Raw genomic sequence first — 71,106 nt, 5'->3', positions numbered from 1 at the left:
TCTTAACTAAGGTTTAATTTTTTTATCAGTATTATGAGAAAATTCTCCTCCTAAAATATACAACTCTCTAAGTATCATCATCCTAATATCACAGACATATCTTTCAAAACTTAATACAGGGAGAAATTTAGTGAATAAATATGCAAGATTTTCACATGATTTAGTATGTATTACCTTTATTTTATTCATTCATTCATTCTATGCAATTCATGAGTATAAAAGAACTTGGAGTTGATATGTTTCGTTAAGTTGCTTTTTACATATCCCAATTGCACTTATGTAACACAAGCAATATTATCTTCATAGATAATGGTGGAGGTGTTAGTAGTTTAAACCACGTGACGGTTGTTTATGATTGATCACTTTTCTAAGCCATGTGCATTCCCGTGTGGCTTTATATAAATATATTATTTTTGAGTGGTTCGTCGAAGTATATATAAGATTTTGCTTTGACAATTTCCAGAATATTGCAATTCTATCACATAGGAAAACATAGCCGGTATGTGATTTAAAACCCAAGCGACGGCGGTGGGTGGCCTGGCGGCTCGGGTGGCGGCACGCGGCGATGGTGCTTCGAGTGGTGTAGAGGCGTGATGCCATCGGGCGCACGACGAGTGACGTGTACCGACGGGTGGCGGCTGCCTATTGGCACGACGGTCGCTGAGCCAACGGTCGATGCGGCGGCCATCGGCCAGTGGGGCGTTACGACGCACTAACCAGCTGACACTTCGGCCATCTATGGCACAGGACAATCACATGGCCGGCAACAGAGGCACATACGAGGATGTAACGGCGTGATTGACGGTGGTGTCACTTTGGGTGGCGCAGAGGTGGTAGCGTTGCTTCGAGCAGCACAGAGGAGGTTGCCTCCGGTGTCCCTGTGACACGACGAAGCGAGAGTGCGGCCGGCTTCCATGCCGACGATGTGCCATGTCTTTTTTTTTTCTCAATCTGTGGCAGTGGCCTTCAAGCCGCCGCGTTCTTGTGCAGAGGGTCAGCCGCCAGATTCCGGTCGACGGTGTGATGGCGGCTACAGGCCCCACCGGTTCTACGTCGTGTACAGATCCGACGATGCTATGCTGATGCTATTCATGTACTGTTCATTGCTATGATGTACAGATCTGAAGCAAAAACAGTAGATGCAAGAATACGTACCGATCCAATATCGTACATTTCAATTCTTGCGAACAGATTCGTGCCGCGTAGGGCATATAGGCTAGACCATGACCTGCCCGCTTGATGACGATGTCTATGCAATGCATATTGGTTGCAGGCAGATTCTTTTCGCTAGCTTCGTCTCTGACAGAGCTTCGTGCTGATAATGTGTTTGAGGAACCACTGCTACCGGTATAGTCTAGAGGTCTCTCAAGAAAATAATTACACAAAGGAGACACAATGTAATAGAAAAGCTTTCTCTTCTTTATTTATCTGTGTTTACCATGAAGGGTTTTACCATGTATATATAGTGCTAAAAATCCTTAAAAGATAGAATCAAATGTTTTAAGAGATCGAGATAGACTCATATTTAGTTGTAAAACTCGCAATTTCATAATAGCAAGTTCTAGAGTGAGGAGTGCCTGAACAAGCACCAAAGAAACTCGCGGCTCCGAGCAACGTTGCCCGAGGCAGCCATCGATTTAGTTGCTTGCTTCGCATAAGCGTATAGGGCATGTTGTTTGGGTTTTTCTAAAAAGTTGTATTTTTGGCTTATCTAAAAAACTGCTTTTCGAAATAAGCTGTTGATTTCTACAATAATTTTTTGGCTTCTTAGCACATAGCTTCTGAAAAAAGTATTTCTCAATGAGCTTCTCACCTTCAATTTATTTTTCTCAGAAGCAGGCTTCTGGCTTCAGTCTAAAACCCTGTTTGTTCTGTTTTCTGGCTTCTGGTAGTAGCAGAAGCGGAACCAGAAGTAGGAAATAAATAGGGTCTAAGAACCTATTTTGTTTGGGTTTATGTTTTTGTGCTTTTCTGAAAAGCTATGATTTTGATTTATCTGAAAAGCTACTTTTAAAAATAAGTTGTTAACTTCTACAAAAAGTTTTTAGCTTCTCAGCACGTAACTTCTTAGAAAATCGTCTCAGCGAGCTTCTCAGCTTTAGTTCATTTTACTCAGAATTAGACATCTGGTTTCTCTAAAAATCACTTCTCCAGAACCCTATTTATTTCGGCTTTTAGTTTCTGACAGCAGCAAAAATAGAATTACTTCTGACATAAGGCATAAGTTTCAAAGCTATGTCATCAGGCACAGGGAAAAGACTACTTCTGACATAACAAAAAGGCACCAATTTGTCCAACTTGTCAAAGCCTCGAGGGTAGGGTTAAAAAAAAGTAGCAAAAGTCAAGACAACGAGGTCTCTCCAATTGGAGGTGCATGGCAGTTGCCTAGTATAGTTGTCGTCTCTTTCTTTTTGTCTGCCTGCATTTTTCAAAGCATTCTGTAAATAACAACACTAGTCCAGCCTGAGAGCTAAATGATATGCTATTAGCGAGCTCACATCTGTTTCCATGGTCTCGGCATGTTTACGCTCACGTTTAACATAATGAAATGCCATAAACCAAACTACCCAAGTGTGAAAGCATCAGCTCCTAAGAAGCGCACCAGCTCAAGTTGTTTTTATATGCATGTCCTTTGGTCTTTAGACCACACAACATAACATATAGTATGTGATATGCCATGACAAAAATGCACCATTGACTCGGAGCCAGGGATCCAAAAAAAAGATGACAAGTCGGCCGGGCCATGTAACACAATGTAAAATCGTCTGCTGACGAGCGAATGATGCTACAATGTAACACAGTACACACACAAGGGTTCGTAGCCTAGGACTAGGTACGGTCCAATAGAGCGCCTTAGCCGCTCTTCTTTCTGCGAAAAAGTTCGAGGACCGTCTGGTGCATACATGCAGAGTCCAACAAGGCTGTGAACCCATTGTTTCGCTGATCTACCCCGGTTTGGCGACGAGGAAAGCACTCTGACTCCTTGGGAAAGTTGACATGATCGGCAAGGGGCCTCAACGACCTTCCTTGAGGCGACTCTTCCTATTCCAGCAATGCACTGAACCTTCTTCGATCTTCAGTCAATCAGGCGACGGCATGGCCGCAGCCACGGAATTGTCAATCCTTGCTTTACCCTGAAACCCTTTTGATCTTTCCTTTTAAGCCAGCGGACAAAGAGCAAAGTTGACAGCCACATCTCCTGACCAGACGGACTGCGTCTCTCTCATCGGCAACCTGCAGTCACTAGCAAATGTCGCGACTCGATCGTGGCTGGCCCCTTGTTCCATTTCGTTCCATCTGATCGATCATTTCGTTCCATTTCATCTCACCTGTCCGGTTGTTTTACAGGGCCCCGTTCTGACAATCATGGAGGCCTTTTCTCGCACTGCCCTTGCTAAAGCAGACCATAGCTTTATTGTTACCATCACCTTTCTTTTCCTGGTGAATGAGTCATCTGGGCTAGGGTTGCATGAGGAACGCACGACATGACAGGCGAGGTGAGACGAACCGAAAGAGATGGAGCTCTGGAAAGCACGTACGAGCCTGTCGATCGATGGATCGTGCGAATGGCGTCGCCGGTCGTTGACACTACGTACGTCGGTTGCACTGCACGAGTAGCACAAAAGGGTCTCGAACTGTGTACGGTTGGCGAAGACGAAGATGTCGAAGGTGGAAGTTTTAGAATATGGACCTTTTTAAAAACTGAAAACATTTTTACGTGGTTGAATAGTACGATTCTGTGATAACTTTTGAAGTATAAAGTAGAAGATTGGTAGCACGCTGTTACATGGTACCGTGCTATTTAACCACGATGCCAAATGTCATTGTGCCATGCAAAAAAGTCTATTTTCAGAAATTGTTTTCATAGATACCTATTGGTAGAATAAGTTTAAAAAAAATCAAAATGTAAAATTCCACCCGTCGAAGGCCACCAGGTATTGGACTGACCTTTGCAAACTGTTGCTCCTGGCCAGAATCATGAATTTGTTCCGTGAGACGACTAGGACTAGTTCTGCAGTTCAGATTCAGGCAAGCGATCTTTTATCGTTTTATCCACTGTGGAAATGCAGGGAGCGGAGATTTGCCCAATCGGCCAATGCGTCCGTCAGCAGGTTGTCCTGTAGCTGTCCTTGCACTGCAGGATTTGGAGTATGTGCTCTGGAGACGTGACCAGATCAGATCAGATCAGATGAGCGTGTGAACAGCAAGTACGTGCTTGATTTTACAACAGAGGGAAAGAAGAATCACTGACCGAATCAGGTTGTTGAGGCCATGCCGTCCGAGTCATGCACGGTCGAGTGTTGAATAGATGCCTGAGCAGAAGCGTTGACCTTGCCCCTCCAGGGCCTATCTATGTTAGGTGAGCTCGATCTCGATGGTTAGCACATCAAAACCAGAATATGCAGAACATGGCAGCTGCAGAGAAACAGACAAACGCGAGAGAGAGAGAGAGAGAGAGAGAGAGAGAGAGAGAGAGAGAGAGAGAGAGAGAGAATTAGCTTGGCAGCAGCACAGAGCTGATCAGAGAGAGAAAGAGATCACTGCTTTACTACCACCCTAATGAATTCATTAATAGGGTTCATAGAGTAAGAACACATGCCAAAGCAGCACAGATAATTACCTAATACAGATCAATTCCAGTAAGAACCTGACGCCGACGTTGTCGAGCCTCGCATGAGACGAGCGTAGCCTCTCTTTCTTTCTCTCTCGTCAGATGCCCTAAGGCGGCTCAGGAATATTCATGGCCTGCTAGGAGACAAGCGCAAGCGGCGCGCGAGGGAGATCAGTCTGTTGAGGTTGACGCCTGACGCTTTGAGAGCGACGGCGCAGCGGACGGGATGATGATCATAGCAAGGCCACCACTTTCTGATCGTCTCTGACTCTCTGTTCAGACGTTGCAAAACAAATCTGGTTAGTTTCAGTCTCAAGTCAGAGCATAGTCCAAGCTTTAGAATTCATTCATTCACGCTCTCCTAAGTCCAAATTTTCCTTCTTTTTCAAAAATCATTTGTTGCGCATTTGATGAATGATCAAAAGGTTTTCACAGAGTTGCACTGAAATATGCATCAGATTTTGCTCGGAATACTGGAGCGAAAAGGGCCTATCTTGCTAGACACCTGAGTCCTGAGATCTGCAGTTTGCAGGTGTTCCTGTGTATTGGGTGCATACATGCGTTTTAAGAAAGTGCATGTCCTTTTCTGACAACTTCATAACATTTAAGGTGCAGCTAAGATGTTACCTTTTTTTGTTCCTTTTATCCTTTTTAGGTCGGTAGAGATAGAGACGGGAGAGAAAGAGTGCACACATTTGCTGATCTACATTTGGGGGCACCCACCACAGTATAGCTCATGCACTTGGACCCGCCGGCATGCATGTAGCTTGTAACCAAGCAGTCCAGCGACACACGTGTAGTCATTCGCATGCCCAGGCTTCTTGTGTCTCTTGCATTTGTAAGTTTTGAGGTCAGCATGAATGGTAACAGAGGAGGAAAAGCCTGAAACCTATATCTGACTGTTACAGGCTTACAGCAACATTGATCTGAGCTAACAGGTGTGCAGCTTTAACTCTGGAAAAGAGACAGTTATCTAGTTGGCAATGCAGGCCCGATAGCTAGTTCTTGTTACCATTTCTTCTAGAGGAAATTTGTGTCGGATGCATTTTGTCTCGATCTTTATGCGATGTTAATCAATCTTGGCAATTTCAGTTTTACGCAAGATGGTTAATTTATCCTGTCACATAATCATCTATAAATACTCAACGCTGATATAAGGAAGGTGCTGCAAACTATTCCTTGATCAGAAGCATACCAGACCTGCGCACCTTTTTTTTCCATCGTCCCTTTTCAGTAAAAATTGGTAAGAGTCACGGCATACTATTGAGGAATGGCACGTACAAGAATCCAAGCGGCTCAAGTTTCCCACGGAAGTTAGGCTACAGATGATACTACAAGGTTAACGAGCTGATCAATCGAATAGTTTCACTACTACTTCGACATACACACCAGTAAAATCACGGTTTCTACTAGTACGGCAAAAGGCTTATACGCACTGTACACCCTTTGTAAGGTCATCTTCAGCGACCACTCAAATTTTCATCCTAAAAATACTATTACAACATCCTCTATCACTATTACAGCATACTTTATTTTTTCATCTCCAGCAGCTACCCTATTTTCTACCTTCTACTACTCTTTTTCTCTCTCCAGTCTTGCAGGCAGGAACTATAAACAGTACTGCTACAGTATCCGGCAAAATACCGCTCCCGTCACTGTATCACCGGATGGGCAGGTGCGGAGACTGATTTTTCAGTGCTACAGTACTTTACGGGGTACTGTAGCTCTGGATAACTCATCTAGACGAATCCATTTGACTGGTTAAACATCTTATTTGGACACCAATCCGTAACGAGTCTAATAAATTTAGATAGTTGGATGGAAAAAGATAAAAAAGAGGTAGATGGATTGACCATCCATCCAGAACTGCCTGGATCGCCGCTGCCCGCCGTGCTACGACGACCATTGCCTATCGTTCCACCGGTCGCTCAGCCTGCACCTGCTGATGCTGTGTGTGGCCAAGTGAAACCGAAGGCAAGGAGCAAGGGAGAGGGAAGAAGGAAAGAATAAAAAATAAAAAGAGAAAAAAGAAGGAAGAAGAAAGGAGCAAGAAGAAAGGAAAGAGAAAGAAGATGAGGTGAATAAGAAGCGGAAAAGAGGATTTTGTGAGATTTGTGATTCTCATGTGAGAGTGGTAGTACTTTCGTCCGTGTTTAGATAAGCTTCTTTCACCGTCTTAGTAAAAGATAAGTAATATAGGGTACGATCAGTGCTATATTTTTATTCATGTAGTACATATTTTATGAATAAAATTGAGTACACACCAGCAAAAATAAAATTCATGTAGTACATATTTTATGATGATTATGGTGTTCTTATTGTGCCATAGAGATGGTTTCAAAATTACGATGTAAGTATGCATAATATGCATATTATAGGGAGATAAAGCCTGTCACCGTCATCACGATGTGACTTGACTAGTATTGGTACTTTGCAAGTATTGCCTGTGGAAGGACAAGATATCATGCCCAGATGATCCACCATCGACTGTCGCCGGTTGCTCATCATGCCACTGCCTACAATGTGGTGGTGGCTAGTGTTTTTGGCATGCCGGCGGTGTCGGTCAGGGCGGTTCTGAATGGATTAGGGGTGATGGTCTATTTGCATCTTTATTTTTTATCTAATAATCTAAATTTATTAGGTTTATTGTGATTCATCCGATGTCTAAACAGGACATTTAAATAGTAAAACGAATTCATCTTGATAATATCTATGCATCTGTGACATCTGATCATCCATCAAGCTACGGTTCTACAAAATCAAATTTCGCATTCCCACAGTCAACGTCTTATTTTATTTCATGAACACTCGGGTATTATACCCTTGCCATTTTCAATCCCCAAAAGGCCATTAGGCCACCGACGTTCAGTTGTTTAATCACCCTTGACTAAATAATCACTAGGGATCATGCCAATCAAAGATGACACTTTAGACTTAAACTTCTGTTGCTTGTGACGTGCGACGTGACGCTTCGAGGGCCAATGCATTCCACACCGATCGATCAGAGAGGCTTAGACCAAGCGCGCGTGCGTGCGTGGTGTGACTGATGAGATGGTTGTAACCATGGGCAGGGCCACTGGTGCGTGCGTCATGGACGGACTCGGCGGAGACCGGGCAAGGCCAGATCGAACCTTCCCTTCAGCGCGGTGTCAGCAGACCTCTGAGCTGCTGACCGGCCAGTAATGAATGCACTTTGACACGGACTCTGCAGAACCGGGGAGAAAAATATTAGCCGTTCATATCGTCTGGCTTTCCGAGTTCCAATGCAAAAGATAGAGGAGCGGTACTGCGGTAGTATTATAGTGGCACGAATGCACGATGATTGGTGGTGTCACTAAGAGCATCTTCGAAAGAGTAGCTCTCACACCCTTCGTACGAGCCAAACACCAAAATCAACATATTTCCAGAGTCCATCGAGCACGCCATTTCCATGGACTCGTCATCCATTCTCTCCTTCACACCAAATTTAACATGGGTCTCCCCACGTCATCTTTCAATCGCTGGTTACACCTATGTGCTCCTGTCACCATTAGACCTCCGACTTAAAAGGGGATCTCCGCCAAGCCTCCCTTCCTCCATCCCGTCCTGCTCCCCACCTCCCAGAAGTATTCCGTCGGTTTTTGTCAGTGATATGAGATCCGGGGGTCCCCGAGTTTCGAGATCAGGACAGCGCAGTGCCACGTGGAGCTCTCTATACTCCCCGAGTGCCCCAAGAAGAGCCAAGTCCAGGAGGGGGTGCTCGGGACCAAGAACAGTTGGTCCCCGAGTACCCAGAGTTTCCCGATGACCTGAGAAGAGTCAAGTCCGGGAGGTGTGCTCGGGACTAAGTTGGTCCCCGAGTACCCAGAGTTCCCCGAGGACCCGAGAAGAGCCAAGCCCGGGAGGAGGTGCTCGGGGTCAAGAAAAGTTGGTCCCTGAGTACCTAGAGTTCTCCGAGGATCTGAGAAGCTCCTTGCCGGTGGGTCCCGCAAGGGCTTCACGGTGAGGTGTCAATCGGTGGGAAGCCTGATGTTGCATTTAAGGGGGAGCGTGGCTGGTCGCATTCAACCACTCCCTCCCACGCCTGTCATACTGAGTACGTCAGTCCCTACCACCGCCTGGCAAGGAGGCGTGGGCACAATTAATGCGACGGGTCCCATCGCACGTCACCCTGCGGGGCCCATAAGGGAAGATGGCTTGAAAATATCGTCACTGGGCTCAAGGTGTATCGCCTGCCACCCTGCGGTGTCAGATCTGCTCTGACCAAACGGGAATGCGGGGATGTTTGGCGGCTGCCCGGTGGGTTCTCCCTGCACCTACTAAAGTTGGACGTAATGGGCGATGGGATAGGCCGAAGGGCGCATTTTCAACCCATGTAATATCAAACTGAAGACTCATAAATGGTTGATTTTTATTTATGGCTTATGGGAACTCGTGCCCCCGTTCCGGGCACACCGGGCCTCCCCCTGTAGGATAAAAGGGGGAGCACTTCGAAGAAAGACGGACTGATTGGAGCTCACCTTCGCACAAGTTCAGAGAGATCGGCACTTGAAGACCGGAGCTCAAGACTTGATAGATAGAGCAAAAAACCTTGTAACACAGAAATCCAGAGAAAGCCATTCCAGAGCATTAATAGCACATCATACACACAGGAGTAGGGTATTACGCTCCGTGCGGTCCGAACCTGTCTACAATCCCTTGTGCATTTACTCCTACTAGCCGACGATCATCTGTTCCGCCTAGATCTCATACATTCGCATTAAATCCACGTACGAGTTAGATCCATAATCAGCCTCCCGGCCGAATCTCAAAGGGGGTCCCTCAGGATCCCCGCTTGCGGTGTTCATCCACCGACAGTCTCCCCGCCTGCACTACGCATACTCGTTTAAAGCCATCCCTAATGTGCCAATCCTCACTAACGCCCAGATGGTATATATTGAATTGCTGTTTTTCTTTGCTTGCATTGTGGAGACTGATTGAATTCGATTGTTTTTGTGACTCCTGCACAGATTGATGACATCCCGCCGGAGCAGCACACGCTGGTGTCACCCTACAAGGGTGGAGGCGGCGTCGACGACAAGGGAAAGAGGATCCACCTTCTAAGACCCCAACTCGGGATCTCCTGTGCCTCCTGTATCAGTTCCCTGAATTGGTTGTAGTATCATAGTCACGTTTAGTACATGAATACTAAGGTTCAGAGTATAAAATATTACAAACCATATTTTATATTACAAACTTGCCCGAGCGGCCAACAAAACACAGCGAAAAACGGAAGCTCAAGTCACAATAAGCTACGGTACGAACGTGACTTCTAAGACTACTATTCATCCTCATCTTCACCTCCTGCGGAGTCAGCATCGACTTTCTCATCTGAATGAAAGCAAGGGTGAGTACGGAAGGTACTCGGCAAACCCTACAATGTGTTGATAGATGCATAAAGAGGGTAATTCAAGGTACGGCTTTACGATTTAGTTTTAAACGTAAAACAATTTATGCAGGTATCTAATTATATAATCTACGATTGACTTTAAAACAGTTTAAATAGTTCAAAACCAGGTAACAAGCTATATCTAGAGTTTTTTAATCCTAGGAGGGGCTACACCTCACTCCACAGTCTCTATCACCGCCTCTGTTGTACCTCTAGTACCACACAGCTTCTGGCGGATTGAGTTAGGAACCTCATCACACGGATATCTAGTCCACACACTCGCCCATCAAGACACACACACCCCGAGTCTAGTTAAGATGATTGCTGCTTTCGCATATCTATGACTGTGGACATGGCTATTCGAATATGTTTACACTCTGCAAAGGTTGTACACTGTATCCACGCGATATACTCAGCCTCTAACTGTTGCAAGCAGAGGAGCGAATCATACCGAGACACTCCAATCATTTTTCCTGCCGAGTTTTTCTACGAGATTTATCTCCAAGTACCAGAGACCATGTACTGAAGGTCAGCCCCCTTTTAAGCCTAGGTTGGTTCTAGCAACCTTCAAATAGAGGGACATATGGTCACTTGACTGCTCGCTGCTCTCAGCCTCCTATTATAATGCTCAACTCAGTCTGGTGAAGAAAAAGTCAAGTCGTGCCCATTCAAGACTCATGGTTGTACGGGGCGGCTAGGCCAAATAGTGCAATGACTCGGTACTTAAGCGGTCAGGCCATATATCTTCTGAAAATAAACACCACAAAGGTGACTCAAGCCCTTAGGAGCATCCTCATTCAGAGTACTACTCCACCTGCCCCGTCAAAACAGTTTTCACCCATTTTTACACATCACCCTCTACATCCCATATGACATCAAGGTTCTCACAACCATCACGAATTTCACAACCATCACTGATTCATGGAATTTGAGTTAGCATTGGTAACAATGAATCATTGTCTCTATAGAGATGTATTTTAAAAAGCGACATCTCTGAGGAGACGTATTCTATCCTAAGCATGCTAAATATCAAAGAGTCATCCGTCATTAATATAGATAACAACAGATAATCCTAGGATTATATGTGCTTTGGATGATAACATTTAAGGCATGACAAGTGTTGATAGGATTTAGCTATTATAAGCAGTTTTTAAAGAAAATGCGATACATAGCACATGTGATAATAAACTATGTTTTAGTTGATCATGTAGATTACTTGAAAACATGGGTCCAATATGATCAAAGAAATAGGACTTGTATTCTCTGACATTTTCTTCAAGATCTTGGTTGTAGTCAGGATCTTCCTCGCTCATGAAGCTTTCTGCGCAACACTCGTAGAATTCTAGCGGTTCTGCAATTGTGACTACAATCATTAATGGGATATACTAGGGAAGAATCAAATAACACCAATGGATAGCCAAGTGAGCCTTAAAGGATATCACACTATGATTCATAGATAGATCTCGAATTTAGAAGAATTTCGGTGAAAGAATCACCGAAATTAGAGCCAGAACGGAGAAGTTATGACTCCCAGAAGTTTTAATCTAAAATTAATCAAGAAAATACGAAATGACACTATTCATGAGTGGGACCCACATGAACAGTGCACAGTTGGGTCGAATTGGGCTTGGAATTAGGCTAGGTCCGGGCATAGATGGGCCGGGTCGGGCTTGGTCTGTATAGTACTAGGCTACATAGTACTGGCCCTGCTCGGGTTGGGCTGATTGGTTCGCGGGTTGTGAAGGTGGGCTAGCCCACTAGGGAGAGGGCCGACAGGCCAGTGACACGTGAGTCGAGCAGCGACCCACTTAGCAAGGCCGAGCCATGGCCTGAGGTCGGTCCATGCACGCGCGGGCGCGTGGACGCGCTAGGTGGACAAGGGGGGGACCGACGACGAGCGATTACGGCGGAGCAACACCGCAGGGCTCGCCGAAATCACCCACCCAATGTGGTTTCACGATTACGGATGGTCATCGAGCTTCTACACGTGATGGCTAGTTCGTTTAGGGGCTTATTGGCGGCAAGCCAGGGCCAGAGCGGCACCAGACGACGACCGGAGGCGGTCTACATGGCTACGCAGAAATTGGATAGCATCTCCCCTAGCCTACGTGTGATCGACCGGAGGCGGTCTACATGGCTACGCAGAAATTGGATAGCATCTCCCCTAGCCTACGTGTGATCTTCCTGCAAGAAAAAGGAGCCTAAGGCTCCCTGGACTACACGACACTATGGTCGGACCACAAGCAAAGGCACAAACGCACCGGCGGTGAGCTGTTTCATGGCGGTGGAACAAGGACACAGGTAGCACGTGGCTATGCGCTAAAAGAGAGCACTGGGACGACGATGCGCTACCTAGGAAGGGATGCTAGGGGACGGGAAAGCTCACGAGAGCAAGAACGGCGATGGGCAGGACGATAGCCGGCGATGCATCAAAGCGGTGGTGGCGGTGCTGCTCGGTCGAAGGCTCGGACGGCCTTCCATCGGGCTTCCAGTCGACGGAGAGTGACACTGGGACGACGTCGTCCTCCTGGATCTCCTTGGCAGCACGGGGGTAGCGGACCAGTGTCGGTGAGCTGTGGAGGTGAGTTATGGCAGCGGTGATGGAGAAATGGGGGGAAAGGGAAAGAGAGAGGCCGAGGTTGCTCCTTTTATAGCCCCACAACTTGACTTGAGGCGGGCCGACTCATGATGTCATGGCACCCACCTTTATTTTCACGGCATGGCTAGGCTGCGCTGGCCATGCATGCTTGTCACCGAAGTCGTGGGCGTCAAGCTCTCGGGTTGTGGGAGACAGAGAGCTGAGAAGGGGAGAAAGAGCAGGAGAGCGCGGAGGGATGGGCGAGAGAGGGCCATTTGATATCTATTAGTATGACATCTATTCTCAATATGACATCTATTTAATTTGAATTTAGATAACTAGGTTTGCTAAGAACTCTACCCCACTTAAATAGAGTTTAACCCGAGGGCATCCTAGACGACACAAGATACTTCCCACAGAGGATTGAATTAGCTTAGGAATCTTAAGGACCACTATTGGCAACTTATGAAGTGCAAGAAAATTTGAAGAAACAAATGAATGGTAAGATTCAGAATCAAATAAGACTGTTGCAAGGGTTGAGTTGATGGGGAACTCACCGAGTATGACTTTCAGAGCTTCCTGGGCCTCCTGCGCGTCAATGTGGTTCACACGGCCTCATCCATAGTTTCGTGACTGACCGACTGACTGGTTCCCTCCTCGTTCGGCTCGTGCTGCTGGGGCTCTGGGGGCTGAACGAGCAAGAGCATGTTCCTATTGGCATTGGGGCAGTCTTTCATGTAGTGGCATGGTTGATGGCAGATGCAGCATGTTTTCTGCGTAACGGCTGGCGTTAGAGTGCTACTCTGATGGGACTGCCCTGTGCTGGAATTGTGAGGAGCGAATTCTACTATGCGGGATGTGGATCCCGGAGTCTGATACTGCATAGTTTACTGCTACCGATATTGGGATCTCTGCCTATGGTTGATACTTTTCTCATAGGATCTACTGCCCTGCTGCCTCTGGTCAAAGAACTTTCTCTTCCTCTCTGTCTCCATAGGTGCACGAGCCTCCTCTAGAAGGATAGTCCTGTTCATCATAGTGTTGAAGTTAGGATAGATAACAGGTACGAGTTGGACATACAAGCTGTGTTGTAGTACTTTCTTGAACCGATCATGCTTCTTCTTGTCTGTTGACCCGTCTTCCGGGGCATAACGAGAAAGACGGATGAACTTCCGGATATACTAGTTAACTGTCATTGATCCTTACTTTAGGCTATGAAATTCATCAGCCTTCATTTCTATAGTCCCTTCCGGCACATGATACTTCTGAAACTCTCCACATAATTTCTACCAAGTGATGACATCAGCATCTACTGATGCCTTATAGTAGTTCTCCCACCATCATACTGCTGATCCAGTAAGTTGATGGGCTGCTAGATTCACCCTATCTTGACCCTCACTGTTGATGACTTTGGCTTTTTGGTGATGGCTCTAAGCCAGTCATCAACCCCTAAGGGGTCTTTGGTACTATCAAAAGTTGGAGATCTGATTCTCATGAACTCTGACATCTTGTTCTGAGGTCCTACACCATATCCTCAGTTGTTGATTCCTGCTTGTGCTATGACCTCTAGTAGACGGGTTTGGTTGGCCATCACCACCACCAGGTCATTCTTCGGTGGTGGGGGCAATGGGGTTTCTTGACTACTACAACAACTTTGCTGGACTCCCTGCTCCATTGGTTCCTGGCTGACTTGGGACTTTGCAACCCTGCCTCTGCCTCTACCTTGGCCCATAATGGCTCTCCCTCTGGGTCCTATCCCACTTCTAGTTTCAGATCCACCCTCAGGGGCTACAATGACGAGATCCCCCTAGCGTTGTTGCTGAAGGCGAGACGACTGCATGCTCTTAATTAATTTATTGCAATATCTAGTATTGGTTTTTCATATGGTAGGTTGCTTGTGTTTTTCTCTTTCTTATGAGCAACCTACATGGTTTATTAGTTGTGTGTTTTTTACATGGTACTAGTTCTATAATCGGTATCCTTTGTGTGTCATGAACTAATCTATAGGGTACCCTTTCCATTATTATCAATAACAAGTGCATATCTCTCACAAGTATTCAACACTTGTATGCATATATTTATGAGAAGTATATCCTATGGGTTGTAATTTTGAGATTAACATGTGTTATGTAATCATTAAAGATATCAATTAATATCATTATCAATTCATTTGCTCATTTAAACTATCTTCATACATAATATGGCTTAAACTTCCATCTTAACATATTGTCTAGTTGTGCATATGTCTCTCTCTTATCATATGTGTATACACATATAGTGAGAGTTTAAATCATATTATGTTAGTTTTATGAATTATGATCCATGTGCTTTCATTTTAATTGATACCATATTCTTGAAATTGTATCCCTACAAATGGCATCCCTTCAAATGGTATCATTTTATTATATCATGATTTATTAAGCTTTCTCTCATGTACTCTAACGTTCTTCCTCGAGTTTAATATGTGTTTATAGCCCTTTTTGATATTGTTGATAAAGGGGGAGAAGTTTGATGACCAAAGCAAGAGGCATGCCTAATAGAGAATAAGCAAGGAAGGAAGATGCCAAGGTTGACAAAGGGGGACTCATCTACATTTGGTATCAAGAACATGCAATAGAGAAGGTCTTGCATGGGTCAATCAAGGGAGATTATGACAATAGAGAAAGGGGGAGTTACAATAAAATGATAACTAAGTGATAAGAACATCCATCCAAGCAATGGGGTAAGGCTTTATGCTATTTACAATTGGTATTATTTGTTATTTACTATTTGCTTTGGTTGTGTTGTCATCAATCACCAACAAAAGGGAGATTGTAGGAAACATGTCCTGAGAAAGATTGTTATAATTACTTAAGGGTATGTGTGTGATTTTGGTGATTAATGATAACATAGTTAATAGGACTAACATGTTTGTTAAGTATATAATTTAGTAGGTTTCATGGATGTAATATATGAAGAAGTCATCACAACCGGAACAAAGTTTGGTTGAATTAGAGAAGTCTCATGAGATTTGTTCTCACCGGATAGTCTGGTGTACTGAAGGCTATACTCACCAGAGTATTTTTAGCAGAAGAGAAAGACCTCACTGGATAGTCTGGTGTTAGGCCTGAGTGCACACTAGAGTATTTCTATTAGTAGAGTTCAAAGAAGCTATACTCACCGGAAAGTCCAGTGATGAACCAATGAACACGCTAGAGCATTTCTGACAGAGGGTGAGGATAGTCTCACCGGATGATCCGGTGCTCAATGAAGTAGTACACACTGGAGCATTTCCAAAAAAAGGCAGTTGAAGATTAACACATCGGAAGGTCCAGTGATCGGAGATGTACTCACCGGAGTATTGCACCGGAGCATTTCCTGCAGAGAAGGATTCAAATGTCGAAGACTGAATATCAACTCACCGGATGATTTGGTGATATATGTGTGTACACCAGAGGATCACACCGGATATTTTGTGTAGAAAAGAATGAAGTGGCTCGGTTGGGTCAAGATAACTCACCGGATGTGTGTACACCGGAGGATCACACCGGATATTTTGTGTAGAAAAGAATGAAGTGGCTCAGTTGGGTCAAGATAACTCACCGGATAGTCCGATGATAGTTAGAAGGTTACACCGGATAGTCTGGTGTTCACAGAGGTTTGAGTGGGGTTCCAACAGCTAGTTTCTGAGTTTGTACTCGTCAGATGATCCGGTGTTAGTACTACTGTTGTTATCGGATCATCTGGTGTTCACAGTAAAGTTGAGCCATTGGAGCAATGACTAGTTAGCGGGATTGAGGCTATAAATACCTATCCACTCGATCATTTGAAGGTGCTAAAGTCCAAAGAAGCCCATATACACTTGAAAAAATATTCAAGCCATCCAAGTGCTTGAAGTATTCATCCAAAGTGTTACTAGGTGCTGCAACCTAGAGAGTGGATCAAAGAGTGATCTAACCGTGTATCGAGAGGTACGCTGGTGCCTTGGATTCTTTGTGACTCGCTAGTAACTTGTTGACCTTGCGACTTAGTGTGGAGTGGCAGCAAGAAGATTGTGCGGGGATGCGGAGACCCTTATCTTTGTGACTAAAGTTTCAAAGTGAAGACAGCGTACAAATGATCAAAATAGAGGTTAGTAGTGAGATCTCGCCTTGGTAGCTTGATGATTTGCCATGTTTGAGGTCTTATCTTGGTGACTTAGTGGCTCAAGAGTCATGACCGGAAGAGACTTGACGACCGGAAGCATATCCTTTGCGGAGATCCAACGTAGACTAGAGGTGGCTTGTGTACCACTGATACTACATGATAAAAATTTCCTGTGTCGAGTTTGTCTCTCTACTTTATTTACGTTTCCGCATTTACATACTTGCAATTTACTTTGCTAGTGTATGTTGCAATCCTCTTGAGCGGTAGAGTAGACACACTAGATAAACCTAGAATACATTTAGATGAAAATTAAGATAGATTTTTCTTGTGAAATTTTTGGAGCCATTAGTTTCTAAGTATCCTAATTTATCCTCTCTAGGATATCACCGTTCCTCACAATTATATAACTACAATCATACATGAAAAGTACAAAATTGATTTTGGCTATGGCTAAGTACAGCTCACTAATGCAGTATCTGATTGTTTTCTTTTTAAGTCGTCAGGTTATCCACCTAACGCTCTTTGTATGCTATTTCTCACAAATCTAAAACTTTAACAGATTTTAGAATTGTCCTGTGATGACGCCGAAAACTAGAATATGCCCAACCAGAATATGATGTCTCAGGGGACCAAGACATATCTAGTCAAGTGCAGTATTGAGTATGTGGTCTGCTGGTTATGCGGGAGATAGTGCATTGCAAGGCTGAGTGTCTGTTTTAGTATAGTCATTTAGCAGTTCTAGGGTGTATTTGACTCGCGCATGGTAGTTTATCTTCTGTGTGATTGAACTGCTGAAGTTGATACAAGTGGCTATAGGCTATAACCATAGGGACTTATTCATCTTTATTATGGGTAGTTGAGCGTTATTTAGGCCTGTTTGGTTGGAGTCCTGAACAACCTGCCTTGTAAAAAATGCTCTCTGGAAGTAGCCTGAAAAGTTGATGATTTTTGTCTGGCCAGGCAAGTGTGAAGAAAGTATGTTTGGTTGCTGCCTGGCCTGAGAATGCTAATGAGAGATAAATGCACATCTTTTTAGACCTTTATGATTATATTAACTATTATGATTTGGTTGACCATCATCAATGCCCTTTCTTATATATTTAGAAACACATATATATTTAATTAGATTATAGAAAAGAGAAATATTTTAAATAAGAAATACCCATATATATTTAATTAGATTATATAAAAGATATATATTATTTTTAAATGAAGATAAATGTTCCTAACAAGGAAGAAAAAAGAACGAAAGAAGAAATAAAGCCAAAGCTCAATTGTCAATTTGTAGTTAATATGCTCCAAGCCAAAGAAAAAACAAAGGAAAGAAAATAAAAAAGAGAAGGGAAGGGAATAATGCAAGGCAATAAAAAAGAAATGAATTGAGACAATAATGCTTGCCAAATCCAGCTCCTTGGCCCCTTAAGTAGAGTAATTAAAAAGCAAGCCCCAGGCAACGAAATCAGGCGCTCAAATTTGATGGCCTAGATGGCACCGAGCTGTCTGTGCCAGATATGTCACCGGGACCTCAACCAAACACATCTCAGACAACATCGAGGCAGTCTACCACCCACGCAAAAGCATCCCGGGTCTGAACTAAACATGTCCTTATAGATGGATGTTTACTTGTTCTCGCTGAATGTTTTAGAGATAATTGCTCAGTTATTATTTTAAAGAAATGATAATTACTATCGAGATGATGTGCGGGCTATTCTGAGTCTATACATGCGGGATAGGATGGCAAATAAGTAATTACCACTTTCTCAGAGTGAAAAAAAAACATATGCCCCGAATGTTTCAACAGACTGCTAAAATGCAGAAGTGAGCAATAGCAGCATATAGTGCTAGGGTGCCAGCAGTCAAATATATGGTTAGTTAAAAAATTACTAAAATATAAGAAGTTGAATACGGAAGGTAGAATACAGATAGTCTGGTATAGTAGGAAAAGATACGAAGAGAATCTTTTTTAATCTCTGTATAAAAATATAGATAGTATAATTTAGCTAATCTATTGGAGATACTATAAGAATGTCAGATACTGATATACTAGTATATGCTGAGATCTAGTTTATTCTTGCAATTATTATGTGTGTCGTCACGGTAGTGAGAAAATTATATCTGCTTCTTCGTGTGTTTGAAAAAAATGCAAAAATAGTCAACATATGCCCATGTATTTGCCAAAATAGATAACAGACCGGCGTATTTGCAAATCTAGCATTTGTATTCGGCAGCTCAAATACCGAAAATCCGAATTCAAAATTTCAAAAACTGAAAACATGACGGCCCCACCTTTTCGGCAACTGAGGTGCCGAATACAACATTATTCGCCATATTCAGCACCTCAGTTGTCAAAATCTTTGTGTATTAGCTGATGAATACAGTGAACAGTATTGTATTCGGCACCTCACCTGCCGAAAGCCTCCAGGCCCGCGCCGTCGCATCGCTACCGAAAGCTGGTCGTGTCATGTCACGTCACGTTGCTACCGAAAGCTGGCTCGCGCCGTCGCGTCGCTGTTTTTTTCAAGCTTTTCGTGCGCAGCGCAAAGAGTGCATCGCGTGGTGGCCATATAGGCTATAAAACGAGGAGACAAGCAGCGCAGTGCAAAGAGTGGAGAGCAGCACGCGAGGCCTAGAATCGAGAGGAACAACATCAGTGCGAAGCGAGGAGCGAGGAGAGGAGTAGCATCAGAGCAGCAAAGGAGGAGAGGAGAGGAGAAGCAACAACGTTGTGCGTGGAGAGGAGTGGAGAAGCAGCAGTACAGCGTGTGGAGAGGAGAGGAGAAGTAGCAGCGCAGCGCATAGAGAGGAGAATCAGTCCGAGGCGAGGAGGGGCAGCATCACGAGAAACAATAAGTACTTAAATTATGTTTTAATTAGTACTTGCAACAACAATAATAATTAAAGTGTTTAACTCGGTAACTACATTTGTTCAATTATTTGCTTAGTTTGATTATATGAATATGATTATTTGTTTAGGTAGTGTAATAGTAATTAGTGTGAATTTGTATAATAGTAATTAGCATGTTGTTGTGTAATAGTATTTATTTGTTTAGGTTAGTAGATTGTATAATAGTATGTAGCACGAAATTGATTTGTAAAAAAACTCGGGCACCTCAGCTCAGCTCACTCAACGCAAAGAAATCTATGAATAGGTTAATAGTGCAGTATCAATTTATAAGGAGACTGAATATTTGCTCAATGTAACTTTCATGTTAATTCATTTTAATTCAATATTGGGTATTAATTATTTTATTTTTATGCAATAATGATGATTTAATTAGCATTGTTAATTAGTACATCACATGAGAAAAATATTACATAAAATGATAAAAATACATATAAATGGAGCATTACAAAGGAATTCATTTTTTCACCATATAATATAGGGTTGAAAACATTTTAATAAATTAGTACATCACATGAGAAGAATATTAGTAAATTTTTCTACATTTTTTAGAATTTATTTGAGGCAATAAATATTCCTAGATTTTATAAAGTTGGCTTATTTGGAGAATTTTAATTAAATATTGGCTCAGGTTTTTTGATCAAACCAATTAAAATAGGTATAATTATTGGACTATTTTTTTTAAAATAAATCGTGATTTTTGAGAATTTACAATTGCTGTCACAGGCTGTATTCGGCACCTCAGGTGCTGAATACGGCTGGGTTCGTTTTTTTTAATTCTGAAATCGGATTTTTGGTATTTGAGCTGTTGAATACAGATGCTAGATTTATAAATACATCAGTCCGTTATCTATTTTGATAAATACACGGACATATAATTATCTATTTTTGCATTTTTGCCTCGTGTGTTCCAAGAGAGTAGAGAAAGGTTCGTAGTTGGTACACTATAACAAAAAGAAGCCTTGTATCGCTTTTATAAACGTCTATATATCGGTTCCTAACTATGTTTTTTAACACCATATCGAGAACGCCTCAACGTGACATAATATTTGCCACACTTCCATGGTCATTATCTAGCTAAAGATGTTCCTTACCATGATATTTAGAACATCTCAAAGTGATACGATATTAAAAACGTCTCGAAGTGAAGCATGTCTTTCTTGATGTATAGTATTGTGCACAACGGAAATTCATAATATATTCATAAGAAGTTGGATGTAAAAAACAATTTATATGAAAATATTTGTTCTCGATGAGATCTACAATTTAGGTAGAACTTTTTTATTTAAAATTATTTAGATATCTAAATAGTTGTAAAAAAGTTAAAAGAAATACAAATCTAACACTAGACGTAAAGAAGTTAAAAGGAATATAAATCTAACACCTGACGGAATTGCGTGTGACAACCTAAGTTGGTTAGTTGATCTGGTGAGAAGTCAATAGGTAGTGGGTTCGAGTCCTATGAATCACATGCGTGTTTCGCTGTATGCATCTAACATCTTGTATTTACTTAAACACGCTTAAAACTTTCATCTCTACAAAGTCCGGCGGAGATGCTCCTAACATGTTTTTTTTATAAAAACGTCTCTATTTCACTAGAGATAAAATACAACATATCTAACCTACAAATAAAGCCTATGGTTTTCCAGTAGTGGTAACAGTAAAAAAATCCATTGTACGGTGTAGAACCTTTTGACGATCGAGCGAGAATTGTGCTTGTGATTGGTGTTTAAGAGCGTGCGTGCGTGCATGGCGAGGAAGCTTCTCGGAAACCGATAGTTAGGCCTGTTTGTTTTTTATTTTTGTTCGGTTTCCGTGGCTAGAAGTGAGAATAAATAGAATTTTAGGGAAGTAGTTTTTGGAGAATGTAGAAATCTATTTTTGAGTAAAATGAATTAAAACTAAGAAACTCACTCAGAGATATTTTTATGAGAAGTTATGTTCTAAGAAGTCAACATCCTATTTTAAAAACAGCTTTTCATATAAGTTAAAAACACAGTTTTTTTTAGAAAAGATAAAATATAAAACCTAAACAAACATACGTTTAGACATGGTCGTCTGGCTAGCTAGACAGGCCATTTTTCTCCAGCAGGCTGCAGCACATCTATGTGATTTCTGAGAAGTCAAAAGCTTATTTTTGAAAAAAATAAATTAAAACTGAAAAGCTCATTGAGAGATATTTTTTAAAGCTATGTGTAAAAAGCTAAAATTTATAGTAAAAACCAATATCCTATTTTCAAAACCAGCTTTTTCAAATAACATTTAAAAAAAATCTAAAAATAGAAACCCAAACAAATCTATCCTTATACATATCCGTCTGTCTAAGCTGGACGGGCATGCACTTTTCTCATGCAGGACAAGGCTCAACATCCCTGTGATAAACAATGGGAAATGCCTAAACGTGGCTTGTTTATCTAACGCTAACCCTAATTCCATGTGCTCCAATAGGACCGATAAGACAAAGATCAAATAGTACTAAACACAAGAGGCACTATTAATCAAATGTAACGTGGTTCGGTACACAGGGAACACAATCATCTGTTCCACCTCGAGAGTTCGCTTGCGTGCACACGCCTCGTTTCCGCGCTGCGCTGCGCTGGTGATTAGATTGGCGATGATCCCGAATCGAACGGGTTGACGAACGGGTCCGCGCGCGCCACTGTTGCCCGCGCATGCACGCGAGCCTCATGAGCGAGCTGGTCCATGCCGACGCCGCGCGCGAACACGGCACCGCGCGCGCCAACCCTGCTAGCCTACGTCGCCGGCCTTCGTCGTCATCATGATCATGACGAAGAAACGCGAACGCATGCAGGAGAAGAACTGAGACCAAGCGATATCCAGATGATGATTTGACAGTCCCGCAAGTGACAAGTCACAACTACTACTATAACTAGTAGTATAATTATAAGTAAATTAATCTGGTGCTTAGACTTGAGGTGGACTTGATTGCTCGAAAACTACGGCTTCATAGCCTCTAGGCTAGGGGGCAGGCATAGACTTACCAAGTCATTATCACATTGACAAAGCCACCAAATAATAGTTTTGAACAGAAACAGACTGGTTGGTAGGCAGAGCGAAGCTAGGCGGCTAGCAATAGCGAATTGGCAATCCACATCTAATTTCTCTATGACATGGTACTAGTAGTCACATATAAGATAATGTACATGTAATGTTCTCACGGAGAGAGAGTGAGAGCCAAGAACTAGGTGGAAGCTGGCCATGAATAATCATCGATGCATTCACGCGTGGACGGACGGGACGTTAGTGTACTCTCATGTCAAGCTGTGGCACAGGCCGGCCGGCGGCTTGACGTAATCCGCGGCGGCCCACATCTCCGGCTGTGAGTCGGGGAAGTAGCACGCCGAGAGCTCCTGCAGGGACGACGCTCTGTCCTGCAGCAGGGGCCCGAACACGCCGCCGAAGTGGTCACCGGGCGGGAGGAACTCGCCGGCCCCGAGGAGCTCGGGTAGGAACATGTCGTCGAAGGCCATGGCCCCGGCCCAGCTGCTGACGTCGGCCTGTGGTGGGGGCACGGGGCCAGAGAACTCGGCGAGCGACGACGCGTGCTGCTGTGGCACTGTCGCCGCGCCGTCGTAGCGCGCGAGCGGTGCCTGCAGTGTCGACGGGGAGGAGCACATGGCCCCGAAGCTGCAAGCGTCGCCGCCGCTCGCGGTGGCGACCGCTGACGACGCGGACGCGGGCGACGGCTGCATGGACGGGCATTGGTTCTGGGGAGTGGGCGGCGGCCTGACGAGGGCGCCGCTGCGGTCACGGCCTCGACCTCCGGCGCCCGAGCTGTGGCAGTGGCGGTAGTACTCTTGCTGCTGCTGCAGCATGGCGATGGCCTTCTTCTTGAGCTTGGTGTTCCAATAGTTCTTGACGTCGTTGTCCGTCCGGCCGGGCAGCTTGGACGCGATGATGGACCACCTGCTCCCTATGGAGTTGTAGAGGGAGCAGATGATCCGGTCTTCCTGCTCGGTGTAACCGCCGTGCTTGATGTCCGGGCGCAGGTAGTTGAGCCACCGCAGCCGGCAGCTCTTGCCGCACCGGTTCAGCCCTGCACGCGCAACGCCACGTACAAATCAGCAAAATTCAGAAGCAAATTAACTCGCTTGGCGAGCGCGCACGCACGCGCGGCTCGCAAACCGAAACCAGAGCAACGACGCCGGCGCGCGACTGCAAGCGCTCGCACCCTACCCTTGCAAACCGGCAGGCACTCTTGCATGCACTCATGCCATGCCTCTGCACGCACGTACCTGCTTTGTGCGGGAGCGCGATCCAGTTGCCGCCGGTGCCGTGGTTCTGGACGTAGCTCCGCAGCTGCGCGTCCTCCTCGGGCGACCACGGCCCCTTCTTCACGCTCGCCTTGTCGCAGCACGGCGCGCGACCCATCCTCCCTGCGTCCTCCCACACCTCCCTCTCCAAACTCGGATCACGCGCGCGAACGGGCGCAGTCGAACAGACAGGCGCGCAGCACTTCACCTCCCGGGACGGGCCCTGACGCGGCACGGCACCCGGTGGGGAGTCCTGCCGCGCGGGCGGCCGCGGCACCGTGGGGAGGCAGGCTTCGGCTGCGGTGTGTTCCTGTGCGTGCGGGGCAGCTGTCTGGGCGTGGGTCTTGCAGGAGAGATGGCAGGCAAAGGCTAGCAACGCAGCCTGATTTTATAGCGGCCGATTCAGCCACCAGGGGCGTGCTCTTTCGGTCCGGTTGTGCGTGCTCCAGGTGCGACCATTTTGCGAAGCCCTCCCCTGTCCCGACCGTATTATTGTTCGTCTCTATCGCCGTATCGCGTCGCGGACGTTTTAAATCGCTATATTTTATGAACCAGACTAAAGAATGCACGTCACCTTTATATTTGGCAACCCACCCCAACTTGATTTCCCATCTTTCCCTTTTAGGCATTCTCTAAAGCTACATATCCAATGACAAGCAAATCAAAATGAAATTTTGTCTTAATACTCTAATTTGCATCTTGAAATGATAAGCAAATCATCATAATATCATGAGCAATTTTGAATAAAATTTAAAAGCAAGTTACAACACATATAAAAGCAAATCATCAACGGATGCTTTCTTAGACCAGTATGTTCCATATTTTCTACTAAACTAGTACATTTGGAGAGCAAATTGTGCAAAAATCAAATTTGAGAAAAAATCATCAAAAAATTGGAGAGCAAATTGTTGTCTATCTGCAAGCAAATCAATACAATTTGGAAAAGCAAGTTGTTGCATAGGTATAAGCACTTTTCTATAATTTGTGAGCAAGTTTTCCAAATTCAAAATCAGTGAATCAATTCGCTAAAAAACTAAAAGCAGGACGTCACAAGCCTGGCAGAGCCTCAAGTCGAGCCATGGGGCTATAAAAAGGCATAGCCCTGGCCCCTCTTCTTTCTTTTTTTTCCCATTTCACCACCGCCGCCCTAAAATCCATCGCCACCACCCCATCCATCGTTGTTCTTCCTCCGCAAGCTATTGAGGAGCCCTAGGAGGATGCCACCATCCATGTGCACTCTCTGTTGACCAGAAGCCCGATGGCCATCCGAGCCATAGACCGAGCACCGTCGCCGTCGCCTCTTTGACGCATCACCGGTGGCCACCGTGTCCGTCACCGTTCTTGCTCTCAATGAGCATCCCAGCCCCCTCACGAACCCACCTAGTTAGCATGTAGTCGTTCTCGTGCTTCCTTCTCGCGCATAGCCACGTGCAGGCGTGTTTTGCCCCACCGCCGTGCAGTTACTCACTGCTGGTGTGCCTTATTCTTTTGTGTGTGGTCCGACCATCGCGCCGTGTAGTCCAGGGAGCTCTAGGCCTCTTTTTTCCTGCTAGTTGACCACGCCAGTGCGGGGGAGGTGCTGCCCAATTTTCTTGCACCACCTTTATCTGTTTTGGCCGCCATCCAGTATTGCTCCAGTCCTAGCCCGCCATTGATGAGCCCCTAGCCGAGTCCCCTGTAACGCGTATGTGGTCGGCGATGGTATCTCGCTGTAGAACCCTAGTGGAAACCCAACTCTGGCGAGCTCACCTGTGCGCTCCGCCGCAATTGCTCACCGACGACCGTTTCCCCCCTACGCACTGCACTCTTCCCCGCGTGCACGCACTCGAGTTGCAGGGCCTGCTCATGCTCTGCGTAGTCTAGCCGAGCAGGCCGTGGCTTGGCCCACGCACCGCTGGCTTGCCAGGCCATCCCAACCTCCATGGGCCTCGCTCTAGTGGGTCGGTCTAGCTCCACAGCTCATAAAATCAACCGGCCTAAACCTGAGCGGGTTAGGCACTATAAATCCCATGATAGTGCAGCCCAGCCCAGCCCATCCAAGCCTAGACGAGGCCTAATCCGAGCTCATTTCGGCCCAACTGAGTACTGTTCATCTGGGGCTAGTACTGTTCATTGGGTCCCACCTATGAATAGTACAATTTCGTATTTTTTTCAATTTAAGTTTAGATTAAATCTTTCAGAGTCATAACTTCTCTATTCTGACTCTGATTTTGACGATTCTTTCCCCAAAATTCATCTAAATTCGAGATCTATCTATCCATCATAGTGTGATGTCCATTATAGCTCATTTGACTTTCCATTTGGTGTTATTTATTCTTCTCTAGTATAGCCCGTTAATGATCATAGTCACAAATTGAAGAACTGCTATAATTTCGCGATTGCTGCGCGGGAAGCATCAGGAACGAGGAGGATCCTAACTACAACCAAAATCTTGAAAACAACTTTAGAGAAGTCAAGTCCTATTTCCTTGATCATATTGAACACATGCTTTCAGATAATCTACATGATCAACTAAAAATTAACTTATTATCGCACGTGTTATGTATTGCGCTTTTACAAACTATTTATGATAGTTACTCCTATCAAACACTTATCGTGCCTTAAATATCATCATATAGAATACATATCACTATAGGATTTACCTGTCGTTATCTATATTAATGTTGGACGACGCCTTTATATCTAGTACCTATATGATTGAATACGTCTCCTCGGAGACGTCACTTTTAAAATACATCTCTTCGGATATAACAATTTATTATTATCAATATTAACTCATATATCATGTATCCTTGATGGTTGTGAATTCCGTGATGGTTGTAAAATCCTTGATATCGTGTGGGATATGGAGGGTGATATGTAAAAATGGGTGAAAATTGTTTGGCCATGGGCAGGTAGAGTGGTACTATGGGGAGGATCAATGCTCTTGGGGGCTTGAGTTACCTAGTGGTATTTATTGCCAATGAGGATGTCTGGCTCGGCCACTTAAGGATTGAGTCATTGCACCGTTATGCTTAGCCACACTCATGCAACCATGCGTCCTATATGGGCAGGACTTAACTTTTCTTTCACCGGACTAGGTTGAACATCATACTATGAGATTGGGGAGCAGCAAAGAGTGAAGTGACCATCTATCCCTCTATTTAAATGTTTCGAGAATCGTCCAACAACTTAAAAAGGGGACTAGAATTCAATACAATGCCTCTGGTACTTGGGGTATCTCGTAGAAAAGTTCGACAAAAAAGGTGATTGAAGTGTTTCGATATGATTCACTCCTCTGCTTACAACGGTTTGGATGTTGATTATATCACGTTGGTACAGTGTACAACCTCTGTATAGTATAAAACTATTCGAATAGCCATGTTCATAATCATGGACATGCGACAACAATAACCATTTTGATTAGACTCCAGATGCGTGTGTCTTGATAAGTGAATGTGTGGACTAGATGTCTGGTGGTGTCTGTGTGATGAGGTTACTAGCTCAATCCACCAGGAGCTATGTGGTACTAGAGGTACATTAGATGTGATCATAGGGACTACGGAGCGAGGTGTAGTTCATCCTAGGATCAAAAACCCCTAGATATAGCTTGTTACCTTATTTTTGAACTATTCAAACTGTTTAAGGTCAATAGTAGATGATATAATGAAATACCTGCATAAAACTATTTTGCGCTAACTAAAACCGTAAAACCTCATTCTTGAATTACTCTTTTATGCATCTATCAACACTTTAAAGTAGTATAGGGTTTGCTGAGTACCTTCTGCACTCACTCTTGCTATCATTCAGATGATGAAGCCGATACCGATTTCGCCGAAGGTGCAGGCGAGGATGAAGAGTAGTTGTAGAAGTTGTATTCGCACACTAGCTGTTTGTGGTTATAGGTCCTTGCTTTTCGCTGTGTTTTTTTTTTCCGTTCAGTGAGGTTTGTAATATATTGTATATTTTGTAAACCTTTTGTACTCTAAACCTTAGTATTTATATATGAAATTTGACTGTGATACTATAACTATTATATTATATGTATCAGTTATTTGATCTAGGAACTGATACAGGAGTCATATGAGATCCTAGGTTCGAGATCTTACACACTCGGAAATTAGACATTACCATTTTTTATATGCTAGAAAACAAGACTTTTCTTGTTCAATCAAACACACGGTTGGATAAAAATCGGACACTGCTACTTCTTTCTTCTTCCTCTGAATGCCTGACAATGGTCTTCTTTTCTGTGCGTGCCAGCTGAATCAATTGTCTGCCCACCTATCATCAGCGGCTCTCCCATCACCGTATCTGCACTCACCGCCCTCTATCGTGCTAACCAATTCATTTTCATGCTCCTCGTTATCAGCACCATCCACCGGTCATTCTCTCCCGTTTTACCTATGCACCTGCCTTCTCTACCGAACCGGCCTTCCTCTCTCAAAAGCTCTTCTAAATCCCACTAGGAAAGAACCCTCTATCACATGTCGGTAACAATCTCACCCAACTTATAGAGTTCAGACGCGTTCATATGGTTGCGGGGAAATTTTCGAGTTTCTGACGCTGAACTCTAGGAAACGTGTATAAAAAATGTCGTGTCACTATAGTTGCCTCACTAGCTGCTGTTGACTGGAAATGAGAGGTCGCTTATATTTTCCTTTTGGGCACGGTCAATTCGTCTGATTGTACTGTGTACGAGTACAATTATTGCTTATTTTGCACCCCACTGCAGCACGTGGAGAGGAGGCTTTTTTATTTATTTCTCCCCCTTAGAATAATGGATACTTGGAAGAGGAAGTAAATTCTACAGTATTCTGTTTAGAAAGATTTTTACGAGATCTTGTTTATATCATTTATCTTGTGATTAAATAGCTGAATTAAAGATAAGAGAAAGTGAATATGTGTCATCATATGAGAGAAGATCTTTAGTAAAATAGAACCCTATAAAATTTATTTTTATAAGAAATTGCTCAGCAGGAGTGCAGCTCGTGTGAATTTCGTGCCAAATGTGCTCCGGGTCTCAAGTTTGTTGCTCACTGCGACGTCATAGGTGGGCGCCCAGTTTCGAAGTCCCGGGTTGAAAAACAGTTGTGCATGGTTCAGGGATCTTTCACCACAGGTCGCACTGAATGTTCAGGTAAAACTCTCTCGTGCCGTTTTCTTTAAGAAAAAAAAAAACGAAAACTCTATCATGCCTAGACTAGTAGCTCTAGAACTGCGAGCTCGTTCCAAACTGCAGTTCTAGTGATTGACGATGCAGCGTTGCTTTGCTTCTTTTCAGAAACACTCCCATGCGATGCTTGCTTGCCATATGAATTGTTTGGTGCTTTCGGCTAGGGAAGGGAGCGTCCAATTTCCAAGCATCGCACAAGCGGTCAAGTGTTGTAACTCACGAGTTTGTCCCCCGTCTTAAGCTTCCTCTTATCCGTTGAGGCTTTTTGTTATTGTTTTCGATGGTTCTTTTTTAGTCTTTGGACTATGTGCATCCTAATTATGTATAGTTCGAAAATAATTTTTTTTATGATTATATCATTTGATTTAACGATGAGAGTTAATAAAATTTTATTTATAAAAAAAACAAGTCAATGCGCAACAGGAACCGTCTTTGTTTTGCCGTTACGACACCGAATCCGTTTGACATCACAAACTTACGGTGCACCGGCAGCTTGACATCCATCTCAAAAAAAGGAATAACTTGCCATCTTTTCGTTCTGAAGGAAAAACTATAGGAAAGGATCGAGCTAGCACCTTGATCTTAGCATTGGTGAAGACCGAAGGGTGAGAAGTTTACAAGAAGGACAATCATGTGGTTCACACGCACGCCATGCAAGACGGTGGCAAGCATGGAGTTTCCTAGCTTTGACTCTTGTTCTGTCCCGGATAACTTTCAAAGGTTTGGACTTTGAAGAACCATGGAAGGGCGCTTAAAAAAATGAGGCATGCATCGCAACCGATTCACATGTGGTTTGGTTGAATTGTGCCATGGGGTTTGTGTTCTTCTTTGACGGGAATATGATATTTGCGTTTGAAAGTTTGAGTTTGGTCCGCTAACTTCTGATGTTTAGCAGTCCCGACGGACACGCTGTTACTTGCAGAAAAGTACCTCCTCTAAAAATATATACTCTATAACTTTTGGAACAAGTAGTGGCAAATCTAGCACAAAATTTTAGGGGTCTAGCCGACTCGTGCCGCTGGTCCATCCGCCTCTTCAATGACCTGTCAAAATTTCCAAGGGGGCTCGGGGGATCTTAGACCATCTCCAACGGTTTCCCTTCGGGAACCAAAATCCCTTCACGACGGGATTTTCGTTCCCTTCAGCGCTCCAACGGTTTTCCTTCACGGTTCCCGTCACGACGGGATTTCTAGGGTCATTCCCTTCAGGACAGGATTCTCTCTCCTTTCCCTTCGCGATTCCCCTCGAGGGGAAGCTGTTGGAGATGAGAGGAAATAAAGGAAATGAGAACGGGGAAGGGAACGAAATAAAGAGAATATGGTTGGAGATGGTCTTAGATGCGCTGGCACCGTAGGGGGCTTGAGCCCCGCGCCTATTGGAAGATCTGCCGCTGGGAACAAGGAACATAAGATAAATCTTTTTTCATGATATTACTAGTTCATTTGGGTCTATAACTTACTTCGTGCTAATATATATATGACGCATTGTTTTACTCCTATGTGTATACTCCCGCTCTAATAAGTGTTAAAAAGGAGTATATACATATTAAAAAGTAATATATACATATCAAAAAATAATATATACTTCACTAAATAAATATATACATCTAATAAAATAGTATATATCTCTCAAAAAATAGTATATACTTCAGTTATAACATGATCAACAGTGAATCGAGGTGCAAGTGATATATATATATATATATATATATATATATATATATATATATATATATATATATATATATAACGCTATTCTACACCTACGCAGCCCAGCCCAGCCGCGTTAGCAGGCCACCCCGCCCCAGCCTGAGCTAGCAGGCCACCCCGCCTTGATGCACACCATGTGGTCGCTCTAGCCGCACGCTCGTGCTCGCCCGCGAGTGCCTCGGTGCCTGCCAGCCAGCACGCGCCACATGGGGCGTAGCTGTGTCTGCCTAGTGCCACGTGCTCGCCCGCGCGCACCTCTCGCCGCTCAGTAGATGTCCATAGTGTCGGTAGTTATTCAGTAGTGTGTAGTTATTTAGTTGTTGTTCAGTAGTGTCAGTAGTTTTATCAGTAATTAATGTTCAGTAGTGTCAGTTGTGTTAGTAGTTGTTCAGTAGCCCTAAGTTATAGTAGTTTTTGTTCAATAGTTATTGAATGATGTTAGTAGTTATTAGTAGTTGTCTAGTAGTTTCAAGTCACAGTACTAGCACTACTGAATAAACTATTGATAACCACTAAAATTACTGACACAAACTATTGAATAATATTACTATGATTTAGAACTATTAAATATTAAACTACTGACACTACTGAATAATTTTTTAGTAGTTGCTCAATTACTAACATAACTACTAAACAACAGAATTACTAATAACTATTGAAGAATTACTGAATAACAGCTACTGGACAACTACTGAGTGAGTGGCACAGGAAGAGTGGCATGTGGCGAGCGCGACGCAGGTGCACGTGCGTGGGTGTGTGAGGCGAGCAGCACGGGGGACATGTGGCATGGGCGCGCGCGGGGGCGAGGGTGGTGAGTGGCGTGGGGACATGTGGTGCGTGGGGCGCGCGGGGGTGACGTTGGCGCGAGCGCGTGTAGGGGTGGTGTGGGGACACGTGGCACACCGGGGGGGGGGGCACTCGAGCGATTGGGTGCGCGTGCGGTTGCGTTGGGCTAGCTAGGGCGCACGTGTTGGGCTTGGTGGTGTAGAATATTATTCTACATCATAGGTGTATTATAGCACACACACACATATATATATACTACTTAAAAAGTCTCTAATGAGTCCCACATCCACTGAATCCCATGAGTCCCTCGCCCACCCCATCCACCTCTCTCATATAGGAGCCATGTCGCTAGGTGGCTCCTGCGTAATCGCCCCAAGAATCTGATATAGCTAATGGTGCACGTGAATGCCTCCCCACCATCCCATCCCTGCCAGGCCCACCGCTGTCATCTTCTCCTCCCTCGATATATAGCCCTGACCCCAGATCGACTGTTGTCGCCGTGTCTTTGACGCCACCACCGTCCAAGAACGAGCCACTCTTGTTATCACGTCTCTGAATGAAGCGTCGCCATCGTCATCCCCGACCCAAGCCCCCTTCTCCCTCGCTCCCGCCCCCGCCGTCGGTGCCTCCCTCCACCTCCGTGGTGCTGCGCTTTGCCACCGCCTTTGTGCACCCCAGTAGCAGGAGGGGTGGCGCGGTCGGGGCAGGGGTGGTCACATGGTACCTCGGCTTGATCGAGGAAAGGCCGGTGCTGATCAAGAGTGTTGCCGTCGACGCCATCTTCACTCGGCCGCCGCCACCACTCACTCCAAACTCGGGCTCTCGTCATCGCCGTTGCCATGCAATGCAACTACACACGTCGCCCCTCCGGCCTTGCCACCCATGGATCCACACCGCCCCTTCGGCCTCGCCGTCCATTCCACGGATCCAAGTTGCCCCTTCTGCCTCGCCGTCCGGTCCACGGATCTATGCTATCCCTTTGGCCTCGTCATCCTCGGCAACAAGTACGCATGCCTTCCTTCCCACTCTTCCTCCCTCCTTCCTTATCCTTAGATTCATCCGCCCGGCCCCCGCTGTCGCGGGGCAGGACGAGGATGACGCGATCGCGACCTACATCATTGGTAGATCATCTCTGCACACCATTCACATCTGCATCAACGCAGCAAAGGTGCAAGGCACAAGTAACCAGCCAGCCTCCCTATCTCCGTCGCTCCCTCCTCGTGTCCCAAAACTTTCACCACCCGCACCCCTACCCCACCGTCACTAGTGTCGTCGGTGCCTTCTTCCCCGGCCCTGAAGTAAGGGATCCCACCGCAGTATGACTTGGACACCAAGTGGGATGTGTGCCTCGACCTCTCCATCCGTCGCATCGCCTATTCCTCCCTCACTGGCACCTTCGCGTGCCTCCTCCTCTTTCGTAAGTAAGCCCCTAACCCCCCCCCCCACTTAACCTCCTATTGCGCTTCATCTCGTGAGATCTATGTGTGCTGTGCTTGGTACTTTGGTGCTGGATGGGTAGATACATCTCCGCTGCTAAATCCATAACAAATTCCTTCAAAGTTGTTTAGGTTGCATGCTTCGTAGCAGTAGAAGTTTAAATTGGTGATGCGATAGTGTCATAGTGTGGAGTTCAATCACAAATCAAAGGGCTAGGTGTGGTTGGTCACTTGCTATTTGCATCAGATAGATGAAAGTAGCAGCCTTTGTGCTTCGGTAATTGTGAAAGTTGATGCCTTTAGATCCCTCACTTGAAGAAACATCCTTGACGATTACTTTGATTTCTCTAATGACTTCTTATTTGCACTTGATTTCTGAAGATTTTTAGCTTCTGTTATTGAAGTTAATTAGATTCATATAGCAGTGTGATTTCTTTCAGAATACATACCTCTTTTGATTATTTACTTTCTATCAGACTTGAGTGTTGTTTATTTTCTGTAGTACTCAAACTCAAGCGCACCCTACTTAACATTTGAAATTTGTTGTCTTTCTCTCTCACTATCAAATAGCTATATGACTGATTTCAAAACGAACATAAATATATGACTAATAATTGCTTAAAGCTAAGCACCTACCTTATATTCGGTTACCTAAAAAAACTAGCTTGAAAGACTGGTCTATATGCCTTGAGTATCCATATAGCTTTCTCAATCCCATCCTCATTTTTCTCATAATTGTTTACTTGTTGTGTTTCATACCATTAAGTGTACCTTCCATAGAGAGAGGTGGTGAGCCGAGATGGTTCCTGAAGCCACCTCTCAGGTGGGCAACCCGGGTTCGATCCCGGCACCCACCCCCGGAGGCACTGTTCAGCACCTACGTGGCTGAGGAGTGTGGGCCTCCTTAATGAAAAAAAAGTGTATCTTCCATAATTATTTTGTGCTCTATGTTGTCATCAACTACTGGCAAGCTAAGAGAATATGTTAACCCTCTAGAATGTAATATCTATTGTCTAAGTCTAACATTGTTGGTTCCCTTATTGAAATCACATTTATTTTTATGAACACAGATTTATTCCCCTTACTATTTTGAGGTGAGCTTAGAGGTTTTAGCAAGATGAACCGTCTGCTTTAAACATGGTCACTTAACATTAGTGTTTATTCATGTTGAAATCTTGCGGTTTAGCTCAATGATTTTAGAAAGATAAATTATCTTTTTTAAACATGATCATTAGTCTTGCAATCTGCATCTTCCACTCAATTTTCTTGGCCAATGTCTTCACTCATTCTCTTTCAGTTTTTCTACATCTATCTATTATTATGTTATGGTGATTTCAATTGAGAATTTCCATTCGGTGTGGATGTTGATCATATACAGATGACTGAGGCCACACACTGCTCCATTATCGTCTTCATGATGATTCAATGCAAGTATCATTTTTCTTAAACAAAGGTAACCATCATCTGAGAGTTTGCATGTTAATTCCTTATGATGTCTATTGTTCTGGTTATGCAAAAACTGAGTCATTTACACGATAGGAACACTGTGGTAGACTGGTAGGTCTCAGGATACAAAAGAAATCATACTGCTCTAAGGAACACGAAAATGATGTTGCTCAAGCCCCCAAAAGAGAACTTGGGTGTAATCTTGCATCTTTGGCTAACATGATCACTGGATGGACCAGTATTTCGATATTGTTGTCTTCGTATATCTAAGTTTCACTTTAGCCCTTGTTTTTATGCCAGCTTCAGTTAAATAGAAGTCTCAATCAGTGGGTCTGAGAAGATATATCTAAATTTTTCTTTGTTCCATACATTAACATTCAATTAGAGTTATCATGTAGTAAGAAACTGCCATCATAGAAGTTTTTTTTAATCTTCACCCCCCCCCCCCCCTCATTTTTCATCCGTTAATTACACCTGTAGTTCTCTTCTACATTCGATCCTCAGAGTGTGTACCATTTCACTTATCTGGATGAATTGTACAACCTAAATTCAAAACTTCATTCACCGTGTTCTTGAGAAAAGACTAATATGAACCTCACTGTAGGATTAAATCGGATGATTTTGTGGATATTTTCGGGCTGCACAAAGCATGATGTTTGAACATGCAAGATCAGCTCACTTGTCGATAATATATCACAAGTGTGTGATTGTCTCCATCGAGAGAAGCAATAGCTTTTTCATATACTAGATGTTATCTTGTATATTTTTTATTTCATTGCAACGGTCGCAACACTCAACTATGTAACTTTTCTAAGGAAAAAAAGCACGCTGTGATGCCTTCTTTCGCCAACATCAAACCGCAAGCGCAAGCAATAAAAAGCCCAATACAAGCACGCAAATGAAGACGAAAAACAAAGGCCCAACAGTTACAGCCCAACCGCTCAGAAAGGGAAATATATTTATAGCCCAAAACAGCACGATCCATCACGACACAACCCAAGCCGTGGCCCTGGTTGGCCGTCGTGCCAGCCCCGACTCCGCGCCGAGCCACCCTGTGACCCACCCACCTGCACCGCCATCGCACCGGCAGTCCGGCACCGTCACCACCCCGCGTCGGCTCTTCTCTAAGTCCAGCAACTCGCCGAGAGCGTAGAGGCGGCGGTGCCCGCGCGAATGAGAACCGAGAGACGCAGGGGGCAGGATGAGCGTGATCGACATCCTGACGCGGGTGGACGCCATCTGCCAGAAGTACGACAGGTACGACGCCTCTACGCCTCTACGCCTCTACGCCTCCGTCGATGCCGAGATCACCGAATGCCTCGAGGTAAGTGTCCCCTCCCCGGCGTTTTCTCTCGTTTCGCTTTGCAGGTTTGTCCTTCTGATCCTTTCTAGCGGCCTGGGGCGTGTGCGCGCTTCAGAAAGCGGAGGCGGCGAAGCAGGAGAAGAATCGCGCCACGGTGGTCGAGCTCAACGCGGAGATCCGCCGCGCCAAGGCCAAGCTTCTCGAAGAGGACCTGCTCAAGCTGCAGCGGCTCGCCTTGAAGAAGGTCACTTGCACCGCTCACTTGCTGCATTTTTGTACTCTTATGCCTTCTTTGAATCCCTGGTGACCAGTACGATATCTGTGAGGTTGTTGGCGCGAGGAGCTGCTCCCTGTAACGGTTGTGCTTTTGGAATTGGAAGTGCATGGTTTGGCCTAAGCTTACTGGGATGGACTCAATACTGCTAAATTTAGGATGTGGTTTCAATCCATGCTTGACATCGAGTATTGAGTTAGGAAGTGATTCTTATGCTTTTTTTTTTCTTTGAACGAATTGCTTCCAAAGCTCCGGCTGATTCTTCCACTGGCGGAACTAGTTTTGTATTAATTTTTGAAAATTTTGATGAGTTGTATCACTTTTTTAAAAGAGTGAGGCGAATTTAGGACTTAGGGGTGTACGCTACATTTATAAGGCATGTACCTAAGTACCTTGCCAGGATATATAATCTATGATCACATAGGAAAGATGGGAGGGTAGTTCTGCTGAAGAATATGCCGTGCTTCAAAGCATTGCTTGTCTTATAATTTATAGTATCCATTGTGTTTTGTGGAACTTTTCGTGGGAGAAACCTAAAAGCATGGTTAGTCTTGTTTGTCGACTGTCAGGGTTCTTGCTTGCTGTCCTTTAGGGTATTTTAAAGATTTGGTATTTTAAAAATTTGCATGGAAATACTTCCCATGCAAAGATGAAGCCTTTGAGTAAATTTGTTCATATATTCAAGAAATAAAGTCGTTGAGGTGTTCTGGACACACCTCCAATTCTTCTTTCAGCACTGTTTTTTTCCTCAGTTTGATGATGTGCTCAACTTGGCTTATTTGATATTATTATTGTTATAGTTTGGAAAAAAACTAGTTCTGAAGGCTTGCCCTATGACAGGTCAAAGGTCTTTCAAAAGAGGAACTTGCAACTAGGAGTGATCTGGTTTCTGCCTTACGTGATAGAATTCAGGCAATACCAGATGGCAGTGCTATGCCAACAAAGAAAACTGGATTATGGGGAGCTTCAGGATCCAGCACAGGAACGGGAATTAAGTTTGACTCCACTTCTTGTTAGTCACCATTAATTTTATTTATCTTTGCATAGCCTGGCTGCTTAGTGTTGGTATGCTGATGTTCATTCTTTTTCCTTACTTCTAATTGCAACAACTTGTCAAACTTATTTTTTTAATAAAAACATTGGCTATAAAGTTGCGAATGATATGCTCTTTGACTATTATGCAACTCTTCTATTGTATATTTTGGGAGATTTAAATCACTACTGTAATTCACTGGGAGGTGGTTGTGTGTTATTTCCCCTTTCCCCCCTTGGTGAGGCTTTTACATGTAAACTTTCTATGCCTTATGAGTAATTTTTCTGATTGTGTGAACCAGCTGTCCAGCAGCCCAGCTCAAAAGAAATCAGTATCATCGTTAATGAAAGGATTCTATTCTGTATTGATGCATGAGATCCCATTTGCTTGCACTTCTTATGTTGGCTATGTATCTCACAATCTACAATCTGCTGCTGTGAGCATATCTCATATTGGGACCTAGCATTATCTGAACCATATTTGCCTATCTTCCATGCTCAAATTATCGCCAATTTCATTCTTTGCCCGCAAATGTTTTTACATGGAGTGCAATATGAAACTGATTCAAGCATGCAGATGACAGATGCTTTAGCACGGCCTTTTGAGCCTAAAATTCTTCAGCTGGAATAATATTTTCTTTGCTTTTCTTAGCATGGTGGTTTTGTAGTTGTGTTTACTTTCAATTTGTATAATTCATTGATTAAGATGGGATATGTTATTTTTGGCAAATTTTAGGTTCATTACTTTTTGTGTGTGCGTGTGTGCTCTGTTCCTTTTATATGCATACAGATGGAAACTTTGATAGCGAGTACTTTAAAGGGACAGAAGAATCTATTCAGTTTCGCAGGTAATATGAAATGCGCAAAAATGAAACATGTATCAATCTGTTTATTCTTTTATCTTCTTTCATTCTTCCACTTCTTGTATAACCTAGCATGCCAGCTGATGTCATTTCATTATGCAGGATGAAGGTTTGGAAACTCTGAAAAACATGGCCTGTGATATGAATGAGGTTATCTGCTGTGCTGTAGTTATATTTATATGGTGATCATACCCAAGTTTTAGCTAATGTATTGAATTGCTATGTCGACCAGGAATTAGATAGACAAGTTCAATTAATGGATGAAATGGACGCCAAGATGTGTTACCTGTCAATGATGGGGTCATTTTCACATTTTGTTCCTCATTTAGTGATTTTCTTGAATGTTTACTTTATAATATTATGCTGAATATAAGTGGATAGAGCAAATGCAGACATGAAAAATACTAATGCCAGATTAATGGAGACCGTTCTTCAAGTAGTATTTGCCAACACGCAAGATGTTTTTTCAATTAATGATTGTGGGAGTTTGTTACAGAACTTTTCTTTGTCCTCCCTTGTTATCAGTTGAGTAATTTTTGTATTGATATCATCGTACTCTGTGTCATTCTTGGTATTGCTGCCTACCTTTATAAGTAAGCCTTATTTTCTTTCCTTTTATAAACAGCTGTGTTGTGTACTTGTGTCCAAACTACTCTGCGTAGCAATTTCTTCGTTGGGCACAGTTATTCTCAGTGCCATGAAAGAAAACATGACAATTATTTCTATTACATTGACTGGGAACATTTTTAGAGACAGAATGCATTCCCATAACTAGTAAAATTATGATTCTGACATTCGAATAAAGCAAATAATCCTTTATGTTGAGAGTTGTTCGAGCTTGACGTCCTTCATGTATAGTCATATGATTCACATGCTTTGATCGTTAGTTCCCTACGATCCTTTGTCGGTGGATAATGTTTCAACGTTCAAGTCGCTGAATGTCTCCATTCACTTCAATGTAGCCGACATCATTGCCGAACGGTGGAACCCAGCATTGATACGATCGTAACCCATCCAGCGTGACCCTTGAGAGACAATTAGGGGAAGGGCCAGGGGAGGTGTGTGCCCGTTGCCACATTGCATGCATTGCTGGGAGTTCGGTTTGGCTAGCTGCTGATGGCCGCCGCGGCGGAGGAGGCCGCGCTGCCGCTGCTGCAGGCGGGAGAGGACCATGGCCAGAAGGGGGCGTCGTGGTGGTGGAGGCAGTGGATGCGCGAGGCTGGGCGGGTGGGCTACCTGGCGCTGCCGATGCTGGTGGCGAGCCTGTCGCGGTACGCCGTGCAGGTGTCATCCAACATGATGGTGGGCCACCTCCCGGGCGTGCTCCCGCTCTCCTCCGCCGCCATCGCCACCTCCCTCGCCACCGTCTCCGGATTCAGTCTCCTCGTCCGTAACACGCCTTATCCCTTTCTCCGCCGATCTTCTCGCATGCTCTGCTTCCTTCGTGTTTGCTTTGCATCCTTTCTTGGTTGGATTTGCATATATATGCTGTGCACTTGTCGGTTCCGGTCGCCGTATCCTGTCGTGTCTTCTGTGCGCATGTTCGTGTGTGTCTTGAGATGCGAGCAAGAAAGATCAGATTCACGGAGTCGTCATCGATAGGTTATGTCTCGCGGCAGCTAAGCTGAAAACTTAACAGACATGCAACTTCAGTTTACTCCTCTCTCCAGTTGTGACAAAATAGTTTTCATTGCGCTTGCTCTTGACCATTGTTCACTCGGTAACATCATACATTGAATTTGTGAAACAGATCGGAATGGCAAGCGCTCTGGAAACTCTATGTGGCCAAGCTTATGGGGCAAAACAGTACCATAAACTAGGAGTGCACACCTACAGAGCAGTATTCACCCTCCTTATAGTCTGTATCCCGCTCTCACTGCTCTGGGTGTTCATGGGTGAAATCCTGGTCCTCCTAGGGCAGGACCCCCTGATCGCCCAAGGAGCCGGGAGATACATAGTCTGGTTGATCCCGGGGCTCTTTGCAAACGCGGTGATCCAACCGATCACCAGGTTCCTTCAGACCCAGAGCCTGATATTCCCCCTGCTCCTGTCATCCGTCGCAACGATGGCAATCCACATCCCTCTCTGCTATATGATGGTGTTCAAGACTGGATTTGGGTACACCGGAGCTGCTTTTTCGATAAGTATATCGTATTGGCTGAATTTGTGCATGCTCGTGGCGTACATCATGTTGTCGAGTTCTTGCAAGGAGACACGCACGCCTCCGACGATTGAGGCCTTCAAGGGGGTGGATGACTTCCTGCGTTTAGCTCTGCCCTCTGCATTTATGATGTGGTAATCACCAGAGCCTACATGCACGTGTGTCTCTCTCTACGGTGAACTTCCCTCTTAACTGTGACTAATGGAATTTATAACTTTTTTCAGTCTTGAATGGTGGTCATTTGAGCTCCTTATTCTTATGTCAGGGCTTCTACCCAACCCAGAGCTTCAAACATCAGTGCTTTCAATCTGGTGCAAATCGAATTAATGACCACAGTTTATGCAGACATAAATCTGTTTGTACAGTAATGTTTGCCTTATGCTGCTTGACGCATATCTTTTTTTTAGTCTCACAAGTATAACATTACTCTACGCTATACCTTTTGGAATTGGAGCTGCTGGAAGGTATGATTGTGAAGAAATTTACTTACACGAAAGATGCTTACTTTGTCTCCTCAGAAACAGTTCATCATTTGATAATAGCTTTGAAAATTTAACTTTTGTCATAATGAATAGCACACGAGTAGCGAATGAACTGGGTGCCGGGAACCCTGAAGGAGCTCGATCGGCAGTCCGCGTTGTTATGTCCATGGCGGTGATGGATGCGGTTATAGTGGGCGGAGCTCTTTTAGGGGCACAGCGCCTAGTGGGCCGTGCGTACAGCAGCGAGAAGGAGGTCATATCTTTCGTCGCGACCATGGTTCCTTTGGTCTGCGTCACCGTGGCAACTGACGCTCTACAAGGAGTTCTGGCAGGTTAGTTATCCAACATTTCAATAGCGCAGTTGCAGTACTCTTACGTTTTCAATGTCCAGACACTGTAATCGCAGGTTAGTTTGATAGATTTGCTTGGAGACTAACACCTGCTCTTCTCACCAGGCGTTGCCCGAGGATGCGGGTGGCAGCAACTGGGCGCGTACGTGAACCTCGGATCGTTCTATCTGCTCGGGATCCCAATGGCGATCCTCCTCGGCTTCCTGCTGAACATGGGAGCGAGAGGGCTCTGGATGGGCGTCGTCTGCGGCTCCGTAACGCAGACCACGCTCATGTCCGCCATCACGTTCTTCACCGACTGGCCAAAGATGGTTTGTGCTCCGTCTAAAAGCTACAATTGATGTAGCAAAACCAACAATATAACTGAATCATCTGAAGAGATGCGCGCTATCTCTCATTGTGCATATGTGTTTGTTGTGTTTACAGGCTGAGAAGGCCAGGGAGAGGTTGTTCAGCGAGCCAGGGTCCAGATGCCTACTGGAGTAGCCGTGGTTCAAGACTACCGGTCCGATTTTGCGGGGAGGCATCTGTTATGTGAAAAAAAAAAGATCAACCTAGAAAGAACTAGCGGCTTTATATCTGTTGTATCACACCGTATCTCATTTTCTTTCATGTTACAACTATGGTATTGAGCTATGTTTCTATTTTTTTTTATATTTTACATTAAAGGATCATTTGAATTGCAACTTTGAACTAGTAAATGCATGCAAAGTGCAACGAACCTATGCATTAATTAAATTGTGTTGTTTTTTTACCAGCTTGGCTTAATTTTTTAATAATGGTAGTGGTGAGTAATATAGAAGTAAATATAGGGATATTTTGGATTTATTTTTTAATGGTAGAGTGGGTAATATATAAGTAGTTATAGGGGTATTTTAGGTTTATTTTTTTATAATAACAGTGGTGGATAATTTATAAATATGTATATGGATATTTTGCTTTCCTTTTTTATCTGATTAATGTGGTAATTTATAAGTCTTGAAAGTAAAAGAGGAGTTTTTTTGTTAATTAATTCTATAATAGATAGAAGATAATGAAGAACCAACACCAGAGGTCCCTCTAGATAGGGTTTTTTTTTCCTGAAAAAAACCAGAAGCTATCTAAAGGGTTGACTTTTGGCTTTGGTTTTTGGTGGTTTTTAGCTAGTTAAGGTAGTGGTTGTGATTAAAATAAACTAGAAGGTGAGAAACAGGCTAAGAGGAGTTTTTCTGTCTTTTGGTGTGTTGAGAAGCTAAAAATTTATTGTAAAAATCAATAACCAACTTTTAATAGACGTGGTCGCTTCCTCAGACAACCAAAAGTTTTAGGTCTGTTTGGTTCACTACCACACTTTGCCAAACTTTGCCACACTTTGTTAGATAACTGTGTGTTCCGTTGCCGCAACTGTAACGTGCCATAATTTACCAAACATTAGGCCCACATGTCATAGGCTCATTCTTTTACCAAACTTTGCCTAAGGTGTGACCATCAATTTATTGGCCACACCTTAGACAATATTTAGCAAGGAGGTATGACATTCTTTAGGAGTAAACTAAACATACCCTTAAAGCCACTGTCTATTCAAACGGAGCCGGAGCCCGCCGCACTGCTATGTATAGGACCAAGAATGACAACTAGAGGGGGTAGATTGACGCCTCAACAAATTTCTTTCGAAATAGATAGCTTTCTCCTATTTTGTCATTCAACGCACCTCAAGAACAAAGCGTAACATAAAACACAGAAATACAATGGAAACATAGAGCTCGACTCGGAAGATTCGGCTAAAACAGAACAGAACTCAAAGAATTCAAAAACTAAACTTGAAGATCCAATCAAAAGTGGGTCTTATGGTTGAATCAAACATTAGGTTCCACAACAAACCAATACATAACTCCATCCCCACACAAAGTTTATAACTTAAGAAAAAAGATTCAAAAATCAAAGATAAGGTCACCGGTTAAAGAAATTCTCCAAGTTGATGATCTAGAGGCAAGAGAGTTTAAGACTCATGAGTATAAACTCGTATGTGATTTTTATATCTGTAGCAACAAGAAGAATGACTTCATAAGGAGTTGAAAATTCAGCCTAAAAATAAAACAAAAAATCACAACGAAACACCGAGAACTTGTAAATTTGCAAGGGAACCAATAGAGGAAAACTAGAATTCAAGTATATGCAAAAATATAATCTTTATTACTCAAAGAAGTAAGCCCTATTTTAAGCTGATTAAAAAGATTTTTTACTCAAAACTCTCACCTAATACATAGGCTAAACACTCATCCTTCCTCTACTCTAAAACCCTAGTACTAAGCTCTCAAATGAGTGGCACAATAGGCTCAAGTAGCTGATTCCTCCTCTCCTATGGTCTTACCCCTCTATTTATAGGTCTAGAAAACTTGATATCTAAGTTTTCTAGTTTTTTTTTTCCAAAATACCTCTATCTTGTAATATACTTTTACTTACCACCTAGAGTATTTTAGTCTATTTTCTTCTCTATCCATCGGACGGTAGCAGCGCTTTTATGACTTAGCTTTGTCTCAACACAAACTTCAAGATGGTGCCATGTACTCCTCTAGTCCTCTCACAGTTTTGAGGCAAAAATATAAAACCCTAACACGCTTCTCAAAGCATGACTAGCCGCCACTTGCTTACACCTGGAACAAAAGCTCCGATGATGAAGTGTGTCCTCCGTATTGTGATCTTGATTACCAGCAAGTCTCTCCCGCTTTCGATCCCTCGGACCGCCTTGTCATTTGCACCACCATCCCCTTCGCTTGACTTTATCAACACAACATCTCCATCATCTGTTTCATGCTTTACTTGACCTTCATGTATACAGTTAGGATCACCCTTGACTCCACTCAGCCCTCCTTAGCCGTTCGGCACCAAGCACCCGCTTAGTCCCAATCACCCGTTGTCGATCACCAAGTTGCATCCATCACCTGCACATCTTGAAACAAGCAAACACATTTCTTCATACTCCAAAACATCTTTAGGTAGCACAAAATCAAAAACTTCCACTCAGAGCACATCCTACAGAAAATGTGAACACTGGATGTTTCGGTATATTCTACTCCTAAACACTGGACCATCCGGTGAGTGTAACACTATCTGTTCCAGGAAAATTTTGCTCTCTGCAGGAAAACTTCTGGTGAAAGCTTCTAATGATCTCATGTCTATCACCGGATAATCTGGTGTGTGCCAATTCACCAAACCACCCTTTTGCAACCTCTCTGCAACAAAAGGTCCGGTGCATTCTCCGGTGTTCACAATCTCAACACCGGGCTATCCGGAGTACATAATCAAACTTGGTGCCAAAAATCTTCTCTCTGCAGAAAATACTTTGGCGCTCTCAAAGTCCATTACCAGACCATGGTATTTGCTTTTATTTCTACTTCATCACTGAAAATGCTCCTGTGCTACCCTCCGGTGTAGCCACCACACTTATTGGACCTTCCGGTGCATTGATATCCAATTTTGCTTGAAAAATTATTTTCTGCAATAAATAGTTTGGCGAGTATACATTGCTCACACCGGAACTTCCCGTGAACACCAGAACATCCGATGTTCACACTAGAACTTCCAATGTTTGTAAATTTTCTACGTACAGAGAATAATTCGCCAATTTTAAACACCGCCAACTCGAGTTAGATATGGACAAGAACAAGCATCCATAAACACATACACGTTCAAGACACATCAACTATTGTCAATATCTCATCACATGCAAACCAAGGTATTTCTCTACTTGGTTTCTCAATCTCCGCCTTGATGAGTGCATTGACAACCCTCAAAGCACAATGATTTGCGATAGAAGAAGCGAAGCACATCAAAGTGACCAAAAACCCGAGAAAGAGTAAATACATATCACTTGGCATAAGACAGATTACAAAAGGCCAGAGATAGGCAAAGACAAGCCAAAACCTTAAAAGAGCAAGAAAAGCTCAAAAACTCAAAAAGAAATGCTCCCCTTGATGAATGCACAGTTTTTATTTTTCTTTAAGATTTATTGCAATTTTTCTCATTTCTCCTCCTTTGTAGCATATTCTCTTATTTGTGCATATGCTCTCCCCTTTGGCAATGCAAACATCAAGGATAAAATATTATACAATGCATGAAGATGCAATCCTAATGAGGTTTCACATGTATACCACAAAGCATTTGCAAGATCTAAAAATATCAAAAGGGCTCGAAAAAGGAGAGGATGAAGCTCACAATTACATAGAGGCTCAAAAAGAGACAGTGACACAAGAACATGAAGCTTGACAAACTAAACCCAAAGAGTTGATTGGCGCATTTAGTTTTATATAGCCGAATCATGTATAAGGTGACCACCATATAAGTATCTACTTGTGTCGAGACAATACAAACATTAACAACTAGCCAATTTCAATCTCAAACTTGGCGAACAAGTATTCATGACAGTAGGCTTTGCAAACACTCATATGAAACCAAGATTTAGTTAGGTCAAGTGATTAAAACAAAATTGATCATTTAGGCACATTTCTTTCATTTTTATCCTCAAGTTGACTCTTGTCCAAGTAAAGTGTCACGTGACTGGGTACGGAAAACACTTTGAGGCTTCAAGACAACCGTATTGAATCACATTTTAGCATAAGATACTTGAATTTACCAAATTATTCACATTTCCATAGTGAAACAAGTTTTCACATGATCAAGTCAAGTAGTGTCTTTACAACACAAGGGACACATGTTCCCTCCAGTGATGAGGACATCACTCTTTCGGATACACACACACCGAGTATTCCTCCAACAATAGGTCCATTGACACGAGCTCGTGCACGTCAACTAAATCATGAGGTGAGCTCGTTCCTTAGTGTTCCTTTATATTTTGATAAGGATGGGATGCTACTGAATAATTGTGATGTATTATTACTTAGGAACACGGGAGAAGAACATCAAGGGCGCCCAAGCCAAGGTGGAGGTCCAATCAAGTTCGAGTCCGTTTCGGAGTCCAGGACCAGTCTGCACTAAAATCGTCGCCCAGGACGTATACGGACTCCGTTTTCAATGTTCTACACTTGGTTGGAAAGCTAAGGAGATAAGCTTTCCAACGGGACTGGTCCCATGTCCAAATTCTTTCTGAGTCAACAGGAATCGTCGAAACAAGTGGACTTCCAGAATCTATCAGGGTGCTGCGCCACCATCTTTTGGGCTGTTGGGCCGTGTAACGTGTTGGAGTCCATTAGGGACGCGTCCAGGGGTCCTTGGCTGACCCTAGTCTTTTATATACAGTAGCCGCCACCCTAATTAGGGTTAGGTTTTACTTAGATATTGATCTACACACAGTTGTGAGATTTTCGCTCTTGTTCCGGACCGACTAGGCCGCCGCAAGTGTTTGTGGAACCCCGACTTCGAGTGCTTGAATTCAATTCGCAATATTTCAGATTGTATCTTCTACGTTCTTGCTTGTGTTCTCGGTACGCTTGCAGGGATTGAGCCTTCTTGGCGAGGTCAACCGCGCGACACGGTTGATAACCAACGGAGCTGTGGTGTTGTGATTGCAAGGGAGACGATCTGCTCGGGTCGAAGCCTTTGGATCATCAACATCAAGTTCTCCACCCACCGACTTATCGCTACCTATCGGAAGATCAGGCCAACAATACTCATCAACTGGTATCAGATTTTCAGGTTACCCGTTAGGTAATTTCGTTTTCCCCTTTAGATTAGTCTGTTTTTCATTACCTAGAGTCCAGAAAAAGCCAAAATTTTTTTGTCAATTTCCGCTGCCCTAGAACCCTTTGTGCCTTTGCAATTTTTGTTTTCAGTTGCGCGTTGTTGAGTTTGTGTCCGTGGTCGAGTCTTGTTGCTGGTTTTAGAGTCGTATTCTTGGTTTTTAGTCAACGCTCCGTGCTGTTTTGATCACGCCGCTATCCCATCGCCACCATCCCCACCAACAAGTCGAGCCACCACATTACTCGATTTGCCACCGCGAGCCGCCTTGTGTTACTTTCCGCCACGCCAACCCTAGATAGGTCGCAAGCCGCCTTGTATCAATTGCCCTGCCACCGCTGCCCTCCTTGTTCATATCGCGATCCTATTGCTTGCAATACCTTAACGAGAACAATTTCTGCAAGAGGTGCTTTGAAAGAAAACCCTAACTCGATAGGGGTTCAGTAAAACGGCCATAACTTTCTCATATGGACTCGGAATCAGGCAAAAAAAATTTTCACGGACATCTACAGAAAAAGTTACATCCATTGCTCCCCGCTTCTTCGGGTTCCGCCGAAATTGTTTTCCCAAATTCGGCTTGGAAGATTGCGTATTCGAGCCGCGAAGTTTCTGCACGCTTTTCAGAGAACGTGCTTGATTTTCTGTAGGCCACATCTTGCATCCGTTTGAGCTGAAAATTTCTATGGTTGTTGCTTGTGTGCTCCTAGTTCAGAAAAAAATATCAGAAAAATACGAAAAAAAAATTCGTGATTCCTACTAGTGCTAAAAGACAAAAAAGAGGAGCACATAGAGAACACCCAGATAATTGTGCTGTTTGCTGTGTCTTTCTCTGATCATCCTTTTTAGCTTTGTTTCAGCTGTTGTGCTAGGACTAGGGACACGTGATAGACCAGCAACTGTGATTCATACTTTGGACACTTATTTAGCTTTGCTCATCTGATTACAGTTATTGCTAATCCTTGCTACCATATTGTGCCTTTCCAAGCTCCACCTCCTTTGATCCGAACAGGTTCACTCTTGCAATCATCCCACGCTTACAGACTTGTCACCGGTTGTTCCTCCTTGCTGCGTTGGTAAGAACATTTGTAAGAGCGTGGTAAGACGCTTGAGTGTGTGTGATTCCACCTTCCACAACCTAGTAGTTGATAGGGATAATATTGTGTTGTCCTTTGTTTTCTACTAACCATATCAGGTGATGGCTCTCCGTCGGATTTTAAGGATTGTGTGTCCAAGGAAGAACTCAACAAAGCCTTGCAGGATCATACTAGACTATTGACAGACATTAGAACAAGCATTGCTAACCTTGTCACGCGAGTCAACGACCTTGAGTTGCGACAGCCACCACAGGATGATGACTATTCACATGATGATGATACTAATAATGGTGACCAAGAAGATGGTGAGGTTTTTGTTGGGCAAGATGCGCGTGCTGAGCAACGTCCTCGTGCTGAACAATTACGTCGTGACCAACAACAACGTCGTCAAGGTAATGGAGGTAATAATGTTAATCGCAACGGTCGCGATGATCCTTATTCTAAGATTAAGTTTTCAATGCCTCCTTTTGATGGTGCATATGATGCTGATGCTTATTTGAATTGGGAAATGACGGTTGATCAAAAGTATAGTTCTCATATGGTTCCTGAAATGCATAGAGTTAGACTAGCCACTTGTGAGTTCACGAATTATGCTATTATTTGGTGGAATGGTTTAGTTTCTAGTGGCTTAGAACCTGAATCATGGCCTAGACTAAAGCGTGTCATGCGCAATAGATTTATTCCTCCTGATTATACATGTGAATTAAAAAAGAAATTGCAGCGCTTAAATCAAGGTTCTAAATCTGTGCATGATTACTATCAAGAGCTTCAAATTGCTATGCTTCGTTGTAGTATACAAGAGGATGATGAGGATACCATGATTCGTTTTTACTCCGGGTTGAGATGTGAAATTCAGGACCTTGTTGATTATAAAGATTACAATACTACCAATAGGTTGTTCCATTTTGCTATCTTGGCAGAAAAAGAACTGCAGGGTCGACAACAGGTGCAGAAATTGCGGAACAATTTTGGGAGTACATCTACTTCACGAGTACCACCGGGACATGCCACAACATTCCCTTCTACATCTACACGATCTGCTGCCCCCTCCTCTAACACTCGGGCGCGTTCAGCAGGAGCACCACAACCATCACGTGAGGTGAGTAAATCTACTGTTTCGCAGGATCCAATGCCAAGCTCTTCTTCAGGTGCAGCTACCACGGGTCGTACAATGGGCATTGTGTGCCGTTGCTGCCAAGGTATTGGCCACGTCATGAAGGATTGCCCAAGCCAGCGAGCATACTCCGCAACAGCAGATGGTGGATATGTTAGTCATAGTGATATCGAGGAAGAATATGCATTTGAAGCTAATCTTGCAGCCGATCATGACATGGATAGTGAGGGGGAGGAGATTAGTGGTACCGCTGCCACGGAGAGTTATGCAGCACGCACCTTTATTGTGAAGCGAGTTTTGAGTTCTCAAATAGGGCAAGCAGAGCAGCTACAACGCCATAATCTATTCCAGACATTCCTCATTGTCAAAGATGCACGTGTTCGTACCATAATTGATGACGGGAGTTGCAACAACCTCTTGAGCTCCGATCTTGTGAAGAATCTTTCCTTGCCAACATGTGCACATCCTCATCCATACTACATTCAGTGGTTCAATAACAGCGGTAAGGTTAAGATAACACAATCTGCGAGAGTACATTTTTCTATTGGTTCCTATCATGACTATGCTGATTTTGATGTAGTGCCTATGCAAGCATGTTCACTTTTGTTAGGTCATCCTTGGGAATTTGATACCGATGCTACACACCATGGTAGAAGTAATAAATACTCTCTCATGCACAAGGGAAAGAAAATCTCTTTGCTTCCTTTGACACCTGCTGAAATTGTGCAATGTGATAAAGCGCTAGCTGAAAAAGAAAAGAAAGAACGTGTTTTAGAATCTGAAAATCAGCAAGTAGCTCAATCTGTTTTTCCACCTAAGAAAGAGAAGAACACACCTAGGTCCGAAGGCATTAAGTTAAAGGGTGGTGTTATGCTTGCTACTAAATCTGACCTTACTGAAATTCAAGATAATGATACTTTGTGCTATGCTTTGGTATGCAAAGAGGTTTTATTTTCAATTGATGATATACCTAGCTCTTTGCCTGCTGCTATCACTAACCTTTTGCAGGAGTATAAGGATGTCTTCCCAGCTGAGATACCCCCGGGGCTGCCACCATCGAGAGGGATAGAGCACCAAATAGATTTGATCCCGGGAGCGACTTTACCAAACCGCGTTGTATATAGGACCAATCCGGAGGAGACTAAGGAAATTCAGCGACAAGTCCAAGACCTTTTGGACCGTGGGTACGTACGAGAGAGCCTTAGTCCTTGTTCTGTTCCTGTTCTTTTGGTTCCTAAGAAAGATGGTACATGGCGCATGTGTGTTGATTGTAGAGCCATTAATAATATCACAATAAGGTATCGTCACCCTATTCCTAGGCTAGACGACATGCTTGATGAGTTGAGTGGTTCTATTATTTTCACGAAGATTGACTTGCGTAGTGGTTACCACCAAATAAGAATGGAATTGGGAGATGAATGGAAAACTGCTTTCAAAACTAAGTTCGGTCTATATGAGTGGTTAGTGATGCCTTTTGGTTTAACTAATGCACCTAGCACTTTTATGAGATTGATGAATGAGGTTTTACGTGTTTTCATAGGAAGATTTGTGGTGGTGTACTTTGATGATATTTTGATCTATAGCAAGTCACATGAAGAACACATTGATCATCTACGTGCTGTTTTTACTGCTTTGAGAGAGGCACGTTTGTTTGCTAACCTTGACAAGTGCACCTTTTGCACGAATAGAGTTGCTTTTCTTGGCTATGTTGTTACTCCACAGGGAATTGAAGTGGATGAAGCTAAAATTGAAAGCATCAAGAGCTGGCCGACCGCTGTGACTATCACACAGGTGAGAAGCTTTCATGGCCTTGCAGGGTTCTATCGGCGTTTTGTGAGAGATTTCAGCACCATTGCTGCCCCACTCAATGAGTTGACAAAGAAGGGCGTTCCGTTCCAATGGGGGCCAGCACAAGAACAAACTTTTAATACGCTGAAAGATAAGCTTACGCATGCATCTCTACTCCAACTTCCGGACTTTGGTAAGACTTTTGAGTTAGAATGTGATGCTAGTGGCATTAGAATTGGAGGAGTGCTACTACAAGGAGGTAAACCCGTTGCTTATTTTAGTGAGAAATTGAATGGGCCATCTCTTAATTATTCGACTTATGATAAGGAGTTGTATGCTTTAGTGCGAGTTTTAGAAACATGGCAACATTATATTTGGCCCAAAGAGTTTATTATTCATTCTGATCATGAAGCTTTGAAACATATTAGAAGCCAAGCCAAACTGAACAAACTTCATACTAAATGGGTTGAATTTATAGAGTCATTTTCTTATATCATTAAACACAAGAAAGGTAAAGACAATGTCATTACAGATGCATTATCTAGACGTTATACCATGCTGTCCCAACTCGATCATAAGATTTTTGGTTTAGAAACAATTAAAGGATTATATGCTACTGATTTGGACTTTAAAGATATTTTTGAACATTGTAAAGAAGGAAGAACTTGGAATAAATATGTACTGAATGATGGATTACTATACCGTGCTAATAGGCTATGCATCCCAGCTAGCTCTATTCGCCTATTGTTCTTGCAGGAAGCGCATGGAGGTGGTTTGATGGGACATTTTGGAGTGAAGAAGACCGAGGATGTACTGGCTACTCACTTCTTTTGGCCTAAGATGAGGCGCGACGTCGAGCGCTACGTGGCACGCTGCACTACTTGCAATAAAGCTAAGTCTCGCTTGAACCCACATGGACTTTATATGCCTCTTCCTGTTCCTAGTGTGCCTTGGGAGGATATTTCTATGGATTTTGTTTTAGGATTGCCTAGGACCAAGAGGGGGAGGGATAGTATATTTGTCATTGTGGATCGTTTTTCAAAAATGGCACATTTTATACCTTGTCACAAGAGCGATGATGCTACAAACATAGCTGATTTGTTTTTCAGGGAAATCATTCGCTTGCATGGAGTGCCTAACACCATTGTTTCGGATCGTGATGCAAAATTTTTGAGCCACTTTTGGAGGACACTTTGGAATAAACTTGGGACAAAGCTGCTGTTTTCAACGACATGTCACCCTCAAACCGACGGACAAACGGAGGTTATGAACCGCACATTATCCACCATGTTGCGGTCTGTTTTGAAGAAAAATTTGAGGATGTGGGAAGAGTGTCTACCCCATATTGAGTTCGCTTACAATAGACCAGTTCACTCCATCACCAAGGTAAGTTCGTTTCAGGTAGTGTATGGTTTTAACCCCCGTGTCCCTATTGATTTACTTCCTTTACCAACATCCGAGAAATTGAATTTTGATGCTAAGACACGTGCTGATTTGATTCTGAAAATGCATGCGTCGAGGATGACTCCAATTCAAGAGGGGGAGGATGATGAGGATATCACTCTTTCGGATACACACACACACCGAGTATTCCTCCAACAATAGGTCCATTGACACGAGCTCGTGCACGTCAACTAAATCATGAGGTGAGCTCGTTCCTTAGTGTTCCTTTATATTTTGATAAGGATGGGATGCTACTGAATAATTATGATGTATTATTACTTAGGAACACGGGAGAAGAATATCAAGGGCGCCCAAGCCAAGGTGGAGGTCCAATCAAGTTCGAGTCCGTTTCGGAGTCCAGGACCAGTCTGCACTAAAATCGTCGCCCAGGACGCATACGGACTCCGTTTTCGATGTTCTACACATGGTTGGAAAGCTAAGGAGATAAGCTTTCTAACGGGGCTGGTCCCATGTCCAAATTCTTTCTGAGTCAACAGCAATCATCGAAACAAGTGGACGTCCAGAATCTGTCAGGGTCCTGCGCCACCATCTTTTGGGCTGTTGGGCCGTGTAACGTGTTGGAGTCCATTAGGGACGCGTCCAGGGGTCTTTGGCCGACCCTAGTCTTTTATATACAGTAGCCGCCGCCCTAATTAGGGTTGGGTTTTGCTTAGATATTGATCTACACACAGTTGTGAGATTTTCGCTCTTGTTCCGGACCGACTAGGCCGCCGCAAGTGTTTGTGGAACCCCGACTTCAAGTGCTTGAATTCAATTCGCAATATTTCAAATTGCATCTTCTACGTTCTTGCTTGTGTTCTCGGTACGCTTGCAGGGATTGAGCCTTCTTGGCGAGGTCAACCACGCGACACGGTTGATAACCAACGGAGCTGTGGTGTAGTGATTGCAAGGGAGACGATCTGTTCGGGTCGAAGCCTTTGGATCATCAACGTCGAGTTCTCCACCCACTGACTTATCGGTACCTATCGGAAGATCAGGCCAACAATACTCATCAACAAGGTTCTATCATGAGGAAACATTTGACAAAAACATAAAACATAGTGCAATGTTCCCCAATCTACAATATTGAATCAAGAAGCCTAGAGCAAGATATCCATCAACTAGGCTTAACACAAGTATCCATCAAGCTCTTCATGCATGGTATTGACCCAACTCGAATCAGATAAAGTATGTCCAACATCATTAGGCTCAAAAGAAGCAATGAATGTAGAATTAGAAAATGAGCATGAGAAGCAGATTTGGATCTTGTTACCCTCTCATTGATGTCACCGATCATCATCTGTGGAGGGTGTCGCCGATGAATGTGTTGAGGGACCTCATGTTGTGAGTGTACCTCCCCTTCAAACACTGCTGATGCAGACTTGAAAATAGCTGAAGTGGAAGTAGAGGCTGCAGGACCTTCTACTAGAGTAGAAGAAGTATGAGCTAGCTCTAGAGCAGGTGTTATTGAGAGAAGTAGTAAATCATCCTCATCATCACTAAGAGCTGAAAGGTCGCTATCTACAAATATGCTCTCGCTCATCTCCTAATCACATGCACACTCAAGGATCGAACTAACATATGGAGTTGACTCATCAAAAGTCACATCACAGGATTCCATGATGGTGTTAGTATCAAGATTGTAAACCCTGTAAGTATAACTATGAAGAGAATACCCTAAGAAAATACCCTCGAAAAAATGTGACTTGAACTTGTCAAGATTGCCATGCTTTAGGATGAAGCATCGACACCCAAAAACTCCTAATTGTGAAACCTTTGGTTTTCTCCCAAAGAGCAACTCATAAGAAGTCAAATTCAAGATCGAGCGTAAGAAAATCTTATTTGAGATGTAGCATGCTATGCTAATGGTCTAAGTCCAAAACTTTCTATGAGTCCTATGCTCATCTAGCATCGTCCTAGCCATCTTAATCAAAGTTCTGTTCTTTCTCTCAACCACGCCATTCTACTGAGGAAGACGGGGGACAAAAAACTGATGGTCAATGCCATGCTCAAGACAGAAAGCATCAATGAGATAGTTCTTGAACTCAGTGCTATTATCACTACGAATTGCTTTCAATGCACCAGGAAATTCTTTGAACAATCTCAAAGCCAAGCTTCGAAAGTGTGAAAACACTTCATCCTTGATCAAAAGAAAGAAGACCCAAGAGTAGCTAGAGAAGTCATCAACAATGATAAGAACATACTACTTTACATCCACCGAATGAACCCGAGAAGGACTAACAATGTCCATATTGAGAAGTTCTCCTGGTCGTTTAGTCATCACCCGATTGATTGATGGGTGGGAGGCAACAACCATCTTGCCATGCCGACAAGGAGCACAAATAAGATTCTTCTCAAACTTGAGCTTGGCAATCCTCGGATCAAGCCTAGGGCACTCAAACGAGTAAGCAAATTAAAACTCATGTACCCTAATCTCCTATGCCACATCTAAAGCTCAGAAGAAGTTTGAGCAATCAAACAACGAGAAGAACCAAGAGACTTAGAAAAATCAACTCCAAAACTCTCCTAACTCAAAAAATCTTGTAAATCAGAGCGCTAGAAAAATCGAGAACTCAAGAAGTATCGCGTTTGAAATACACTTCTAAGTCCTCATCCAACAACTGAGATATAAAGAAAAGTTTGTATCCCAGATGCTCCACCAAAGCTACATCCTTGAGAGTGAAACTCTCATTCACCTTTACCATACTTATGGCTTTCACCCTTCCTTTTCGATCATCCTCGAATGTGATGTACTCGTGTCGCTCTATGGAGGTGAGACTGGAGAACCATGATAAATCTCTGGTCATGTGCGCGAATAATCGGAGTCAATAAGTCATTTGTTCTCTAGGCTTCTACCTGCTATCTATATATGAGAAGAATAATAGGTGGATGGCTCAGTACTGGGTCATCCGCCCTGAAGTGATAAAAGTATGTGCAGGTAAAACAGGTCTAGTACGTTGAGAGCGAGTACCACGATGAGGAAAATATGGTTTATCAAAGCGCTGAGACTCAAAGCCTCTTACACGTGGACCAAAACCATATGAGTCATGGCAAAATCCACGCTGGGCAACATCTCTATGAAGAGACTGAAAAGCCCTAGGAACTCGTGAGTGGAAGTGAGCAAAAGTCTCATGTACACCAACAGAGGGGCGGTATATGTCCCGGGTGCTCCACTCCCACTCACTCTGCTCTTCTCTCCTATAGCGAAAGCAAAACCCATTCAAGTGACCCTCTCTCTAGCAGTAAGTGCAGTCGTAGGGTTTCTTGGGAACTCGTATATCGGTCACTCGGGGCTCTCTCATCTTAGGATGTGGAGCTCTCTTGGGTTATGGTGCCGATTTCTTTTTTATGGGTTGAGGAATATGTTTCTTGATGGGTTGTGGTGTGACATTGATTTTGGACTTCTTAGCTTCTAGAGTAGTAGGTGTGGTGAACACAGTTTTACTCTCCTCACTGTAAGCCACCCTCTCAAAACCCAACCCAAGAGCAAAACTCACATTGTCAGCACACATCTTGGTCTTGGCTAAGATCAAATTCATTTTTCCTTTACTTTATGAGCACTTATCCACCAGAGAAAGGATATACTCATTCTTAGTCAAAAGCTTTTGAACTTGTCCTCTAACTCAGCTGAGTTTGTCCTAAAAGATGGTGTAGGTGGAACAATTTGGTTGCACATCCTTAGAACTTCTAGCACTCCCCAATCTAGACTCTAGCTCCTTTAGACTCTTGTCTTTCAATTCAACATACTTTGCAAACAAAGGGCAATTCTTACCAGCATCTAAGAGAGTAGACATAGACTCCTCCTCAATGAGCTTCTTCTCGGTACTCTCAAGCCGACTAGAGACTTGAACATGCACATTGCAAAGCTCGGCAAGTTCAACCATGACAATCAGACAACTCTCACACTTCTCAACATCGGACCTAGACCTAAGCAATGTAAGTTCAGTAGAGACAGACTCATACTTAGGCCTAAGATCCTTCAACTCACGCACAACTTTCTTAAGTAACCTATCCTGACTAACGAGAGCATCATTCAAGGTATCAAATTGGATAGAAAGCTGGTTGTAGGAAGGCAATACCTCGGAAGGATCCAGCTTAGGCTCACTGTCGTCGTTGTTGTCGTCCGCAATGAAGCAGAGGCCGGTGAAGTCCTTAGCCTCCTTCTTGTTCTTTGCTTACGGTTCATCCTCCTCGCTGGAAGAGGTGTTGATGTTGTTGAGAGCCATCACGAACGCACTAGAAGCTGTCTTGGCCGCCTTCTTGGCCATCTTGTCGTGATTCTTCTTCTTCTTCTTCTTCTTCTTCTTCTTCTTCTTCTTCTTCTTCTTCTTCTTCTTGTGCTTGTTGTAGTTGTGATCACTGTCCTCCCTCTTCTTGAGCTTAGGGCGGTCCGCCTTGAAGTGGGTAGTGTCACCACACTCAAAGCAGGCACGAGAACCACCCCTCCTCCAGACTTGATGATTGTTGTAGAAGCAGATAAACTTCTTTAGAATCAGTGTAAGGTTCTCATCATCTAGCGCGTCCACCTACTCCTTTGTGATAGAAACTAAGAAAGACAATGCAAATCTACTTGATGAAGTGTTAGCACAAGGAAAGCCAGCTGTAGATTGATTGCCACCACCAGATCCAAAAACTAATGCCATGTTCCGAGACAGGGGATTTTCGAGATCGATTCGAGCCGCCATGACTATCTCGGTGGACTTGAGCTTGCTGAAAAGCTTATCAGAAGTCAATGTATCATAACTTGAAGACTCTTCAATACTCAAGATCTTCATTTCCCATATGCTACGGTCAAGAGTATAGAAAAGTTTGATCGCTCTCTCATGGTCAGAATAGGGCAAACCAACTACATATTCAGCTTCAGCAGTAGACTGCGCAATGTTAGATTATTTATGAGAAGACCAACACACAAGAGAAGTATCTAAGAAGTGACAAGTAACAGAGGTACTTTTCCTGTCAATTCTATAACCAGCAAAATTCGCATATGAAAAACCTTGAAGAGAAAGCGAAGAGAAAACAGAAAACCAAAGCCCATACTCGAGAGTGTTTTTGAGGTACTTTAGAATGCATTTCACTGCTTGGCGGTGAGACATCCTCGGTGAAGCTTAGAAGCAAGCACATAAGCAAATGATGAAGTGGATGTTTAGTCTTGTCACCATCAAGTACAGGAGAGAGCCGATCATGCTCCTGTACTCCCGTTGATCCACCCCCTTGCCATCTTTATCTAAAACAAGCACGATTGAGGTAGCTATCGATGTCGCCAAGGGCTTTGCATCACTCATATCGAACTTCTTCAGTAAATCCTTGGTGTACTTTATTTGGTGGACGAATGTATCTTGCTTGCATTGCTTGATTTGCAGCCCAAGGAAGAAATTGAGCCCGTCCATCATCGACATCTCGAACTCCCTGTTCATAGTTTCTGCAATCTTAGCCACAAGTGCATGAGAAGAGCCACAAAAAATGATATCATCAACATATATCTAAACAAGTAAGAAATCATTGCCATGCCTGAGAGTGAACAAAATTTTATCAGTTGACCCCATCACATATCTATGCTCTAGCAAAAAAGACCTAAGCCTATTATACTAAGCTCTAGGTGCCTGTTTAAGCCCATACAAAGCTTTTCTAAGCTTGTAAACTCTATGTGGGTATTTGAGATGCTCCAAGCCTGGGGGTTGTCTAACATAGACCTCTTCCTGAATAAAACCATTTAGGAAAGCACTCTTAACATCCATTTGATACAACTTTAAACCCTTGGATCCCGCAAATGTAAAAAGGATCCTAATGACTTCTAGCCTAGCTACGGATGCAAAGTCTCTCGAAAGTCTATCCCCGCAACCTGAGTGAAACTCTGAGCCACTAGTCTAGCCTTGTTTCTCATTTGGTTCCTATGGCGTGAACATTAGGGGGTGGCTCTACAAGGACCCAAACTTAGTTTCTCTACAAGTTTTCAAGCTCTTTATGCATGACATTGACCTAACTCGAATCAGATAAAGCATGTCCAACATCATAGGACTCAAAAGAAGTAATGAATGTAGAATCAGTAAAATGAGCATGAGAAGCGGTCTTGGACCTCGTTACCCTCTCATCAAGATCTCTGATCATCATGTGTGGAGGGTATCACCACTGAATGTGTTGAGGAGCCTCATGCCTAGAGGTGAACTCCCCCTCAACTTATGCTGATGCAGGCTCGAGAGCAGCTGAAGTGGAAGTAGACACTACAGGACCCTCTACTGGAGTAGAAGAAGCAGGTGACATCTCTAAAAGCAAGTGTGGTAGAGGGAAGTAGTAGATCATCCGTGTCCTCATCGAGAGCTAGAAGGTCGTCATCTACAATGATGCTCTCACTCATCTCATGATCATCTGCACACTCAAAGACAGAACTAGCATATGGGGTTGATTCATCAAATTTCACATCATATGACTCCATGATGGTGTTAGTGTTAAGATTAAAGACCTTGTAAGAATGACCATGAAGAGAATACCCCAAGAAAATACCACCGGAAGAGCGTGACTCAAACTTGTCAAGATTATCATGCTTTAGGATGAAGCAACGGCAACCAAAAACTCTCAAATGTGAAACCTTCATCTTCCTCTCAAAGCGCAACTCATAAGAAGTCAAATTCAAGATCGAGCGCAAGAAAATTTGATTGGAGATGTAGCATTCTATGATAATAGCCTCAGCCCAAAACCTCCTAGAAGTCCTATGCTCATTGAGCATCGTCCTAGCAATCTCCACCAAAGTGCGATTCTTCCTCTCAACCACGCCATTCTGCTGAGGAACACATGGGGCAGTAAATTGATGCTCAATGCCATGATCAAGATAGAAAGGATCAAAGAGATAGTTCTTGAACTCATTGCCATTATCACTGAAAATTGCTTTCAATGCACCAGGGAATTCCGTGAACAATCTCAAAGCTAAGCTCCTAAAGTGTGAGAACACTTCATCCTTGATCACAAGAAAGAAGACCCAAGAGTAGCGAGAGAAATCATCAACAATGATAAGAACATACAACTTTCCATCCGCTGAACCCAAAAAGGACCAACAGTGTCCATATGGAGAAGTTCTCTCGGTCGTTCAGTCATCATCAGATTGACTAGTGGATGGGAGGCAGCAACCATCTTTCCATACCAACAGCACAAACAAGATTTTTCTCAAACTTGAGTTTGGAAAATCCTTGAATCAAGCCTAGGGCACTCAAATGAGTAAGTAAATCAAAGCTCATATGCCCTGGTCTCCTATGCCACATCCAAAGATAAGAAGAAGGTTGAGCAATAAAACAACGAGAAGAACCAAGAGACTAAAAAAATCAACTCAAAAAACTCTACCACTCAAGAAATCTTGCAAATCAAAGCGCTAGAAGAATCGAGAACTCAAGAAGTATCACATTTGAAACACACTTCCAAGTTCTCATCCAACAATTGAGATACAGAGAGAAGGTTGTATCCCAGATGCTCCACCAAAGCTACATCCTTGAGAGTGAAACTCTCATTCACCCTTATCATACCTTTGGCTTTCACCCTTCCTTTCAGATCATCCCCGAATGTGATGTACTTGTGTCGCTTCACAAGGGTGAGGTAGGAGAACCATGATGAATCTCTGGTCATGTGGCACGAACAACCGAAGTCAATGAGCTACTTGTTCTCCAGGCCTCCGCCTGCCACCTACATATGAGAAGAAGAATAGGTGGATGGCTCCGTACTGGGGTTAGTCATAAACCTCTTGGGAATCTAGTACCGGTCATCTGCCCTGAAGTGGTAAAAGTATATGCAGGTAAAACAGGTCTAGTACGCTGTCGGGGGGGACGGGTGTCCACTCTGCCACGAAGTCAGAGAGCGCCTGGCTTTTGGGTGCTCTCGATCTTCTCTTCTTTTTCTTCTGAAAAAACTCTCTCTTTTTCGTCCGTTCTGCCGGCTTTAAATACCCGCCGGCAGTAGTGTGCCCCGAACGAGAGGGGGGGCACGAGTTCCGAGACACCATAAATGGAAAGGACGTCATCATTACCTCTGGACGAAGTGATCGGGGGTGGAAAATGCGTCCCACACCCGGTCATCCGGCACCATAAATGCGCTGGCAACGGGCGCCGTGGAGAGGGCCCACCGGACGGCCGCAGAGCGGCCCGGTGTGCCCGCCCTGTCTTGTTCTCCTACCACGGCAGCGCGGCAGACGGAACGCCTTGGCCCTTACGACGTCATCCCGAGACGGGCCGGATGGCACGGGATGGGACTCGTGCATTCAATGACCCCACGCCCTTCCGCTAGGATGTGGCAGGAACTGACACCGAGCGTGGCGGGAGCAGTTGGAGGTGACAGGCCACGCACGCTCTTTAAATGCGGCCTTGGGCCTTTGACTAGCTGACACCTCATCGGTGGGCCCCTCAGAGGCCACTGTCAGGGGGCTCTCTGGGTCATCAGGGAACCGAGTGCTCGGGGGTCACTGTACACTTCCCAGAGCACTCTCTCCCGAGAATGCCCTTTCTTGATCCTCGGGGAACCGAGTGCTCGGGGGTACTGTTCACCTCCCCGAGCGCTCTCTCCCGGGCACACTTGTACGGATCCTTGGGGGACCGAGTGCTCGGGGGTTGCTGCACGTAGCCCCGAGCACTCTCTCCCGAAACTTCCTTCAGTAGGTCCTCGGGACACTTGGGCGCCCAGGGAGCCACCGCTCGCGGCCCTGGGTACACTTCTCCCGGTACTTAGCCTTCCTGGTCGTCGGAGGACTCGAGTGCTCGGGGGTCACCGTACACCTTCCCGAGCACTTTCTTCCCGGCACTTAGACTTCGTGGATCATCGGGGAACTGGGGTGCTCGGGGACCACCGACTGTGGCCCCGAGCGCCCCCTCCCGGGACTTAATCTTTTTTACCTTGCGGAGGAGACTCCGCGGGATGGCGCCATGTGGCGAATTGCTGGCCTGGCCTCGGGATTTGGGGACCCCCGATTCCTGATACACCGACATACGCTGAGAGAGAGTACCACGATGAGAAAAACGTGGTCCGCCAAAGCATTGTGACTCAAAACTTTTTACACGTGGACTAAAACTATATGAGTTATGACAAAATCCATACCAGGCAACACCTGTAGGAAGAGATTGAAAAATGCTAGACTCGTGAGTGGAAACGAGAAAAAGGCTTATGTACGCCAACATAGGGTTAATACATATCTCGAGTGCTCCACTCCCACTCATGCCGCTCATCTCTCCTACGGCAAAAGCAAAACCCAACCAAACGACCCACTCTCTGGTAGTAGGTGCTGTGGTAGCGTCTCTCGAGAACTCAACTGCCGGTCACTTGAGGCTCTCTCACAGGCTCTCTCATCTTAGGCTATGGAGCTCTTTTGCGTTGTGGTGCGGGTTTCTTCTTTGTGGATTGAGAAATGGGTTTCTTGATGGGTTGTGGTGTGGCATTAATTTTAAACTTCTCAGCTTCTAGGGTAGTAGGTGGTGAACATAGTCTTACTCTCCCCAATGTAAGTCGCCCTATCAAAACTCAACCCAGAGCCAAACCCACCTTGTCAGCACATATCTTGATCTTGGCCAAGATCAAATTTATTTTCCCTTTACCCTTTAAGTACTTCTGCACCAGAGAAAGGAGGTACTCACTCTTAGTCAAAAGCTTTTGAACCTACCTCTAACCCAGCTGAGTTTGTCCTGAAAGATGGTGCAGGTGGAACAATATAGCTGCACATCCTTAGAACTCCCAACACTCTCCAATCTAGACTCTAGCTCCTTCAGGCGCTTTCTTTCAGTTCAACATCCTTTGCAAGCAAAGGGCAATTCTTACAAGCACCTGAGAGAGTAGACCTAGACTCCTCCTCAAGAAACTTCTTATTAGCACTCTCAAGCCGACTGGTGACTTGATCATGCACATTACGAAGCTCGGCAAGTTTAGCCATGCAATTAGGCAACTCTCACACACCTCAACATCAGGCCTAGACCTAAGCAATGCAAGTTTAGTAGAGACAAACTCATACTTAGACCTAAGATCCTTCAACTCACGCACAGCTTTCTTAAGTAACCAATCCTAGCTAACGAGAGCATCATTCAAGGTATCAACTTGGATGGAAAGCTGGTTGTAGGTAGGCAATACCCTGGAAGGATCCAGCTCGGGGTCGCTGTCGTCGTTGTTGTCATCTACCATGAAGTAGAGGTCGGTGAAGTCCTTGTCATTCTTCTTGTTCTTTTCTTGCGGTTCATCCTCCTCTGAGCCCTCCTCCTCACTTAAAGAGGTGTGGATGTTGCTAAGAGCCGCCATGAACACCCTCAAAGTCGTCTTGGCCGACTTCTTGGTCTTCTTGTACTTGTCGATGTCATGGTCGCGGTCCTCTATCTTCTTGAGCTTGGGGAAGTTCGCCTTGAAGTGGGTGGTATCACCACACTCAAAGAAGGCACGGGAACCGCCCCTCTTTCGGTCACAATGGTTGTTGTAGAAGTGGGTGAACTTCTTCACAATTAGCACAAGGTCCTCATCATCAAGCGCGTCCACCTGCTCCTCTGTGATAGAAACCAAGAAAGACAAAGAAAACCCACTCGGTGAAGTGTTAGCACAAGAAATACTAGCTCCAGCTTGATTGCCACCACTAGGTCCAAAAACCAATACCATGTTCTGAGACAGGAGATTTCTGAGGCCTATCCAAGCCGCCTTGGCTATCTCAGTAGACTTAAGCTTGATGAAGAGTTCATCACAACTCAACATATCGTAACTTGGTGACTCTTCAATGCTCGAGATCTTCATTTTCCATATGCTATGGTCAAGAGCATAGAGAAGCTTGATCGCCCTCTCATGGTCAGAGTAGGGAAAAACACCATTGGATCTAAGGTTACTCACAATTCTATCAAAATGACCAAACATAGCATCCAAAGATTCACCGATTAGTGCCTTTATGAAAGACACTTGATCTCCCTTGCACAAACATTTGATATTCTTGGTTGTATATGCTTTGGTGTCTGGCCTTAATCTGATTAGTGCATTTATGAAAGACACTTAGAGTAGTCCAGATCTCCCAGGTAGTATGGAGGTGCTGGATCCTATCAAATTCATTCTGACTCAGGCTAGTGAACAAAATATTTCTAACCTTGTTGTTGGCCTCATAATGTTCGATTTGAACCTGAGTCATGCGAGTAGTAGGGATCTCATAGTTAGAATCAACTACTTCCCATATTGCACTTCCTTGGCTTAGAAGATAAGCCTCTATACGCACTTTCCAGTAAAAAAATCATGGCCATCAAACAGCGAAATCTTCCCACTTCTCTCCATGTCACCTATGGATCACAAAGCCAGTTAGGGTCAACAAGTGATGAAACTGGCTTTGATACCAATTGTAGGATTGAGAGTGGCGACTAGAGGGGGTGTGAATAGATGCCTCAATAAATTTCTTGCAAAATTAATGGCCTTCTCCTATTCGATCACCCAACACACCTCTAAAAGAGAATCACAATAGAACGCAACACAAATACACAGCAGAAAAAGTACACCTACCCAGAAAGTCTGGGGACTCCGGAGATGGGACTGTAGAGTCCGGAGATTGGACCAGAGAGTCTGGAGATTCTGAGAAAAATCAAAACAAAACTTGAAGATTCAACAAAAGGTGGGTCTCATAGTTGGAATCGAACACTAGATTTCACAGTAAACTAATATATGACTCATCCCCACATAAAGGTCCAATATTGAGAAAAGATCATTCAAGGATCAAGAGATGAACATCGGATGAAGAAGATCTTCAAGATGATGGTCTAAAGTCAAAGAAATTCAAGACCCTATCACATATGCATGTGTATGTGAATTTTATACCTTTAGTATCCAGAAGAACAATCTCCCAAGATGTTAAAATTTCAGCTCACAAAGAAGAAAGAAAATCAACACTGAAAAGAAAAAACTTGCACATAAGGCAAGGGAGCCAATAGAGGGAAACTAGAAGGAGGGAAATTCAAGCATATGTAACAAAATAAAGTTCATTACTTAAAGAGGTTAGCCTTATTTTAGGCGGATTACAAAGATTTTTCTCTCAAAATTCTCATTTATTGCATAGACTAAGCACTCATCCTCCTCTCCTCTAAAATCCTAGCACAATGCTCTCATATGGGTGACACAAGAGGCTCAAATGGTTGGTTCAAGGCTCTCTCTAGCCCTACCCCTCTATTTATAGGTCAAGAAAACTTGACCCCTAAGTTTCCTAGCTTTTTTCTAAAATACTCCCTTTATGTAGTACATTTGTACCTACCAGCGAGAATATTTTGGTCCATTTATTTCTCCATTCATAGGACGGCCATGACACTTTCACGACGTAGCTCCGCCTCGACGCAAGCTTCGCGATGATGCCATGTACTCCTTCAATCCTCCCACGGTTTTGAGGCCAAACCACAAAACGCTCTACCCGCTGCACAAAGCGTGACACACCACTTTCTTACACATTAAGCAAGTACTCTGATGTCGACGCGTGTACTCCGTCTTGCAATCCTAACCATCGGTAAGTCTCTCCCGCTCTTGATCCCTCGGGACGTCTTGTCACTTGCACCGATATCCTTTTTGCTTGACTTTATCAACACACAGTCTTTATCCATCTTCTAAGTTTTGCTTGATCTCCACGTGTACCGTTAGGATCACCCTTGACTCCACTCGATCTCCTTGATTGTCCAGCACCAAGCACCCCACTTGGCTCCAATCACCCGCTGTCGACTGCCAAGTTGCATCTATCACCTGCACACAATGAGACAAGCAAACACATATCTCCAACTCCATCTGCAGTTAGTCCATAATCAAAATACTCAATTGAAAATTCAAATAAACTCAGAGTATATTCCAATCAAAATTCAAATTCTGCTCAACTGCGGTCTCTCCGAAGAAAAGAGCGAACACTCCACAAAAATATGGACTCTCCGAGAAAATGTGCGGACTCTCTGCACATCCCAGTTCACTTCAAAACTTTGGACTATCTGAAGAATTTTGTGGACTCTCTACACATCCGAGTTCACTTCAAAACTACAGACTATCCGAAGAATTTTGCGAACTCTCTGCACAACCCAAGCAATCCAAAACTCGATAAACCAAATCAAGAACTTTGTCAATCACTCATCACATATAAACCAAAGCACATTTCAACTTGGTTTCTTAAAGGGAATCCAAGGTGGGATCCTTACTTTAAGGTATGAGGTTTAGCTATAACTCTTCTTTGGTTTTGTAGGTATAAAACTATATGACCTCTAATTTTTCTTTTCGTGGTAGGAAGTTATATGCTATTCAAAATGTAATGGTAGCTGTAGATTTGGATCTTTAGTTCACTTATATCTTGGCTGGTTAGGAGGAGACATCATATGATGCTCTAGTATCATGAGATGCTTTAGAATGTGAAAATGGCATTCGTGTCCCACAAGGTAATAGATTAATTTTGTAGCTCAAATTCTACATCACATTTATTTACATATAGCAATGTCACCCACTTGTCCCCCATATATTAGGAAAACTCTACCTAGTGGACGTCGGATATGGAGCCAAACCTGGATTCTTGCCCCATTTATGTTCTATGAGGTACCATTTGAATGAGTGGGGGAACAATCCTGTGCAAAATGAGAAGGAGCTATTCAACCTTAGGCACTCAGCTTGTCGTGCGACCGTAGAGTGTGCATTTGGGTCACTCAAGAGGAGGTTCAAAATTCTAGATGATGCCACTCCATTTTTCCCTTTCTAACTCAAGTAGACATTGTTGTAGCTTGCTGCATTATTCACAACTGGGTAATAGAAGATGGGGGTGATGAAACTAATCATACCAGAGACCAATTGGCTACCTAATCATAATTAGGCTTCAACATCAAGTGGCCAAGCAAGTGAGCATGCTGCAATGGTTAATTTTAGGCAAGGACTTGCCAATGCTATGTGGCAAGACCGTCTACACCACTATGGACATGCTAATTAATGTGTATTTGTATTGTTCTCAAGAAATATGTATTTGTAGTGTGTGCTCAAAAACTATGTATTTATACTGTGCGCTCAAGAACTATGTATTTGTATTATCTGCTCACGAACTATGTATTTGTATTGTTCTCAAGAACTATGTATTTGTATTGTTCTCAAGAACTATGTATTCAGATATTGCTTGCTAAAATTCATTTATGTTGAATTATTGTTTGTTGGAATTATGTTGGTCATACTATGTTAGGCAATGGAAGCTGGGCAAATGGAGAAAACATAGTAGGACAAACTGATAAGAGTGCCCATGTTATATGGACATCTTCAATGTTCTTCTATATGCTTACCTACCTAGCTGGTATTATAGCTAATGGCAACATCCATTGGCTTCAAGAAAGTGCACTACAACGCTTGTGCTAGAGAGTTGAATGACCATTTCAGACTATGCTAGAACCTAGAAGCGGAAGTATGCAAGGATAAATGATCTTAGGATGAAGATAAGTGATGCCCTTTGGGATGAAAAGAATTTCATCATAGGTCTTGATCATGAGCATTATACATCATATATTCATGTATCATCGCAACAGCTATTCTAAATTATGCATTGCCTTGCTTTTTGTTTGACTAATGTTTGTTCTATTTATGGCTAAGACCACAAAGCTCAAGTTGAATATTTGAAAAAACCCATTAAGCACTATGGTAAGATGATGACCATTTTTGGCAATAGCTTGGTTTCGGGGAAGTATGCCAAAGGATCCAATGAACCCCTTGCTATCGAAGTGACTAAAGATGGTGCTAAAGATGGAGAGGTGAATGGCGGTGATGCCACCAATGATCTAGGTGGTGGTGCTGCTGCCACAAATGAGGAGAATGGTGCAACATCTTCAGCCACCAAAGCCAATAAAGCCAAGACAACCATAAGTGGAGAGGAAGGGCTAATAGGGACATTCAAAGCTGTTGGTGAAAGACCTGCCCTTGCTCTAGAGAAGGTCGGTAAAACTGATAATGAGCTACCTGAAGATCTCTTTGACAATGTGCACTGCATTCCTGGTTTTGAGGAGACCCACCTTTCTCACTATCACACACATTTGGTTGAGAATCCTTGTAGTGCGAAGGTGTTTTGTTCTATGCCATTCTCTCACAAGGTGACTTGGGTTGCTAGGTATGTTAGCATCATATCTCATGACTAAGGTGGTTTGTGATATTTTGCTTGTGCCCTAAACATTGCACTTAGAGTAATTTTTGGTATTGAATTTGTATTTGAGAGTAAGGTATCAAACATTCCCAGCTTTTGTTATGTCAGCTCTAATATTGCTTTGACAATATTATCTAAGCTATATTAAACTCGAATACCGATCATTGCTTAATACTTGTGCTTGCAAACCTGTGTTAATTTTTAATCATGTACTTCCAAATCTGTACTATATGTTCATATATACTTCCATCGTCTTGCTAATTTATGTATATGTGCTTGCTCTAAAGCTTATTTGTTGATGTGAATTACAAGTTGGGTAATGGTTGTTGTCAATTATAAGTTGGGCAATCAAGGTGGTGTAATGAAGGTGTTTGTCATCTTGAGCAGCAACAAAAAAGAAATTTAAAATACATGCATTAAAAAAATTCGAATTCCATATATTCTCACAACCTTACAATTTATGCAACATATGTTTCACCATAACATAGAGAGGTAATCTCACCAAAGGTCATCACAACCACTTGTCCATCCCCATCCTTTCAATCAAACAAAAAATTATCTCAACTCTTCCCTCTCTAATCCCACTAACTAAACAAGAAATTACCTCACCAACTCACACAACCAAACAAAAAATTAGCTTATTCTAACCATAAAATTTAAGATAATCTTAACCTATTTAATATTTTCTTAAACCAACCGGACCTTTAATGAACGGCCTTGAACACACTACTGCAATCAACATGCACAATTAATCCTGCATGCGCTTCTATGGTGAGATTCCAAACCAAAAAAGCAAGGCCCTTGCTAGCACTCGCACGTCTGATAGAAAATTTCCAAACCAAAAAAGCAAGGCCCCTGCTAGCACCCGCACGTCTGATGGAAAATTTCCTATCGGACATTCCGTCCTTCCCTCGCAACACCGAAAAATAACGTTTGCAACATCTGATGTCAATGTTTGCAACATTGAAAAAATGTACCAAAATAACTCATTGTATGTATTCGATTCCGAGAGAAAAATTCTCACCGCAACATCCCGTTATGTTGTATGCAATATTTTCGGGCAAACCTATGTGGTGTAGAATTGGGTGAAACATATGAAAATAACTATGACAATAAATTTTTATAATGTCCGAAATATTAAATTTAAACATATGAAATATTAGATATGCGAAAAAATAGAAATTAACTCAAATAGATAATATTTTCAGATCCAAATCTGTATGTAAGAGATTCTGGATGCAACATACGCAAATAAATAAGGCAACAAATTTTCATAACTTCTGAAACATTAAATTTGAACGTCTAAAATAATAGAGATGAGAAAAAATAGGAATTAATTCAAATAAATAATATTTTCGAGTCCGAATTTGTACGCAAGAGATTCCGAATGTAACTAAAAAATAATTATCATAACAAATTTTCATAATATCTGAAACATCAAATTTTAACGTCTAAAACATTAGAGATATGAGAATACATGAATTAATTCAAATAAATAATATTTTGGAATTCATCTCAATGGATTAGCACAGTAAAACGTCCGATCGCTCGGACGTATGTAGTCAAGCATTTCCAGAAAGCAAAGCACGCACCGCTTCCTTCATCACCAACAAACTCGGAAACCACCACCACCTTCTCCCACCCTCCGCCCATGGCCGGCCGCATCCTCCTCCGCGCCACCGCCCTCGGCCTCGCCGCCGCGACGGCGGGCTCCCTGCACGCCGTGTCCAAGTGGACGCCACCCCGGACACCCCCTCCCTTCGTCCCATCCGCGAGTCTCATGCTCATGGAGTCCGCGCAGGGCCTCCAGGCCGCCCTGCTCGGCGCGCACCCGCTCTCCGGCGCGCACCTCAGCGACGTCCGCGCCCGCGCCGAGCAAGACCTCACGCGCATCGACGCGGAGGGCGCCGAGGGCGACCCAACCGCGGCCGCCGACCTCCGCCTCCTCCTCGCGCTCCTCGCCGCGCGTGACGGGCGCACTGACGAGGCCCTGAGGCTCTACGCGGAGGCTGCCCGCGACTGCCCGTTCGATCGCCGCCCCCGCGCCCTCGCATACCAGATCTCCCTCCTCGCCGGGCGCATGGACGAGGTCGCGCGGTGGAAATCAGCCTACCGCCGCCTCGTCCCGATCGACGACTCCACCCCCCCGGGATTCGAGTCCCACGAGACGAGGGAGCTCATCCGCGAGCTGGCGGTCGCGGCGACGCTGGGCGGCGTGTACAACCTCACCTACCCGCAGGAGAGGCGGTTACTCATGCATGCGGCATGCGGTGCGGTGGACAAAGGGCTGGTCGCTGCGCTGCAGGACAAGACGCTGTCCACGTCGGAGAGGCTTCAGCTCCTCGCGCTGCACGTGTACCTGCAGGCCAAGGTGCGGCTCCTCGTGAGGAAGGAGCAGCGGGACATGGCCGACGCAGCTTCGGTTTCTTGGTGAGCAAACTCCGTCACACCTGATCAATTGCTCTCACTCATCTTATTTTAAGACAATACTGTCGTGATATTTGTACAGAGAACTAGAAACTAGCATGCTAGTTGTGCAGTGTGTTTGATTAGTTGCTTTCTTGATCAAATTCACGATATGATACAGGCGTACAACAAACGAATCCAAACATTGATGATGCTTAGTTTGGGGACAGAGCTGATCAAATTCCATGAACATTTTCATATGTGGAACTATTTGTTGCCAATGGACAAGATTGATAGTATATTGTTGCAAGTGTGGTTTTGGCATCTTGTACAAAATTCTGGCTCTGTTTTCCTAACGAGTATCATTTCATGGAAACTGACATAAGAGTTTACTTCAAAATCTAAAGAACTGCATACTGCAACAAAATCATTAGGAAATAGCATGGACACGAATTTGTTGGAAAGGAAAATCTAGGTAACAGTGGCGTCTTTCTGTGCCTATTGCCGCACTAGTCTCATTTTCTGACGCATGAATTCTGTCGAGACTGTTTTCCATGAGCAGGGGTGGGTCGGCCAATTATGCAAAGAATAAGAAAAATATGCTACTTGTGCAGTGTGTTTGATTTATTTCCTTGATCTATATATATACTTTGCATCGCCTTTTCATGCACGGAACTATTTGTTGCTGCCGATGGACTTCATTAACAATGTGTCGGTGGCACGGTGGTTTTGACATTACGAACTGAGTTGAGTACACAGTTGAAATTTGCAATATAATCAAATATGTGTTAATGTATTAAATTCTATACTTCATTTCATCAACACATGATAATTAAGTCTTAACACAGAACAGAGGCTTAGTTTGATGACATATGACCTTGTGCAATGCATGTAATGTGTTTGTAGTCTAGGGAAAATAATCCTATGAGACTGGTCTCGTACATTTAAGGGTTATATCTAATTTATGGTGTGACACGTGGTGTTTTTTTTTCCTACTTATGATTTTCTCTAATTCATCCATATGTTTTATGGCAACTTATGCCACATGTCACATTATGAATTGAATCTATCTCTTAAATACACAAGACCATGTCTCATAGGATTATTTTCTGTAGTCTAGTAGCTTATAGAAGTAAAGATTTTCTATTGTGTTGACTGAAAAGGGGCACTAATCGACATCCTGTACGAAAATTACAGCTCTCGTTACCTCGCAGAGCACCGTTTAGTGGAAAGTGACATGAGAGTTGCCTCAGGCTTCAGAGAACTGAATGTTGCATTAATCATTAGGAAAAATGATATATGGAAATGGATAATAGCCAATAATGTCTGTTTCTTTTTGTGATTTGCACTTGGTGATCTCTTAATGTTTATAAATTAAGGTACTAGCCTTTTTCTTGTTTCAAGTTAAGTCGAGCTGCTTATTGTTGGAACACGGTCTTGCATGAAAAGAAGACATCCATGACCGGCCAGTTGATCACAATGCCTATATATTGCCTTTTGATTAAGAATGTTATCCAGAAAATCACAGATTTTATGCACCACATGAATAAGCATCTACCGTTTGTTTTCTTTATGCAGATTCTAGGTTGATGGAGTTAC

At 43.7% G+C, this 71,106-nt stretch overlaps 3 protein-coding genes and 1 pseudogene across 3 annotated transcripts in view; 3 read left to right on the top strand and 1 right to left on the bottom strand.

The window, feature by feature from the left end:
- Positions 1-22,721: 22,721 nt before the first annotated feature.
- LOC133910029 (transcription factor MYB4-like) lies at positions 22,722-24,233 on the bottom strand. The gene is made up of 2 exons (XM_062352554.1): positions 23,881-24,233; positions 22,722-23,681 (listed from the first exon to the last, which is right to left on the bottom strand). Exons 1-2 carry the CDS (start codon positions 24,014-24,016, stop codon positions 22,897-22,899), a joined length of 921 nt encoding a protein of 306 aa, XP_062208538.1. The 5' UTR covers positions 24,017-24,233; the 3' UTR covers positions 22,722-22,896.
- An 11,331-nt stretch (positions 24,234-35,564) lies between these two features.
- LOC133905984 (syntaxin-71-like) lies at positions 35,565-38,499 on the top strand (annotated as a pseudogene).
- Positions 38,500-38,859: 360 nt separating this feature from the next.
- On the top strand, positions 38,860-41,522 carry LOC133910028 (protein DETOXIFICATION 14-like). The gene is made up of 7 exons (XM_062352553.1): positions 38,860-39,288; positions 39,653-40,197; positions 40,288-40,374; positions 40,471-40,527; positions 40,639-40,877; positions 41,001-41,206; positions 41,322-41,522. Exons 1-7 carry the CDS (start codon positions 39,019-39,021, stop codon positions 41,379-41,381), a joined length of 1,464 nt encoding a protein of 487 aa, XP_062208537.1. The 5' UTR covers positions 38,860-39,018; the 3' UTR covers positions 41,382-41,522.
- A 27,192-nt stretch (positions 41,523-68,714) lies between these two features.
- The window catches only part of LOC133910027 (uncharacterized), a 2,476-nt gene continuing 84 nt past the window's right edge, over positions 68,715-71,106 (top strand). The window contains exons 1-2 of the mRNA XM_062352552.1: positions 68,715-69,531; positions 71,086-71,106. The exon at positions 71,086-71,106 is cut by the window's right edge and continues 84 nt beyond it. Of these exons, the coding sequence (XP_062208536.1) occupies positions 68,753-69,531; position 71,086 (780 nt within the window). The 5' untranslated portion in view covers positions 68,715-68,752 and the 3' untranslated portion in view covers positions 71,087-71,106. The remainder of the gene's footprint in view (positions 69,532-71,085) is intronic.

This window comes from Phragmites australis, chromosome 2, assembly GCF_958298935.1.
Source record: "Phragmites australis chromosome 2, lpPhrAust1.1, whole genome shotgun sequence".
NCBI lineage: Eukaryota > Viridiplantae > Streptophyta > Magnoliopsida > Poales > Poaceae > Phragmites > Phragmites australis.
Note: the sequence above shows the minus strand (reverse complement) of the source record. Positions and strands in the feature narration are given on the sequence as shown.

Coding starts and splice junctions, on each gene's coding strand:
- LOC133910028 (XM_062352553.1), top strand. CDS start 39,019: ATGGCCGCCGCGGCGGAGGAGGCCGCGCTGCCGCTGCTGCAGGCGGGA. Junction 40,198..40,287: donor CCCTCTGCATTTATGATGTG/GTAATCACCAGA, acceptor AACTTTTTTCAG/TCTTGAATGGTGGTCATTTG. Junction 40,375..40,470: donor ACATCAGTGCTTTCAATCTG/GTGCAAATCGAA, acceptor TCTTTTTTTTAG/TCTCACAAGTATAACATTAC.
- LOC133910029 (XM_062352554.1), bottom strand. CDS start 24,016: ATGGGTCGCGCGCCGTGCTGCGACAAGGCGAGCGTGAAGAAGGGGCCG. Junction 23,682..23,880: donor CGCGCTCCCGCACAAAGCAG/GTACGTGCGTGC, acceptor TTGCGCGTGCAG/GGCTGAACCGGTGCGGCAAG.